At 34.4% G+C, this 72,089-nt stretch overlaps 2 protein-coding genes, 1 long non-coding RNA gene and 2 pseudogenes across 3 annotated transcripts; 3 read left to right on the top strand and 2 right to left on the bottom strand.

The window, feature by feature from the left end:
- Positions 1–18,184: 18,184 nt before the first annotated feature.
- On the top strand, positions 18,185–21,271 carry LOC132303991 (uncharacterized). The gene is made up of 3 exons (XR_009481464.1): positions 18,185–18,375; positions 19,329–19,376; positions 21,024–21,271. It is a non-coding gene; the product is annotated as an uncharacterized LOC132303991 (long non-coding RNA).
- Positions 21,272–21,316: 45 nt separating this feature from the next.
- LOC132303990 (amine oxidase [copper-containing] gamma 2-like) lies at positions 21,317–21,935 on the top strand (annotated as a pseudogene).
- Positions 21,936–23,677: 1,742 nt separating this feature from the next.
- On the top strand, positions 23,678–24,226 carry LOC132305379 (amine oxidase [copper-containing] gamma 1-like). The gene is made up of 3 exons (XM_059803028.1): positions 23,678–23,734; positions 23,832–23,929; positions 24,016–24,226. Exons 1-3 carry the CDS (start codon positions 23,678–23,680, stop codon positions 24,224–24,226), a joined length of 366 nt encoding a protein of 121 aa, XP_059659011.1.
- Positions 24,227–24,572: 346 nt separating this feature from the next.
- On the bottom strand, positions 24,573–27,871 carry LOC132303992 (geraniol 8-hydroxylase-like). The gene is made up of 2 exons (XM_059801465.1): positions 25,898–27,871; positions 24,573–25,412 (listed from the first exon to the last, which is right to left on the bottom strand). Exons 1-2 carry the CDS (start codon positions 26,876–26,878, stop codon positions 24,789–24,791), a joined length of 1,605 nt encoding a protein of 534 aa, XP_059657448.1. The 5' UTR covers positions 26,879–27,871; the 3' UTR covers positions 24,573–24,788.
- Positions 27,872–49,516: 21,645 nt separating this feature from the next.
- Positions 49,517–51,349, bottom strand: LOC132302334 (ferruginol synthase-like; annotated as a pseudogene).
- Positions 51,350–72,089: the final 20,740 nt, after the last annotated feature.

The raw sequence follows: 72,089 nt of genomic DNA on the forward strand, positions 1-72,089 counted from the left end.
AGGAGATGTCGAAGCAGCAATCGGATTCTCGCTAAATCGGGAACAAAACCACATATGTAGATGCCCAAATAACAAAAACCCAACATATAAGTAGAAGGAGGCAGGTAACGGAAGGACAAGCACGAGGCCCCAAAATAAGTGACACAAATGGTAATGATAAGCAGTAACAACCATGAAAACTTCTCCACTTCCCGAAAGCAGTTACAATTCCTTATATGAATCAAATTCATAAAAGGAATCGGGGGCAAAGTATGGAGGGAAAAAACCCCACCAGTCACAACACACCACGTGGCAGTGAAAAGCAGCCCACAACCAAACTAAGATAACTAGAAGCCCACAATCAGTTGGAGGCCCAACAAAAGAAGCTATATGCACGTACCAGTTTAGCCCAATTAAAGTGAAGGAAGTTTCACTTAACATAAAGCTGAATGGATGGCCCAGTCTTAACAAAGCCCAAATTCCATAACGTTTGTCATAATGATGTACGCACGATCAGTAGGCGTAATTACCCACATTTGGGAATAAAAGCCAAAAAATGACTCCATGTAAATCTTTGAGAAAAGCTTATAAATAGAGCCTGAATGAGAATGAAGAGGCATCGAATTCCCATCATTGTTCTTCTATTCTGAAATTGCTTCTACTTCACTAATATTCTGTGCACTCCATTTCAATTTATTTCTTTAAGTGCTCGGGTGTAAAAATTTGCACCTACAATTGGTGTTTGGTAGAACGATAGGGTGTGAGACAGAGTCAAAGTTCAGTGTACTTTGTTTCAAGCATAGTTGATCGGTTTACTTTGGACTGCACAGCCCATGAGGTTTTTCCCATGTAAATAGTTGACGCATTTTATCAACTAGGGTTTCCTCACTAAAAATCCTGGTGTCATCTCTAACTTTTACTTAGCTTTATTTATCTGCATGAAATTAATTTATTAATTGCAAAAATAAAGAAAGTTAGAAAAACACAAGATCTGTTTTTTAGAACTTCAAAACTTTCTAAATATTCCGCTGCGTATGTCTCACACATATTGCAGCTTAAATCTCTGGATCAAAGCAGGATTTTACAAAGATGTAAGATGAAAAATTTTCAAATTAAAGAAGTAGTGTTTAATCTTGGAGAAGTTCATAAGCCCGGCTAAAAATAAAATTAAGTCTTGTGAAAATACCATGTGGAGAAAACAATATTTTAGAAAACACTTACAACACGGCAAGTGCCTGCATCAGGCCAATTACTGATAAACTTTCAACTATATATACATATATATACTGTATACATACATACACGTACAAGCTTTGAACTCTTAGGAAGTTAGGGTTTTGTACAAATAACATCAATTCCCAATTAAATAATGAATTCAAACAAAAAAAGGAGCAATGCTTGTGAAATTTACCTACAAGTGAACAAAAATGAAGATAACGGTGATGATCGTTGGCCTGCTTTGGCGAATCAGATATCGATTTGGCTCCCAAATCAAATAGCACAACCGAATATATGCTCAAATAGAGTGAGAAAAACTGCTAAGCCTAGGGTTCACAGTCTGATTTTGGGAGATCAAACATAAATCAAGCTCTCCATTGAAGAGCAATAAGCGACGATAGAAGAGCCAGAGTCGAGCTAGAGAGAGAGAGAGTGAGGAGCCATTGGAAATGAAAAATGAATAATGAATAATGAATAATAAATCTTCTCTCCTTTCGTGCCTTGGATTTAGATCGCGGTTTGATGTTTGGGACAAACAAACCATATTGGTCTGAGTATTTCACTGATATAAGACATCCTGGATTGGGTTTGCGAAATGGGAATGGCCCATGTTGCTGCTACAACAATCAGGTGAATAATGAATAATGAGAGAAAGTGAGGAGCTATTTGGACAAATGAGAAATGAATAATAAAAAATAAAAATAAAAAATGGGGCCATGCTGCACTTACTAAAAATGCTGTTAGAAGCATATCAATAGCAGCAATTTTTTATAATTACTATTATAGAGTTTGGCGCATGCACAACTGTGACCCTCAAGTCCAATATTTCACGTTCATCATCAGTGATCATCCCAATAAATAACCTAATGGGGAAAAAGATGAAATATATAAAGCAAGTTCATCCATTATTATTTTTTGATAGATACAAGTTCATCCATTATTACCCTCAAGGTCATTATCAACATCATCTGCTACAATCATAATTATCAAAATCTTCTTCTCATTTTCAATCACTTCAATCTTCCTGTTCTGTAATTTATTCAGTTTTCTTGTCCTATATGCATTCAAGTTCCTCGAGCCTATAAAATTGAACTTAATAGAATTCTCAAATTATAGAAATATATTGAACGTGTGCCACTTGGCATACTTTCATACTTGAATTAAAACAATTGTAATCATTCAAAAGGCACCAAAACAAGGGGTTAATCCATGTACATAGAGAGTTTAGACCAAAAGATGAAGACTATATACTTTAATCTCTTCCAAAGCTTTACCAAAAAAATCAATGAATATATGGTCTAATTGTGTTGACTCCAGATCTGTGGCTGCGGATTGGAGTCTTCCTTCTTCAGTGATCAAATAGTTCTTGCTTAGGTAGCTGTTCGGTGTGGGTTTGCTTTGGTTTCCCTCCCCTGCTCTGTTTGCTGTTGCGCTCATTCAAATTTTGTTGTAGCAACGGTCTAATTGTGTGGGTTAGGTTTGGGTTCTTGGGCGCTCTTCTTCGGCTTGCGCCTTTCGGCTTGTATGTTTGGGCTTTGGCCCCTCCTTTTTGTACCTCTAGCTTCTGCTTATATTACTTTGAATTACTGGAAAAAAAAAAAAAAAAACCTCCCCTAACAAAAAATACGAGGGAGATCAATTGCAATACTTAACTGTCCAGATAGGAGACTCAAATTCTTCGACATACTGAGTATTTTTGGTCTCCCCTAATTCTCTACCAGAGGCAACCAATTTTAACACACATTGCTAATTCTCTTCCCAACTCTATATCCTCTTGAGTTAGATAGAATATCCCATGCTGTTATAGGCATCATTCGATAAACTCTTAAAAAGGCAAGGAGAAGGTCCGCATACATCATGCCATCTGATGAATGGACTTGGATCCTCTAAGTTAAATCTCCTCCAAGTTATCCTAAGTTGAATTCTCTGGAGATTGACACGTGACATTTAAAATATATCTACTGCTTGTGTTAAATCACGTCAACTAATTTAAAAAAAGTTTGAAAATTGCACCGTTTTAAGATAAGAAAAATTTACCAAAGTTAAAAAAAATTCACCATACTTTAACAATATTAAAGTCGTTCTCTCTCCTCATATTTTCAGGAAAATTTTGCTCCCTCTCTCTCCTCTTGCTTATTCTCACGATTGGGGAAATATTTAAGCCTCTGTAATGGATTTTTCAGTTTAAATTTCAAAAAAGAGGGAAATTTTGTAATTTAGATTTCAGAAAAAGAGAGTGAATTAGAGCAATTTTGCAGTTTAAATTTCAAAAAAAGAGAGAAATTTTGCAATTTAGAGTTTAGAAAAAGAGAGTGAACCAGTTCTAAGCGCCAAAAATAGTGGGAAAGAACATTCATTTTTTGCGTGAAATGTAATGTTTCCAATTTTCGTTATTTTTCTTTTTCGGGTTTTCCATTGTTGTAAGGGCATTTTCGTTTTTTTCTCATTCTGCGTGTCGGACATCGTGGGGTGTGTCTGAGAGTCGGGTGGGACATTTCCTTGAGCTCAGGACTCTTGGAAATGCATCGGTTGTCATTTCGGTATTTTTATTTTTTATTTTTCGGGCCGAACGATCTCGGATGGGACCCACTACCAGGGTTGCTGCGTACGGGGATTTTAGTTGAGCCCATTTGTAACTCACGCATTTTATTTAAGGTGTTTTATATGGTATTTGTATGGTTGTGTGCATATATGTATAAGTTGTGGTAGAAAATTAAATGAAAAAGGTTTTTCATTAGTGGTGAGACCCACCACTAACACTTTATGTATGGCTTAGAGACCATTTTGGTCTCTCACTTTCTCTTTCCCCGTAACCCCTCTCTTCCTCTCACTTTTCTTCTCCTTTTCTCTTTCTTTTGATTTTGAACTTCAAAGCTTGATTACTTCCTCAATTCTTGGAAATTTTGGGTGCCGTTTGTGGTAAATTGAAGAGCTCAGCGAGATCTTTAAGTTGATGTAAACAATTGCAACTTTGGTGCATCCTAGGAATTTAAAAAATTAGGGCTTTGATTTGGAGTTTTGGGGGTTTTCATCTCCATTGAGGTAGGGGTCTCTAATAAATAATCTTCTTATGCTTTTGTGAATTATTTACTTATAAGTTGTTGAATTGCATACTTCTTAGTTTAAATTTTTGTAAGTTGCTTAAATGTATTACATGAAATTTGCGGCTATGTGTCAATTGACATGTTATGATTTAAGCATGCTTATGTGAAATGAAAATTGGTATTTTGTATGCTTATTATGTTAGACTAATGGGAAATGAAAGTATGAGTCATGTATTTCTAGTAAGTTTTAATTGAAAAACATGTGTAGAATTCTATAGATGAATTGATGATTTGAAGCATGAAGCATTCATGCATTCATTGGGGAGGAAAAAGGGGATGATGTTTTGAAATCATATGAAAGTGTTTTGGGAAAAATATTTTTCTAAAAATGTTTGCAAAAATTGGACGCCTAGGAGGCGCCTAGTGGTCCGAAATGTTGGTGTAGTCTAGAAGGGAGTGTGGTTGAGCTAATTAGGCCGGATGCGACCCCTTGGAGGTACCTTGTGGTTATGGATAGTTAGTCAACCCTTCCTTCATGACGCCTTGGAGGTGCCTTGGGTCGGATTACGCTAACGGTTTGAAAGTTGAAATAGATATGTTAGGATATGGCGAGCGACATTTGCGTGATATTGTACTTCATTAGAACATATGGTGTGTATGTGTTTGGATGACAATTGTTATATACTTCTTGTTGTAGTTGTATCCATGTACCCTTATGTTATGATCCCGTTTTCTTTCACCTATTCCTTACGTGGATTCACGGGGTCATAAGAAGTGTGTCTTAGACATCTCCTACTGAGCGTTTAGCTCACCTCATTATTTTAACATTTTCAGGTTCGGGAAAAGAAGTGGCAGGCGACAATCCACCCCAGCCTTAGTTTGGATTAGAAGAATGTATCTTTTTGTTACCTTTTGTATTAAGCCTCATTTTGTAAAGTGTTGACCCAAATGTATCATTTTGCAGCATGTGAAATATTTAGATTCATTTTGTATATGGCCATTGGGGAAATGTAATTATGTTTATTTACACTAAATCATTTAGTGTATTTTATGTAACGTGTTGTAAATTATGTTAACATTGTTGTTGTTGTTAATATATTAGATGTTAAAATGTATTTAAACATGTACGTGAGTGTAGTGGCGTGGGTGGTTGGTTATCAAATGTTGGTGTATTTTTTGTTTTCTTTGGACAGTGAGTAATTGAGTGTGGATAACCCAAACTAGTCGACATGAAATGCCATACATCGACTGAATGACCTGAACCAATCGACATGTAGCTTCCCACATGTCGACCAGTATCTTGGCAGTAAGTACTTCCACTGTACAAGTCCTTAACCAGTTGACGGATAGCCTTCCAAACGTCGACTGGTATCCTGGCAGTGAGTTTTTTTTTACTGTACACGTCCCAAACCAGTTGATGGGTAACTCCCCATATATCGACCGGTTCCTGTGTAGTAAACATTTGTGACTTATTTTCCCATTTTGCCTTTGACCACTCACTAAAATGTATTGTTACACATTATAAGGTCCAGTAAAATATAATAATTATATTTTAACCATGGGAATGACTATATTGTCCCGGACTCTATCTTATTTATTACGTGATACAAGTAAATGACTATTTTGCCCCTTTGAGTCTCAGACCATTAGAATTATAACAAATGACCATCTTGTCCTTGTTGGACTTTAATATACAAATTTAACGTGAAAGGACCATATTAACCTTGGATGATTTTAGGTAGGGTAAGGACCCATTTAATGATCCGAATCCAGTGGATTTGGGTTGTTACAAATTTGGTATCAGTGCGATGGTTCGAATACCATTTGGACGACGGGTAGAGGCCTACCTAGGGTTGCACGGGGAGTTAAGTTATTTGTTTACTTGCTTAGGCGATTGTATGCTTATATGCTTATGTGTTAAGGTGTTTAATCATTTAAAAGACATGTTTAATTGTTTAACTACTTATATAATTATGTGCTAAGTGCTTAACGTTGTTGTATATTATTGGCATGATCATGCTTATCATTGGTGGGATTTCTTTTCAGGGAGTATGGAAAGTGTTTAAGTGTTGTCATTTTTTGTCGAGTCAATTGTGTGAGGACTCTGTTCTTGTACACGTGTAAGTGTCATTGTTTTGATCCATTTTCTCATTTTATAGCGTCATGCCACCAAGAAGGGATCCCGGGGAAAATTCTAGCTCCAATCCCGTAGAAAGGGATCATGAGTTGAAGACGATATTTTGTTGCGTGATTTGGTCCCACCAAGAAGGGGACAAGCGAGGGAGACCGTTGATCCACCTTTTTAGATAAATGACGAACAGTTGCAGTTGGTCGTTTAGGCAGCTCTTTTCAAAGCATTTCGGCCGGCAAGAGCATCATCATCATAGTTTGTGCCACCACCACCACCACCACCACCTCTAAAGACAAATGAGTTAGATAATACTCTTTATCACATTGCCAAGTTCGTGAAGTTGATGCCAACCTTGTTTGAGGGCGGTCCAGATCCGCTTGTTGTGGATAGTTTCATGGATAGGGTGGAGAAGCATATCAACGCCATGAATTTGGCGACGGATAAGTTAAAGATTATATTAGCAACTTATAACTTTGTTGGGGATGTTGAGATTTTGTGGAAGACTGTTTCTCACACCCATAATTTGGACACCATGACATATGACACGTTCAAGAAGTTGTACTATGAAAAGTATTTTCCGACACCCAAGCGGATAGAGTTAAAGAAAAAGTTTGATGGGTTGATGCAAGGGAACATGATAGTCACTGAATATGAGAACAAGTTCACATCGCTTTTGAGGTTTGCACCGGGGATTGCCAATGATGAGGAAGGGAAAATAGAGAAGTTTTTTGATGGCCTCGATCTTACCATCAGGCCAATTATGGCCGCTTCAGAACTGATAGATTATGCGAAAGCAGTGCGAAAGGCCTTAGTGGTTGAAGCTGAAAGTAAGGATAGCAAAGCTATTAGAGAGTCCTATAAGCACTACAGGAGTATGGGTGCTTTCTCTGAGGCTCAATCAAGTAAGAAGCATAAGTATGAGCAGTCAGGGTTCAGGGGATAGCAGTCAGCCAGATCCACACCCACAGTTTCCGTGTCTATGGGGTCTTCTAAACCTAGTGTCACTTGTTTTAGATGCGGACAGCCGGGACATTACAAGTCCCAATATACACAGGCTCAGGTAGCTCAAGTGATTTGTTTCAAGTATGGGCAGTCAGGGCACCACAAGTCTCAGTGTACTCAGATTCAAATGGCGTCTGGTGGATGTTTCAAGTGTGGCCAGCAGGGTCATAGGGTGAAAGATTGTCCACAGCGGGGCAGTGGTTTGGGCAGAGGTGGAGGTTCACAGCAGAGGCAGATGCAGTCTGCCACAGTTCAGTCAGGGTTTCGACCGCCACCACCACCTCAGCCAGCCATGTCATCTCAGAGTTCTCGACAGGGCAGAGGAGCTTCCTCGAGTGTACCTACCCAACAGTTCGGTTATCAGATAGGTGGTTCCCAAGGTCAGAGGACTCAGGGTCGTGTGTTTGCACTCACTCCAAATGAGCCATCATCCAGTCTTTCAGTTGTTAGGGGTATATTTCTTATGTCCCATTCTTGGGCTCGGGTGTTGTTTGATTCTGGTGCTTCTTGTTCATTTATAACTTCATCATTTGCACGGGCATTGGGTTTAGAGGTCAGTCAGTTAGATAGACCGCTTTGTGTTGATACACCTATCGGGGGTTCAGTTACTCTTAGTAGAGTTTGAAGGGGTTGTTCCAGCACGATTACCGGGCGTGTTCTTGAGTTTAATCTCATTCTTAGGATGGATTAGTTGTCATCTTTTTGAGCCGTTATTGATTGTTTTAGGGGCAGAATGTCAGTGTGTACCCCAGATGGGGATTGTTCCTGTTTTATGGGAGATCGGTGTGATCCCCTCACTCATTTATTATATGGTGTTAGGGGTCGGGATCGGTAGACGTTCTTCTTGGCTAGCCTTTTCGCCGATGATGATGTTGAGTTTTGTGAGGTTGATTATCTGGAGGTTGTGCGTGAATTTTTGGATGTGTTTTCGGAGGACTTGACAGAGTTGCCTCTACACCGAGAGGTGGAGTTTGCTATTGATTTGATGCTTGGTACCGCACCAATCTTTATGGCACCGTATTATATGGCACCAATTGAATTGGAAGAATTGAAGAAATAACTTAATAATTTGAGGGTGAAAGGTTTCATCCGACCGAGTGTGTCACCGTGGGGTGCACCGGTCTTGTTCGCTAAGAAGAAGGATGGTTCTTTGAGGTTGTGTATTGATTACCGGAAGTTGAATCATGCCACCATCAAGAACAAGTATCCTTTGCCAAGGATAGATGATTTATTTGATCAGTTAAGAGGAGCCAGTTGTTTTTCAAAGATTAACTTGAGATCTGGCTATTATCAATTGCGAGTAAGGGATGAGGATATCCTGAAAACAGCGTTCCGTATGCGGTATGGACATTACGAGTTCCTTGTTATACAATTTGGCTTGACTAATGCACCAGCGGCATTTATGGACTTAATGAACCATGTCTTCCACGATTACTTGGACCAGTTTGTGGTAGTTTTCGTGGATGACATCCTTATGTATTCACGAACTCGGGAGGAGCATGAGGTCCATTTGAGTACTGTATTGTAGATTTTGCGGGAGTATCGTTTATACGCCAAATATGAGAAGTGTGAATTTTGGCTGCAAGAGGTAAAGTTTTTGGGGCATGTTGTCTCAGAATGTGGACTAGCAGTTGATCCATCAAAGATTGAAACGGTTCTAAATTGGGAGCAACCCAAAAATATCTTTGAGATCTGGAATTTCCTTAGTTTAGCGGGATATTATTAAAGATTTGATACCTGAACGTGGCTTAGGTTATGTGATCTATTGTGACGCCTCACGTGATCTTTTGGGTTGTGTACTGGTGTAGCATGGTAGAGTAGTAGCTTATGGGTCTCGATAGTTGAAAGCTCACGAGCTTAACTACCTTACTCATGACCTGGAGTTAGCGGCAATCGTCTTTTCTTTGAAGTGTTGGAGACATTATTTGTGTGGTGAGAGATTTGAGGTGTTCTCAGACCACAAGAGTCTCAAGTACCTTTTCTCCCAAAAGGACTTGAACAACAGACAAAGGCGATGGGTTGAGTTCTTAGAAGACTACAATTTTGACTTGCAGTATCATCCGGGTAAGGCAAATGTGGTAGCTAATGTCTTAAGTCGGAAATCTCATGAGACTTTGGCCGGTTTGGCCATTTAGAAATGGAAGATGCTTGAAGATCTGGCAGAGATAGGATTGTAGTGTTTTGATGATAATGTTTGCAGTGAGTCAGCATTCTTGTTTAGTCTTGTGGCTCAACCCACTCTTATCAAACGAGTGATTGAGTCACAGAGACAGGATTCCGATTTAGATGTTATTCGTACTTTGATCTTGAGTGGTGAGACAGTGAAAGATTGGACCTTACATGCAGATGGAGGCCTACGGTTCAGAGGTTTGCTGGTCGTTCCCACAGTTTGCCGTGAGGACGTCTTACAGGAGTTCCATACTTCTTGTTTTGCAGTTCATCCAAGTGGTATCAAGATGTATCACAATTTGAGAAGACAGTATTAATGGAGTGGGATGAAGAAATATGTTGCACAGTTTGTGGCCAAATACCTTACCTGTCAGTAGGTGAAGGCCGAACACCAAAGACCAGCTGGTTTATTACAGCCATTGCCGGTAGTGCAGTGGAAATTGGAGGAGATTGCAATGTTTTTGTGACAGGTCTTCCTAAGTCACGGAGGGGAAATGAAGCCGTATAGGTAATTATTGACAGATTGACCAAGACGGCTCACTTTTTGCCTATTAAAGCAACAGATGATGCGGAGGCACTTGGTGCACTTTATGTGAAAGAGATTGTGAGATTGCATAGAGTTCCAATGGCTATTGCGTTGGATAGGGAGGCCTAGTTCACCTCAAAGTTCTAGAAAGAACTTCAAGCAGTGTTTAGTTTATCATTGTACTTCAGTACGGCATTCCATCAGCAGACGAACGGCCTGTTGGAGCGTACTATCCAGATCTTGGAGGATACGCTTCGGGCCTGTGTTTTTGATTTGGGAGGTAGTTAAAAGGATCACCTTCCATTCATTGAGTTTGCCTACAACAACAGTTATCAGGCGAGCATTCAGATGGCTCTATTTGAAGTGTTGTATTACAGGCCTTGGAGGTCTCCTATTTTTTGGACTGAGGTGGGCGAGTGTGATGCCCCTCGGATTTGAGACATGGGTTGTTCAGGCCAGGCCCAAACCCGAAGGAAATATCAAACAATCAATATTTAATTCAAACACAGAATACAAAATTTAAAGAATAAGAAATAAATAATAATAGCTGAAAAGAACTCTAATTGAAAATCCTCAAAATAATGTTATAAATATCCAACCTCCAAAACCTCCAATTAATTAACAACTCGGGAATCCATCTAGTGGACCCCTAATAAAAATCTCAACTGTAAAATGAAATAACTGAACTAAAATCCAAAGCTAATAAGTAAGTAGTCCTACGTAGTCGGTGGAATAGAAATCTGTATCTGCTCTGCACGACCAAGCTCTAACCCTGGAACTGACGAGCACCTAAAAATAATAAAAGAGTGGGTCAGGTCCACATGCAAGTCTTGATCTACTACGATCCAAACAAGAATCCGATACGCAGATACATCTTAGATAGGCTCAACAATATCTAGAGTAGTCCATATATGTATATATTACACACTATAGGACGCTACAAATCGCACATTATGTGGTCATGTGTACCTAGACCTACCAGGGAATAGCAACTACTGTCCAGCTATCCATCCTAGGCGATATACGCACCCTAATCATGGTCATGAGACTCAAGCTCATACCATAGCATCATAACATAAATATATAAAGTCTGTGTTCTCCTAATATAGAATATCATCCATCTGATATAGTGGCGTGATATCGGTATAACAATTCATCCCAGAAATCCAATTATGCCATTAAGTTATTTACTGACTTGACACTAATAGAAGTCGGACTTAACTTTTATTGTTAATCTGAACCTCAATCCAGATTAGGTAGGCTGAGTGTCTGAACCAATCCATACCTAGTATGCCACCGTCCCATATCGGTGCATACCATCCTCCAATTAACATAGTTGACAAGAATAGTATAATTATCTATCAACCACATTCCAAAATAATCGAAATTATAGTTTAACATGTGTGTCACTAAACCATGTCTCCACTAAAAAATTCAGAATTCAAGTTTTCAGTCCATTAAATTAGTAAAACAGGTTTATGCAATTCACTTCTCCAAACAGTACCATAACTGGTGCATTTATGTACAGATTTAAGCCTCAGTTTATTCCAACTAAGCATACACATTATTGAATAAAAATATGCTTAAAACACAGCTGTAAAACATGCTTCAAAACTTAAGATCATGCAAAGGCATCAAATCTCCTCCAAACAGTGTCGTAACAGATGAGATATATAACATATTTAATTATCAGTTAATCCCAACCAAGCATACATATAATTAAATAACAGAATGCTTATAACTCAGCTACAAAACATGATTCAAAACTTAAGATCATGCAGAGGCATCAAATTTCTAAAACAGTTTGCATTTCAAGTCAGTTGCTAAATCTTCCACATACAGAGCTTTGTTTAACCTTATGTTAATTCTGTTCTCAATCCCTAAATGTAAGCTTGCTTCCCAATCTTTTTATAAGTCTTAAAAAATGTATTAAATCACCCAGAAGCCTTTAAACAATTTTAGAAACCTCAGTCTCAGCCAAACAGAACATTAAAAACTCAGTTCTACGCAATACCAAGAGAAGGAGAAGGCTCTGAAACTCAGAGAGCCTTCTCTATTCAAGGAGAGCCGGCTCCCCTTCTTTGGGAGCCAGCTCTAGATGGTTGAGAGCCAGCTCTTGTGTTTTGGGAGCAGGCTCCCTCCCTTTTTGGAGCCTGCTCTCACCCCTAAGAGCCGTGGCTGTGTCTGCGTGTGTTTTCTCCGACTCCGGTGATTTCCAGTCTTTAAATTCAGTTCTATTACATGTTTTAAGGTCCTATCCTCATCCCAAATTGATCACAAGATAGAGTTATGCTTCCAGAGCTGCAGAGGAGGTCTTGGAGCTTGAGGCTTTGATAATTTAATGAGGAAAATTCATTTTCAATGTAGGGGTCTCTAATTCCCATTTTTCTTGCACCTTTGTGAATTATCTACTATAATCCATGTTAAATATGTTTAATTTGAGTTGATTGTTTTTTTTAAATTGATTTACTTGGGTATGTGAAGCATGTTATTGGGTGTATTGTTGAATTGGCTAGAAATGATATATGGAAGCTTAGGGAAATTTCCTTAGAATTACTTGTCATGCTTCATTATTAATTTCTTTATGTTATTGTGTTGACAAAGTTGCTAAAAATGATACATGGAAGCTTATGGAAATATTCTAAGAATTATTGTGGAGTATACTTAATATGTTAATTTTTCCATGCCTATGATGCTTAATAATTTATTAAAAATTTTATGTGACAGTATGTTAATTGTGTGATAATAATTCTCTCCATTTCCATAGTATTAAAAAGACAAGTGATATGCATTCATAGCATGGGCATAAAAAAGGGTACAAAGATTTGATAAGAATGAAAAAAAAAAATGGATTTTTTTTGGAGAGAATTTGATGAAACGGTTTTGAGAAAACCCGGCCGCCTAACAGTTGCTTAGGGACCGTGGCGTTAGTGAGGCCTAGAGGGGACTAGGGAGTTTGCCCTAGTGTGGTTAAGTTACCTGGGTCCCAAATGACGCCATGGAGTTACCATGGGTCAGGGACAATGGCCAATCCTCCTCTCGTGCCGCCATGGAGTTGCCATGGGACTGGTTCACTAACGGTTTGAAAATGATGATGGGAATGGTTTTGGAAAATGGGGACTGACATGCATGACATTGCATTCATGGCACGACATTCTTTTGTTTTGGACTTGAAAATGTATATTGTATTTTTTTTCGGCTTTGTATGACCCTGTTCCCTATTGTCCTTTTCATTGTTTGGATTCACGGGGCTGCAAGAGGTGGGTCTTAGGTGCTACCTACTAAGCAATTTGCTCACCCCATTACATTTAACATTTTTCAAGACACGGATGGCAAGTGGCGGACGACGCTCCTCCACAAGGTTTGATGTGTTAGTAAACTGTTTTGACATACTTTGTAGCTATAATCACATTTTATTATTTATTTATTAATTATTACTTATTTTTTTATAAATCCAGAATGACACGTATAATATGTGTTGATGTAGGAAAGAATGGTGTTGTCTCTAGTTGACCATGGGTTCGGTTAAAGACTAGGCTAACGGTTCGGACCTACGGGTTCGGGTCGTTACAAATTTGGTATCAGAGCTTTAGGTTCGAATACCTTTTGGACTACGGGTAGTTGCTTACCTAGAAGGGGTAGAGAGTTGACTTGCATCGTTTATGTGCCTATGTGTTAAAGTGCTTAACTGTTTAAGAAGCATGCTTACTTGTTACCTGTTTAAATGTTTATTGTTTTGAAAGGTATGCCTATTTGCTAAGTGCATACGTGTTTAAATTGTGGTACATGTAAATAAAGTGTTTATGTTAATTGCAAACATGCCATATATAATGGGGCGGAAAGTATGAGACATATGATGGTGGCAAGAAGTAAGCACGGTCAGTGCAATTTTCTTTTATGTTAATGTGACAAGTAATGAGCATCGTATGGTGGTTTTATCCATTTTGTATACATGCATATCTATATTTTTATGTGTTTATGCGGTCGAGCATAGGATGGTTGTGTAAGTTTTGACTTGAGTAGGCAAGGAGCTCGGTTGCTCCAGGGTTTGGGTACCGGTTCTTGTCGAACTAATGGCATGGGCTTCTAGCTCGTGGATTGAGCTATTTGGCATATAGTCATCCTGATCTTCTTAGTTGTATTTTGTGCGGTGCTTGGAGCATGACTTTTGAGTGGATTCATATTTCTTGGCAAGGTGCCCTTGTTGTGTGTGAGTTTCATGTATTGGTGTATGTTTTGGTGATCGTGGAGGTCAAGTGTGTGGGTGAGCGTTTCAGTATAACCATAGGAGGTTGGTGTTAGTGACTTGGGTCACGGTTTGGTGCGGAGGTTCTTAACGAATCGGACGTAGTAGGTGTGATAGAGATTGTTTAAGTCACAAATGTAGTCTATGAGTTGTAGATATGAATCCTTTGGTAAGGTTTAGGGGGCATGTTGGTTCTAGTTGTCATAGAGACTGGTTTGTCGAGGGGTGATCCTCGTATCGGAGAACTACATGAGTGTGTACTATGGGTAATTGACTCTCGGTGAGTCGATTGCGTGGCTCGGTCGATGAGCGAAGTTCTGGGTTGGTACGGCTATCTAGAGAGTCTCGATGTGGTGTATAGTGGTTAGTTTTAGTTGTGTATAGCAGTATTGCACTATAAGGCAAGTAGTATGGGGTCATTGGAGTGCTTGATTGTTTATGGATGAAGTGATAGCCGGTGAGTATGGTGTTATCAAATGAATTATGTTTTAGAATTCAAAAGCTATGGATTCGGGTTGTATTTCAATTGTGTCTGACGTATCAGGAGATAGTGCTCGGTGTTTGAAGATCCGGAAAGGTAGACTGATAATAAGAATAAGTGGAATGAGGTTGATCTTGTAGGCTTAGTTGATACGCCATTTGATTTTGTCGGGTTCAATAGTGTTCTAAGGAACAGTGATGAAGGGAGGTAATGGCGTTGAACTTAGAGTATGAGGTTTTTTTATTTAGACACGTAGACTGCCTTAGAACAAATAGAATAAGTTGTTAGTTAAACGTTAATGATTGATGGTATCATTGATGGTGTTCAGGTGATAGTTGGGTGTTGAGCATTCTGGGCTTTATGCTCATTTTTATTTTGAGGATTTATCGGTATGGTATTGTTGTATTGAGGTTCTTTTCTAGTGGTATGCAGTGATTGTTGTGGGGAGTATCAAGAGTAATGTTTGTTCTTTTGTTACGATGATGTTATCACAAAGATATTCAAGGAAAAATCCTTTAGTAGTGGCTTGATGGTCCGGTGGGATGATAGGATAGAACTGTGGTTAGAATGAGTTGTAGTATTAGTGTTATGGTGTTGTAGTGTGATACTTAGTGCTGATGAGCAGAATGGTTTAAGGTATGATCCAAATATGGTTTGGAAATTACGAGTTGTTTGTTGTGTGTTGTCAGGTAGGTGATGGATTGTGCTTCAATTGAGGCGATTATGGATGGTGTGGTCATTAGAGTCAGTGAGGACGATGTTGCCAGATAGGCACCCTTTTCTTTTGACGAGTCAGTGGGTCATTGTGATGGAGGTCATGGGTCTTGTGTGCACGATGATCGAGGCAATTTTACCTTCAAAGGGTAGGGGTGGAACAGGTGATCAGGTGTCATTGTATTTCATAGAGTTTCTCATTGGGAGATTATTGGGTAGGATGGGACGCGGTGTCTAATGTACAGTGATGGTTCCTAGTGTTAGTATGTTGAGGGCGTTGGTGCTTTTATCTGATTGGTTTCGGTTAGCATAGTGTTGCGGAGAAGTGTGTGCGAGGTTTCTGTGTTAATTGTGTAGGACGGTCCGTTAATAGCGAGGTCACTTAGATTGGTGTTCATAGTCTCGTATGTGTTTCCAAGTTGGTTCTTGTCCTGTGTATAAGGAGTTCATTTCATCTCTGGAGAGATTGGGTGTCTATGGTTGGACGAACGATGAGTAGCGTGTGACAGATTGTCGGGTGCATTCAGATGTGAGTCATTAGTCTCTTGTGAAAGCGGGGTTCGTTACTCTTTTCGTTTGTTTTAGTCCTGGTAAGGATGTCGTTTGTCGTAAGTCTTGCTCTTCGTTTAGGAGTTATGCGCGTCCGTGGGTGAACAGACCTGTGTGTGGTTTGTTATGTTGTTAGGGTTTAACGGTAGATGCTCTAGTTAAAAGGGGTCGACTCACTCCCTCGGAGGGAGGTGGAGTCTTGGGTTTCTGTTTCGCCCGTTTAGAGTATGGTTTTGATCGGTGGTGTGTGAGACGCGAGCTGTCGAATAGGGATTATATGGGTGGTGGCGGCAAAGAATTTGTCATGAATGAAAGTTTAAGGATGGTTAGGTAATGTGATGTGAATCATGTCTCGGGTGTTTCTATAGATTTGACCAGTATCTTGAGGACAAGTGTTAGTATTGTTTGGGTGTTATGTAGCTAGAAAGTGAATATGATTCTATTGAGGAATAATATGAATGATTGACTTGGTTTTGAGGTTTCAGACATGAGACAGTCGTATTGTGTGTTCTGAGGAAGTAGGAATTGAACCGAATGATGTTATGGAGTCGTCGACCTGGGATCGGTGTTCAGAAAAGATCAGAGATCCTTATACTGGTTGATTATGACGTTTGGTGTCGCTTTTAGTTTGTTATGATTGTGTGATTAAGGCATGATTGAGATTCTTAGAGCTGTTATATGATTGTATATTTATTGAGGTTGTGTATAGTAATGGATGGATAGTGAGTGGATCTTATAGTTGTTTTATGAATTGTGTAGGTTTGTGTTTGAGGTTTAGACCTGAGGACAGGAACGACGTTTGTGTTGAGATTGGAATGATGATGAGAATGGCCTGGCCAACCATTTCTCCTGAGTCAGTCCATCTTTAGCACGATGTCGGGTCAAAGGTCAATGATTATTTTGAAGTGTCACGAATAGTGAGAGCACGGTATTGCGGGTTATGTTGGCATGACAATGTGGATTCAGGTGGTTTGTCTCGGGTGACGAGGTGTATTAGGTAGGACCAAGTATCCAATAAAAAGTTGTGGTTCGACCATTTGATTATCGAATATCTCATTTTGAGGATTTAGGTCCTGGGTACAGGACAATACGTTTTATTATTTTAGTGACTCATGATTATGTAGTCGTTGTGGAATTTGTTGTTTAGCCATATTGAAGCTGTTTAGCATGATGATTGTCGTATAGTGCGACTGGTAGTCGCTGGTGCGGTTATGCGACGGTGTAGCTGTGCAGTAGATAACGAGTGCTTGGTTTGACAGGGATGTGTAGTTTTGAATTTGAGCTTGATTGTGCAACGGACAGGATTTCTTGTCTGGGGTTTTGTGTATCATTTAAGGGATAAGTTAGAATTAGGTGTTTTCGGATATGCGAAGACTGTTGGATTTGAATTCAGGGACGAAATTCTTTTTAAGTGGTGGAGATTGTGACAATCCGAATTTTTAAGATTTAATCTATTTCAGTATATATATATTTTTTAGTATCATATTTAATTTGATTAATTATAATTGAAGACTTATCCATTGGAGTTTTTTAATTGGTGACAGTTTATATTTTGTTGTTGCATATATAGTATTATCTGTTGAAGGATGAGGCACCTGGCAGCCGAGATTTGAGAAGGAATGAAAGCAAAGATGGAAATGTGATGGTATTTTCGTGGGGCCCATTAGAGGAGAAATGGTTGATTTGTTTTTTGTTACCTTGGTATGTATATGATATATATATATGTATGTTGTCTGCCGAAATGAGAAGCCAGCGTGGAAAAAGAAGAAAGAAATGAGATATTGATAAGGTAAGGTTTTGTTTGATTTGTTGCATATATATATATATCAAATATGCAATCTGATGGAAGATAGAGATGTAAATGAGCAGGTACGAAATTGAAGATAGAAAAATGAAATTGTGATTGATTAGTAATGCTAGTGGCGGGACCCACTTGGAGGATTGCTTGGGCATGATTTTCTTGACTTTGGCTTTGTGTAGGTGAGTTTATAAGGTTCACATGAATGAAGAGAAAAGTTGATATTTTGAAATTGTAATGATACTGTTCACGTGGGCTTGTTTGGTGAGCAGCAGTATTTTGATATTTGTGTCGGTGCTTTTTCCTCTATATATGTATCTTCTTGTGACTTCGTTGTAAAGGCAGAAGATAGAAAAAAATTAGAGAGTTTGCAAATAAAGTGATACAGAGAGAGAGAAAGAGACAGAAAGAGTATGAGGAAAGCAGAGAGACGAGAATTACAGAGAGGTTCTAGAGCTGTAGAGGAGGTCTTGGAGCTTGAGGCTTTGATGATTTAATGAGGAAAATTCCTTTTCAGTGTAGGGGTCTCTAATTCCCATTTTTCTTGCACCTTTGTGAATTTTTTACTATAATCCATGTTAAGTATGTTTAATTTGAGTTGATTGTTTTTTTTAAAATTGATTTACTTGGGTATGTGGAGCATGTTATTGGGTGTATTATTGAATTGGCTAGAAATGATATATGGAAGCTTAGGGAAATTTCCTTAGAATTACTTGTCATGCTTCATTATTAATTTCTTTATGTTATTGTGTTGACAAAGTTGCTAAAAATGATACATGGAAGCTTATGGAAATATTCTAAGAATTATTGTGGAGTATGCTTAATATGTTAATTTTTCCATGCCTATGATGCTTAATAATTTATTGGAAATTTTATGTGGCAGTATGTTAATTGTGTGATAATAATTCTCTCTATTTCCATAGTATTAAAAAGATAGGTGATATGCATTCATAGCATGGGCATGAAAAAGGGTACAAAGATTTGATAAGAATGAAAACAAAGGATTTTTTTTTTAGAGAATTTGATGAAAAGATTTTGAAAAAACCCGGCCGCTTAGGAGTTGCCTAGGGACCGCGGCGTTAGTGAGGCCTAGAGGGGACTAGGGAGTTTGCCCTAGTGTGGTTGAGTTACCTAGGTCATGACGCCATGGATTTGCCATGGGTCAGGGACAGTGACCAATCCTCCGCTCGTGCAGTCATGGAGTTGCCATGGGACGGGTTCACTAACGGTTTGGAAATGATGATGGGAATGGTTTTGGAAAATAGGGAGTGACATACATGACATTGCATTCATGGCACGACATTCTTTTATTTTGGACTTAAAAATGTATATTGTATTTTTTTCCGGCTTTGTATGACCCCGTTCCCTATTGTCCTATTCATTGTTTAGATTCACGGAGCTGCAAGAGTTAGGTCTTAGGCGCTACCTACTGAGCAGTTTGCTTACCCCATTACATTTAACATTTTTTCAGGATACGGATGGCAAGTGACGGACGACGCTCCTCCACAGGGTTTGATGGGTTAGTAAACCGTTGTGGCATACTTTGTAGCTATAATCACATTTTATTATTTATTTATTATTACTTATTTTTTTATAAATCCAGAATGACACGTATAATATGTGTTGACGTAGGAAAGAATGGTGTTGTCTCTAATTGACCACGGGTTCGGTTAAGGACTCGACTAACGGTTCGGACCTACGGGTTCGGGTCGTTACAGATTAGCACTGTCAGCTACCACAACGTCCTACATATTACTGTATCTCACATCGCCTGGGTTAAGGATTTATGAATTTGGTTTTGTGTTTATTGGTGCTTTCGGGTATACGGACTGTTAGATCTGAATTTCGAGGACAAAATTCTTTTTAAGTGGTGGAGATTGTGATAACCCGGATTTTTATGATTTTAAATTTATTTTTATTTCATAATTTTTAATTATTAGAGATTGATTATTTAATTTTGGAGACTTGCAATTTAGCTTATTTTATTTTTTTTATTTTATTTTTATGTTACATATTTTATATATGTATGTTTGTGTAACATTTGATGGTGGCAGCAAGCAAGGTACCAGCGAAATAAAAGATAAAAAGGAAATAGAAATGGGTATTTGCGGGACCCATAAATGAGATATTTATTGGTTTAATTTTATTGCATTATATATATATATATATATATATATATATATATATATATATTTTTGTTGTCTAAATGAAGGAAGTGAGATCAGCCTAAATGAGGAGAAAAGGGAAATGTAATGGTGATAGTATTTGTGGGGTCCGCCTAATGATGTAAATGAATTTTTATTTTTGTTTTGTTTTATATATATATACATACATACATATATATATATATATATATTTAATTTGATGATGGAGAAGGAAAGAGAGCAGTGGCGGCAAAATTGGTAAAAGAAGAAGAAAAAGAAGGAAAGAAGAGAAGTAATGGGGCGGGGCCCACTGAAGACCTTTTGGTCCAATTTTCTTTTGATTTGGTTTTGTTCACATGGACCGATTTGTTGTGATAATAATGAAGATAGAGATGAGAAAGTGATCTGAGAAAGGACAATTGTGATGACTTTTGGTAGGGTCCATTAGGAGAGTTGTGGTTAAAATTCATTTGGGTTGGATGGCTGTTCACGTGGGTTAGAGTGTGATATTGTATTGACAAAAATGATATAGTTTTGGCAGACCATTTTTTTTTTTACTTAGGCTACTTTATGCACGTGGGTTTTGAGCTGAAGGTGGGATTGTATCGGTACAATTTGTCTATAAATTTGGTGCTTGTGACTTGGTGGGTATATAGAACAGAAGAGAAAATTAGAGAGTTTGTAGATAGAGTGAGCTGTGAGCTGAGAGAAAAATAGAGAGTTTGAGGAGTACATGGAGAGACGAAAGTTGCAGAGAGAAGCCCAGGTTGCAGAGGTGGCTGGAGCTTGAGGAGTTAATGATCCAGTGAGGAAATTCTTTTTCAGTGTAGGGTTCTCTATACCTTGAATAGCTTGGAGTGGTTTTGCTTCAATAGTTTTGATTAAATGTTTTAATTAAATGCATTTGTATTTTGCTTATATACTCATATGACTGTATATTTTGTGAAGTTGTTTTATTAAACCTCCATGAAATTCTTGTTATGGTTTTTCTTACTGGGACTTTTTGTCTTACCACCCTTTAGTTTCAGGTACTGGTGATGAACGGGGATTGCTAGATACGGGCTTAGGGTAAAGAGTCCGCGTTGCAAGATTTATTTATTTATTTAGAGAATTTTGTATATTTTTGAGGAAATTGATTTTGTATAAAAGAGGACATTTTTTTATGATCCTGGATGTATTTTGATGTATTTAGACTTGTATAAATTGAGGATTTTATTGGGGATTTTTGGGTCGTGACGTAATACTAGAGTCGTACATATATTTCTCATCATATATGATGTTTAACTTATACATGCATTGTTCAAAATAGGTTGGGCTATCTAGAATGCTAATGGTGAAAGGGACGTACTTCTTATGAGAATGTGAATCAAGTGCCAAATGAATATGAGATGACTGGTCCATTAGTGTCTAAGAATGTCATTGGTGTGGTTCATGACCACTACATCACCTTCCACCTTGACATGGACATTGATGGCTCTGATAATTCATTTGCTAAGGTCAATCTTGTGAAGGAAGAGACTGTACCAGGCCAATCACCCAAAAAGAGTTACTTGAAAGCTAAGAGAAGTGTGGCTAAGACAGAGGATGATGCCCGGATGAAGGTTAAGCTCTATGATCTATCTGAATTTCATGTTAATCCCTCGAGGAGGTCAAGGTTGGGAAATCCGACAGGGTACAAGGTTGTCCCTGGCGCAACTACTGCTAGCTTGCTTGATCTCCAAGATCCACCTCAGTTAAGAAGTGCTTTCACTAACAATCAGTTACCATTTGTAACGATGTCACTACCTATTTATTTACCGTTATGAATTAGGATCCTATATTGTTACAACACGGTGTCATTGTTGGGATATGTGTGCCCTAACATATCAAATTCTTATTTTGGATTGTAAAAGTCATGATTCCTTATCTGAATATTATTATTAAAACATTATACAATTGGTGAATGAAATGTATTATTTTTCGATTCATTATGGAATTGATTGTGTCCACTTGATTACAAGATATATTTATATATGTATGTAATGGCAATTAATACTAAGTTATAAATTAGTAATCATAAATGGTTCAAAGTCGGTAATTATGGATGGACATTTAATTTGTTAAGACTTGAACCGAGTCCACGATAGATTGAGATATATTGTGAGAGCTGTCGTATGCAATTGCTCTCTATCACAGTCATGGCTTTTGACTTTCAAGTATGAGAGAAGTATAGACTCTTTTATTAATTAATAATTACTTTGTTTTGTTCGGCAGATACCTTGGGATCCTTAGATTGGCACTTTGGGTAGTTATGTAATTAATAGTTAGAGGTCTATATTCTCAATATTTGCATCAGTGCTTTTTGTATTTATTTTGTTTTGATTATGGTTGATCACAAATTAAATTCGAAGGCCTTCGTATGTTTTAGATAAATGTTTTCTATATATATTTATTTAGTAAATTATTATTTTTGTCAAATAAATATTTTTTTGTGATCGAGCCAAAAATAATCAAAGGTAACAAAATAATTATATTAATTATGTTATCGGATTGATGGTTTTAATTATCAGATAAATAATTATGCATAGAGGGATCAAAGTGCAACATTGACTTAGAGGTTATTTACCATTTAATTGGAGTGCAATTAATTTCTTTTAGTAAGGTAAAAATTAATTTATGAATTAATTGAATTGGGTCCATGGTTTAATGGACCGGACCAATTATTAATTTATAAGAGCCAAGAAAATAGTAAGCCCAAAAAGATTCTCACCAATAGCCTAAGTTGATATTGGAGTCCTGTTAGAATTGAGAAAGTTGAATTAGAGATGGAGAATGACTTAATGTTTCCTTTTCTTATATTTATTTATTTAATTTTTTGCCTATATATACATGGGTCCATGTATATTTTAGGTGTGACTTTGAGAATAAGAAAAAGGAATACACTTTCTCTCTCTAGATTTTAAGGTTTGTTTTCTCTTCTAAAGGAGGCTACCACAAGCCTTGATTCCAAGGTCATTCATCAAGGCATATTCGTGATTCCTAAAGGGAAGATCATAATCAAGAAGAAGAAGAAATGATCTTGCTAAAGGGATCTACAATAAGTGAGAACACTTACTTTAGAGGAAAGATTAAAAAGTTTACTTAGACCTTTGATGTAAGTATTCAATCTGTTTATTGAATGATACATCATCTTTTATTTATTTTTGCATAAAACTTATCTCTATGTGATGAATCAAGATCCATGATTACAAATCCCTCAAAAATTTTTAAAAATTGCACGTTTCCCAACAATTGTAATGTGTGAGCCGTCAACTATAGTAAGTACAACATTCGTGCTGTACTACAGAGGATCCGAACTCCATAATGTAATCTTCACATGACGTTATTATATAGTTGTATCAAGCCTAGTTCTAAAATGGCTCACAACTTCACTAAACACAGTTAATTGGTACAAAATTTAAACTTTTAGGCCTGTCCACTGCAGTACAACACGCATGCTATACTACAGAGGATCCAGACTCTATTATGTAATCTCCAAATGATGCATTATTACAGTTGGCTCAAGCCTAGGTCTAATATGGCACACAACTTCACAAAACACAATTAATTCATACAAAATTCAAATTTTTAGAATAATAGGTTGTTAACACGATATTTGAGTCGAAGGGCACAATCCCAAGTCATACAATTCTTCTAAATGAGTGTCACTCTCACATTCTATGCACGCTCCAACTCTCATGCTCCGTGTGGCTTAGTATAGTCTACACCTCCCTCCTACTATTCATAATGCTTATTGATTTGATTTCAAACTGTCTTCAATATTTGCTTAATTTTCTTCTTGATGATGACAGATATGGGTGACTCCGTATAACCGGAGTGAATATTGGGCTGGTGGGCTTTTGACATACCAGAGCAAGGGAAAAGATACACTTGCAGTATGGTCTGAGAGGTACAAAATTCAGAAACCTAATGTAACTTTTAATCAAATGCAGCATTACTGAATATGTTCATTTTTGTAAACATAATGACAAACAGGAATCGTCCAATTGAGAACAAGGACATTGTGTTATGGTACACAATGGGATTCCATCACATACCATGCCAGGAGGACTACCCTATAATGCCAACAGTTTCATCAAGCTTCGATCTGAAGCCGGTTAATTTCTTCGAAAGCAATCCAATCCTTCGCACCATGCCCAACTTCGAGAAGGACCTGCCTGTTTGCAGGCCTGATAGTTCATATTGATCAACTCTCCCTTCATGTATTTTATCAACTTATACTAAATCTATGCTTATACAAGCATGAATATATCTAGTGCAAGCTCTCCTCCCCTTTGGGGATGTCGATTGTTCTATCCCCGGTGGGCTAAAAAATCATAGTCGGCGAGTGTATTTGCTTGAACTTCTGAATATATATATATGTATATATATATATGCCTAAATCCCTATATGCTATATGAGAATCAGTTGATATAGTTTGTTCTATGAAGAATTCGAGCAATTGGTACACTAAACATTCATACAAGTTGTATTGCATCCAAACTGATTCACCAATTATTTTACTTGGGCAATATTTCTATATTGGAATTAGCTAGGAAAAGAAATTATTGGAGTTCTCAATTACCAGATGTGAGAAGCACCTTATTTTACAGCGAGTAAGCTCATAAAGAGAGACACTATTGTTATTGTACAGCAATTATAGAGTTCACAACTACCAGCTGTAAGAAGCACCTTATTTGACACCAAGTGAGGAATCTGTCCGCACTATTGTCATTGTAGCCTCTTTTTATTTTCTGAAGTAGTTTGTATCATGCATAGAGCTCCTTGCTAGGTAACCTTGGGGTGGGAATAGCAAGCAGTGAAGTATTTTTCTTCATAACAATCCCAAATTTCTCTGAAAGCTCAAGCACTTCGCCCTTTGGCATTTGCCAGTCGAATGAATGCAAGAGCGAACCCAATATGTCCAGAAGCATTTTCTCTGCTAGGGGTATGCCCGCACATACCCTTCTTCCGGATCCAAATGGAAGAAACTGAACACTGTTGCCACTGTAATCCCATTTGCCCGGTTCACTCAAGAACCTCTCAGGCTTGAACTCAGATGGATCATCCCAAACCTGAGGGTCCCTATGCAATGCCCAAACATTAACCAAGACCTTAGTGTTCTTTGGTATAGTGTAGCCACCTACTGTGCAAGATTTACTCGGAGTCTTTGGGACTAAGAGAGGGAGTGGAGGGTGTAACCGGAATGTTTCCTTCACGACTGCATCCAAATAGTGTAGTTTGGGGAGATGGGGCTCTTCAACAATGTTCATTCCAACTACTTCTGCTAACTCTTCTTGGACCTTTTTCATTACTCCTGGACGGCACATGAGCTCTGCCATCACCCACTCAGCTATGGTTGCTGTTGTGTCAGTCGCGCCAGACACAATGTCCTGTTACAAACATTTTGCTAGCATAAGTTCAATTCTCAATATCATCAGTTTGCATAAACTGATTCTAGTATATATAGGATATGATGCATTTTATTGATCTATTTGTTTAGTATGGCATCAGAGCACAATCAAGCGCAATGGATAGGCCTAGTTCTCTATGAAGGTAATTCGATTATAGGATAAAGTGATTGATAAAATGTTCTGGTATTAACTCAAGAATGTTACAATTAGGACCAATCATCTGATGGATACCATCTAAATCAAGTGCATAGCAAGTCTGTTTCATTGGTTAAAAGCTTAAATTTAATTATCCAATATAAAATCTAGAATGAATGACTAGAACTAAATGAAACTAAAAATAAATGAAGAAACCCATAAGATGAACTATAGCAGTATAAAATCTTGGTGAGACCTACTGCGTTGTAAGGATGTGCCTAAATATCAGCTAAACATGCAGTATTATAAATGTTGGCAAAAGAAATTACTATCATCATGGCCTTGATTTGTGTCAAGGTAAGTGGACTTGCAGTATCTTCCTTCTCCTTCTTCATCGCCAAAAGGATTTGAAGAAAATCCTTCTTTTCTTCGTCCTTGGACACCCCTGCTCCCTCGCAACTGTCCAATCTCATCCGTTCATTTATGACAACATCTAGTATTCGGTCTAACCTTGCTAGAAGCCTCTTTCCTTGTTGCTCCACGCCCTGTATATCAAACCTTGCAAGCATTGGAAAAAAGTCAGATATGTTTGGTTTTGAAAGGAGTTCAATCATTTTTCTGATTACCTCCTGAAACTCATCTCGAACACCACTATTCTTCTCCCCTTCTAGTGTGTCACTCCACAACATGCTCATCACAACATTTTGTTCTGTCAAAAAAATTATTTTTCCTATATCCAAAGGCTTGCCAATCTTGGCATACACATCTCTAATTGTCTTCCTAACCTCCTCTTTTCGAAGATTGTAACCAGCCTCCATATTGGCGCTACTCATCATCTCTCGAACAAAAACTTTGCGGATAGTGCGCCAGTAGGAGCCATAGGGGCTCCATACTATATCAAGCCCACCATATGTGACGGCCAATCCTGCCATGGACGCGTCACGGTTAGAAAAACTTATGTCCTGGTCGCGAACCACCTCTTTTGCAAGGGAGGTTGAGCTCAGAACTATACAGAGTTTTTTTCCGAGCCAGAGCTTGTAGATTGGACCATAACGATGAGCTAATTCTGCAAATATTGTGTGTAGGTTGGTGCCAAGAAATGGGAGGTACCCAACGACTGGCAAGCCACGAGGCCCTGGTGGCAATGGAGCCACTCCTTTGCTTGCCTTCACAGATGTCCATAGGTACCAGAAGATTGCTAAAATCACCGCTGAAACAGTGAGAAATGATAGAGCAAGCTCATCTTTTTTGCTGCTGCCCTTCCACCACCACGTCCATTGTGCAGTCTCGTTTAGAAGATCAGAATTCATGTTCGCAGACTATTGATTTCAGAACTTCGACTATAGAAACGACTTTAAAATTTCCTGCAGAGAAGTGCATGTAAGAAAATTCAAACATAAATAAACTCATGGACTTAAATGCATAAATTCAATTAGGAGACATACCCGATACAAAACTCTATTTAAGAGAATTACAATGCTCCTGACATATTCGGATTGGAAACCACCTTCAACCCTTTAATCTTCCTCTGTGATGTTCTCCAGACTTTTAACACATATTTATAGGCAAGGGTTGGCGGGTTGGTTCCTTTTCATATGTGACTATTCATGAGACACTTTTAGGAATTAATATGATGTAATGCACATCAATTAAATATTTGGTTTGTGCATACTATTAATTTTACTTACATTCTCCCACTTATTCTAACAATAATTAATTCCGACCACTTCAAGATCAAAATGATCATTGAGTGTACTATATTAGTTAATCCATATATTTATAAGAAACGCATTTACCATTCAATTTGGAATACCTTTGAGTCTATTAATATGGGATCAAGGGCGTCATTATATCAATGATATAAGACACCAATGGTCACTGATACTAACAGACTCAACTCCAACATCACATATATATTGCATGTGCATCTATTTAATACAATATTTATGTCATGCATCGGTCCTACCATTAGGGGGCGGAGCCAGGATTCTATAGTTGGGGGACGAACTTACAATTAATATAAGACTATTTTAAGCCATATATATATATATATATATATATCTATATATTCAATGGCAGATCAAGAATTGCATAATGAGGTGGGCTAATCTATTATGGGGTGAGCTAGTACTACTAAAACCTTTTTTTTTTTTTTTTTAAGTTGGGCTCAAATTACCTCTAGGAAATATATATATATATATATATATTGGTGGGCTCAAGCCCACCAAAGTCCATATTATTGATTATAGTCATACAAAAATTTATCAAACCAACTGTAAGTCTATTTGTGTAAAAAAATAAAAAATTGGCCTATATTCAGTAAAAAATGACATAAATATGTATAAAAATTTACCAAAAAGACCAAATAACTACCACAAAAGATCAAATAATTATCTTTGAGACAATGAAATTCATATATTATCCATTGGTAGCGTATAACCAATTAACCTGAAATTAATCAATCAATTAGTTATTTAAAGAAGCTTTTTTTATTTTGTCAAACTTCCATAACAAACACATAAAAAACCAGACAGTAAAACCGTTAAGCCAAAATTTAAAAAACTTTCAACAGTAAGGGAAAGTGAATATATTATCTATTATTGGAATTAGGCTTAGTTGAAAGGTTTAAGGAAAAAAAAAAGTATAAAAAGTAGTGTATTTTTAATAGAAAGTTAGAAACCATTTATAGTTACAAAATATTCTGAGGGGCTAAGTATGCATTTATCTATACTATTTTTTATTTTAGGTAGTACTAATAAAAGTTAATAATAATTTTGGGGGGGTGGGGGGGCCATAGCCCCTGCTGGCCTCCTTGCCTACCGTGTTTCAATAAGGACACACCGTGTCTCAAAACATGACACTTAAATCACGAATTTTCCATACACACGTGCACTAATATGAAAAATCTAGTAAATGAGGATAATAACTGTGATCACAAAATAAAATTGTCTTTACTTTAGTCAAATACAACCTCCCACTAAGTAAATGTTGTCAAAGAGAAATATGCATACTTACTCTACAACATTAACAGCAAACCCTTAGTCATGGGATCAACAATCTTTTGTTGTGTATCAATGTGCTCAATCAGACACTAGTTGGTTTTGTATCCTCTATTTCATAACAAGATATTAACAGTCATATTTTAGACCAACTTGAACTCTTGTTATTTTTTTTAATACAAGCCTGTAGCGGAATTATTGACCTAAAGTCTAAAACTGATATTTTATAATACATGAAACATGGCCTTATAACATGCAAATAACCCCGGCTTATCATAATAGTATACTTGAAATGAATTTTTATACTGTCATGATGGTTCTTAATCCTTTGTAGATACCTTATAAATTTCTTTGCCGCTCACTATTAATCCAACTTTACGATAGCAAATGATATATTATAGTTAACCATATGCAAAACCTGAGAATACCTTAGATTCCTAAAGGCATAAAAAATGCCTTTTACCTAATACTGCTATAGATATTTTCTTGGTAATTAGATTACCAAAATATTTTTAACTTTTACAATGGGTGCAATTCTACCTCTACACTGTCATATATCAAATGCTTTTAGAACTTTATCTAAGTAGGTTTTTTTGTAACAATTCAATAATTTCACAAGATTCATTTAGGTGAAACTTAACACTAAAATTATAAAGGATACACTAAAAATATAAAGAATCTAATGCTAGAAGGAAATAAAAAACCTAAAAATAAACTACCTAAAAATTATAAAATAATTAAAATCTAATAAAACTGTCCTACATCACTCAGCATCTCTTGCACAAACATTTTGCCCATATTGCGCCATTAGGAGCCAGACGGGCTCCATAATATATCAAGCCCATGGCCGGCTCGAGCCTTAGGCGAGTTAGGCGGTTGCCTAAAGCCCCAGCCAATAAGAAGGATTCATAATTTTTTATTTCTTATATATTATAACTTTCCTAAAATAATTATAGTATTTTCTTTAATTATTAAACTTCAACTTATAGAGAAATTTGACAGTTGACTTAAAGATTTCTATTATTTTTTTTTTTTTTAGGGCCCCCCATTTTTTTTTTCTTTATACATTGCAACTTACCTAAATATTTTATTTTCTTATATTGCGCAAAATATTTCTATCCTTGTATTATCTTTTTTTTTTTTTTTTCATCCTCGTTACATCACCATATATACACACACATTAAAATTAAATATTAAATATATATTTAAATGAAAATTGGTGAAACTTTCAATATTTTCTAAGGCATCATATTGTATTGAGCCGCCCCTGAACAAGCCCACCATATGTGACAACCAATCCTGCAGTGGGCACGTCACGGTTAGCAAAACTTATGTCCTGGTCGCAAACCACCTCTTTTGCAAGGGAGCAGAACTATACAGAGTTTTTTTTTCCGAGCCAGAGCTTGTAGATTGGACCATAACGATGAGCCAATTCTGAAAATGTTCTGTGTAGGTTGGTGCCTAGAAATGGGAGGTACCCAACGACTGGCAAGCCATGAGGCCCTGGTGGCAATGGAGCCACTCCTTTTCATGACTTCACAGATGTCCATAGGTACCTGAAGATTGCTAAAACCACCACTGAAACAGTGAGAATTGATATAGCAAGCTCATCTTTTTGAACGTATTTATTAAAAACACAGACAAACACAGATAGAAGTGTGTATGTCAGACACCATCCCAGCTAGAACCGACCTTGGTAAAGACGATCATCCACAGCCCTAGATTATTGTTTGAACTTTTAGTATTGTATGGGTGTGGGACATGTTTGTAAGTTAGTGCAGCTGCCAAGGATTGCAATGGAGCGTTCCTATTTGCTATCAAAAAGATGAAGCAGCAATCTAAAGGTGGTTTTAGTTTTGTCTTTTTTAGAGCTTTTGAGTATCGGAGACAATTAATTTGAAAGAAGTATTTGAAGGTGGTGTGATTGAAAAGATGGTAGTACGTGACTGAATACCACCAGCAAGGGGTATAAAAATGTAGTTGCTTTGTTTTTCCCCTTCTATTCTGTGATTAGAAGAGAAACCATATGAAGATAAGAGCTTAGAATTGGACAGAAGAATCAATTAACCGAAATCAAATAATTAAAATCTAACTATAATATTGAATCATATTGAATAAAAAGATAACTAAAATCTTCTTATTCAATATCTACATATAAGAATTTAGTTTAGAGCAAGCCCATCTTTTTTGTTGCTACCCTTCCACCACCATGTCCATTGTGCAGTCTCGTTTAGAAGATCATATTTCATGTTCGCATACTATTGATTTCAGAAACTAGACTATAGAAACGACTTTAAAATTTTCTGCATAGATGAGCATACTATAGGTATTGAACTAAATAGTAGTGTTAATTTGGAACCTTGGATAAGAAGGGATCTAATAATTGAAGATTGACACAGAAAGCTTCAGATTTTAGGCAGATGAAAGCTAAAGTTATGTTCAGGAATTGAATCGTATCATGATCTTGGCGGCTTAATATAATTTGAGGTCTTAGGCAAAAATTATAAAAATGACCTCTTAATATATTAATAATATTATTTAAATGAAACTGTTTGAGAGTAAGCAGAGCACCGCAAATCTAAGTGAATAATTTTTTTTTTTTTTTTTCACTATTGTATCATTTTAAAATTATTGAAAAATTAATTTCCACAATTATTAGTTATTTGTTTTGATAAATTAATTTCCACAATTATTAGTTAATTGATTTGAAAATAATAATTTTAAGGGTCTTCTTATTGGCTCGATTATCTAATAATGCAAGGAAATAAAAATGTTAGGGTGTAACTGATAAAGAAAATAATTTTTTAAAAAAGTATAACACAATAAGAAAATAATATTTTTAGAGACTTTTTATTGATTGGGACCTTAGACGACCGCTTAATTCACTTCTGGACAATCAGGCAAATGGTTCAATAAGATGACATGAGTTGTTGAATAACAGAGAAAAAAAAAAAAAAAAAATTTACTTTTTGTGCATAAGGTCAGGCACGTGATCAGGAATTGAATGATATCTTGACAATCAATGACATGAGTTGTTGCGTAGCAGAAGAAAAAAGAAGAGAAGAAAGTAAGTCAATTTTATTGATTGGGACCTTAGACTACCACTTAATTCACCTAAGTTTGGAGTCGGTCTTCTAGACAATCTGGCAAATGGTTGAATAAGATGACATGACTTGTTGAATAGTAGGAAAATAAATTAATAAATAATAATAATGGGTACTTTTTGTGCATAAGGTCAGTCACGTGATCAGGAATTGAATGATATCTTGACAATCAATGACGTGAGTTGTTGCATAGCAGAGGAAAAAGAGATGAGAAAAGAAAGTAAGTCAATTTTTACTGCAAAGGTATCAGTGTATATATAAAAAGTTTGTCGCATCACTTAATTAAAAAACGACAAAAAAAATATAAGTTAATTTTTAATGCATATATATAAAGTCTATACATCCCAACTTTCTTCTTAATAATATCCTAATATTTTCTTAATATACATTTCAATATTTTCTTAGAATACGATTTACTATTTATCTATTTCTCTTGTTAGAAAAATGTTGGGCAGTTGGTCATGTATCACAACATTTTCCTATTGTACATTTCAACTTTCTCCTTACTAGCATCTTAATATTTTTTTAACGTGTATCCCAAACAAGATAAAGCAATGAATAGTGTGATATTGATGAGGAGAAAGTTGAGATGTTGGTAAAGGAAAAGTTATGATGTAGGTTAGGAAAATATAGTGATATACTATTTATATTAAGATATGCTATTTATATTAAGATATGTTTATTTATGTATTTGTACAATAAGTGGGATGTTAGTAAGGAAAAAGTTGAAATGTAGGTTAAGGAAATATTGTGATATATAAAAAATTGTAAGTTACAAAAATATTTATGTAGAGAGGGAAAAAAAAAAAAAAAAAACAAAAAACAAAAAATTAGTCTGGTTTTGATTTGGCTTTGTATGTACGTATATACAAAAATTGGTTTTTTAATTTTTAATTTTTACGATTTTAACTGAACGATCCTACTGTCGTGCAGCAGAGGATTTTGATCCGGAGGGAGTATTTGAAGTTTTGCGTATAAGGTCAGGCACATGGTGAGGAATTGAATGATATCTTGACCATCTGACATGAGTTCTTGGATAGCAGGAAACATAAAGTCTGTGGATAAGGTTAGGCACAAGTTGAGGAACTGAATGATATCTTGACAAACTGACATGAGTTGTTGGATAGCTTTGTCTTTTTGTGCATTCGACGCCTTTTTTTTTTAATGATAAATATGTGGAACTTCTTAATCAGATGACAAAATAGTTTTGTCACGTGCTTTAATCTAGATCATAGACACAGTAACACAGTGATTTGGGTAGCAAAAAAAAAAAAAAAAAAAAAAAAAAAGAAAAAAAAAGAAAAAAGAAAAAAGATAATTAAATAATTAATTAATCATAGTGAAATTGACGTGATTCACCTATACTCCCAAAAATAAAAAGTGATAATAATAAGAGTAATTTTCTTATATAGGAGTAATTTTCTTATATATATATAAGAAAATTATTCCTATTATTATCACTTTTTATTTTTATTATTGGGATATATATATATATATTTTATAGAAAAATAATGTTGAATCCGCAATACACTCCTTTCATGGTTGACAAAACAGTGGGCTTATATATCTCAATGGCAATCAAGTATTACACAACGACAATAACAAAAATGATAATTATAAGAGTAATTTTCTTTTATATATATATATATATAGAAAAATAATATTTGGTCCGCAATACGCTCCTTTCATGGTTGACAAAATAGAGGGCTTACATATGCCAATTGGGCTGATTAAGATTATGCCCATGAGTCCTGATCTCTTGCTCTTCGTAAAGTAAAAAAATTAATTCATATTTTTTATATTGGATCGTTATATTAAATCTAAAAGTCATTTTTTAAACTCATCTATATCATTTTCTTTTAATCCAACCACTCACACCCTATTTTTATCACACCCTATTTTTAGTTTTTATATTTAATTTTATCACACCCTATTTTTATCACACCCTATTTTTAGTTAATTGGATAATTACCAAAATAAAAATAGAAACCTTTGAAAGAAAAATAATACCCTTAAATATAACTAAAATTTTGTTTTTCTTTAGTTGTTTCTTTGAAAGAAATATAGAAATATTTGAAATAAAAATAATACCAGTATATATTACTAAAATTTTGTTTTTCTTTTAATATTTCTTTGAAAGAAATATCTTTGCACTTCACTTCACCTCTATTTTTCACATTCTATCAAGTAAAGAAGAATTTCACCATTCTATCAAGTAAAGAAGAATTACACCAGGTCTTAGATGGTTCACTTGGGGAAAGATAAAGGGAGATCATTTGTTTTATATCTTTGAACGCAAGTGTTGAAAATTCAACAAGAGAATTTGTACCAAACTTCACTCCTCAAAATCTAGTTGAGCCAGTTTGGGAATTTTTATTTTTATTATCATTATTATTTTTTTCCATCCTCATTACATCAGTATATATACACACACATTAAAATTAAATATTAAATATATATTTAAATGAAAATTGGCGAAACTTTCTGTATTTTTCTAAGACTCATATTTATTTTTATTTTACTTTATTTTTTAATTCCTCACATTTTTTCTCCTCTCTCATTATAATTTTTTTTTTTTCATCTTCTCCACAGTTACGATTTACAATCTCACTCCAGAAGAAGATTTTTAATATACTTATATTCTATTAAAGAATTTATTGGAGCATTAGACCAAATTATTCGAAATCAATTTTTATTATTCTATAACTTAAATTAGTTTATAGTTTTATTAATTATTGTTATCATAAAATTATATATTTTGTTTACAATTTTTATTTATATTGTTAAATATGACTGTTAAAAAGCACATAACCAATTAATTAACGATGGAACTAGAGTTTGGAAAAATTTTAGTGATAGGTTTAAAAATCACTAAACAAATAATTAACTGTCATAAATATATGAATAGATTTAATTAAAATGCCACTTTATTTTTTTCGCCTAAGGCCTCATATTGTATTGAGCCGCCCCTGATCAAGCCCACTATATGTGACGGGCAATCTTGCAATGAGCACGTCACAGTTAGCAAAACTTATGTCCTGGTCGCGAACCACCTCTTTTGCAAGGGAGCAGAACAATACAAAGTTTTTTTTCGAGCCAGAGCTTATAGATTGGACCATAACGATGAGCCAATTTTGAAAATGTTATGTGTAGGTGCCTAGAAATGGGAGGTACCTAGTGATTAGTAAGCCATGAGGCCCTGGTGGCAATGGAGCCACTCCTTTTCTTGACTTCACAGTGGTCCATAGGTACCAGAAGATTGCTAAAATCACACTTCAGGCCTCCAAGGGGGGTGGATTGTGATGATCCTGTGGGCGGGTGTGCTGTGAGTGGGTGCAAGATACTGACAAGTTACTACATTGGCGAGTTACGTGTGTACAATTCCACATCGCCTGGGAAGGGAAAAAGTAAAGTGCTTATATGTAGGTGTGTAACTCCCATTGATATAAGGCTTTTTGGGGTAAAGTCTAAGAGCAAAACCGTGCGGGCTCAGGCCCAAAGCGGACAATATCATACCATGAGGTGGAGTGAGTTGTTACAAATGGTATCAGAACCTTATCCAGCCGGAAGTGTGCCGACGAGGACGATAGGCCTCCAAGGGGGTGGATTGTGATGACCTTGTGGGCGGGTGTGCCGTGGGCGGGTGCGAGATACTGTCAGGTTACCACACTGGCGAGTTACAGGTGCACAATCTCATATCGCCTGGGGAAGGGAAAGGCAAAGTGTTTATATGTAGGTGTGTCACTTCAATTGGTATGGGACTTTTTGGTGTAAAGCCCAAGAGCAAAATTGTGCGGACTCAGGCCAAAAATGTGGTGGAATGGATCGTTACAAATGGTATCAGAGCCTGACTCAACCAGAAGTGTGCCAACAGGGACGTCGGGCCTCCAAGGGGGGTTGATTGTGATGACCCTGTGGACGGGTGTGTCGTGGACGAGTGCGAGATACTGACAGGTTACCACACGGGGTGAGTTACGGATGCACAATCCCATATCGCCTGGGTGAGGGAAAGGTAAAGTATTTATACGTAGGTGTGTCACTCCAATTAATATGAGGCCTTTTAGGATAAAGTCTAAGAGTAAAATCATACGTGCTCAGGTTCAAAGCGTATAATATAATATTATGTGGTAGAGTGTTTCGTTACAAAAACATTGAGAATAGATAGAGGAAGCTCATCCTTTTAAACGTATTTGTTTAAAACACAAACAAACACGGTCTCATCTCAAATGCAAATAGAAGTGTGTGTGTCAGACACCATCCCAGCCAGAACCGACCTTGGTAAAGACGATCCTCCGCAGCCCTAGATTATTGTTTGAACTTTTAGTATTGTATGGGTGTGGGACATGTTTGTAAGTTAGTGCAGCTGCCAAGGATTGCAATGTAGCGTTCTTATTTGCTATCAAAAAGATAGAGCCGCTATCTAAAGGTGGTTTTTGTTTTGTCTTTTTTAGAGCTTTTGAGTATCGGAGACAATTAATTTGAAAGAAGTATTTGAAGGTGGTGTGATTGAAAAGATGGCAGCACGTGACTGAATACCACCAGCAAGGTGTATAAAAATATAGTTGCTTTGTTTTTCCCCTTCTATTCTGTGAATAGAAGAGAACCCATATGAAGATAAGAGCTTAGAATTGGACAGAAGAATCAATTAACCGAAATCAAATAATTAAAATCTAACTATAATATTGAATCATATTGAATAAGAAGATAACTAAAATCTTCTTATTCAATATCAACATATAAGAATTTAGTTTCGAGCAAGCCCATATTTTTTGTTGCTACCCTTCCACCACCATGTCTATTGTGCAGTCTCGTTTAGAAGATAGAATTCATGTTCTCATACTATTGATTTCAGAAATTAGACTATAGAAACTACTTTAAAATTTTCTGCATAGAAGAGCATACTATAGGTATTGAACTAAATAGTAGTGTTAATTTAGAACCTTGGATAAGAAAGGATCTAATAATTGAAGATTGACACAGAAAGCTTCAGATTTTAGGCACATGAAAGCTAAACTTATGTTCAGGAATTGAATTATATCTTGATCAGGGACGGTTCAATATAATTTGAGGGCCTTAGGCAAAAATTATAAAAATGACCTCTTAATATATTAATAATATTATTTAAATGAAACTGTTTGAGAGTAGGGCAACGCAAATTTAACTGAATATTATTTATTTTTTTTCACTACCGTATCATTCTAAACTTATTTTAAAATTAATTTCCACAATTATAAGTTAATTGTTTTAGCTAACTAGTAGTTAAATATATATTCAATACAAACATGGAAGAAGGGGAGGAGGAAAAAAAAAATAGATACGGATAGAATTGTGAATTTTGATAGGAAGTGAAGGAAAATTTTTAGAATTAATCAATTTTTTTAGGGACGAGGAGTATAATAATATAATAAAACAAAGAAGTCTATAATATATATTGTTAACCCGACAATATATATATATATATATATATATATATATATATTGTAAATAATAATAATAATAATAACAATAATAATAAACACTAACGAAGTAATAATTTTAAGGCCTTATAGTATGAAAATATTAATAGTTACCAACAGGCCTATAACCTAGCGGAAGTCAGGGGTTCGAACCTCAGTGAAGGCAATGTGTGAAAGTCCCAACTATGAGAAAAAAAAAAAAAAAAAAAAAAAATACTAGTAGTTACAATTAGTTGGAATTAAGAATATAAGAAAATAAAAATATTAAAAACTTAAAAAGATAAAATAATAATTTTAGGGGCTTAGTATAAGGAAATAATTTTTTAAGAAGTCGAATAAAATAAGAAAATAATAATTTTAAAGATCTTCTTACTGGCTCGATTATGTAATGATATAAAAAAATAAAAATATTTAGAAGTTGAAATAAAAATTTTAAAAAATTTCTTTGATTGTATGGCAGGGAAAAAAAAGGTCTTTTACTTTTTGCACATAAGGTTACGCAAAAAAAGTCTCTCACTTTTGACTTTTTGCACCTAAGGTTACGCACGTGTTCAGGAATGAAAAAAAGTCTTTGACTTTTGACTTTTTGCACTAAAGTTACGCACGTTTTGAGGAATGAAAAAAAGTCACTTTTTTAACATAAGGTTACGCACGTTGTCAGGAAATGAATGATACCTTGACAATCGATGACATGAGTGGTTGTAAAGCAGAGAAAAAAAAAAAACTTACGACTTTTTGTCCTTGTGTTAGTGTAATAAGGTCATTTATCCGCATCGAATTTAAATAAAAAAAGTAATTAAGTATAAATAAATAAATATATAATTTGAGTTCTTAAATAAATGAGAGAGTGATCACCGATTATAATTTGTATCAGAGCCAAACCTCCTTCATCCGATGCCACCACGCTAAGCACCCAGCTCAAAAGGCATTCAGGTGACTCACCCAAGTAAGCAAAGTGACCCGAACTGCAACGAGAGCGTTACGAGTTTGAGTGGAGAAGAATGTTATAAGGGTCATTTGCCTCACATTGAATCCGAATAGAAAATTAATTAGGTATAAATGAGTGGGTATGCAACCGGCAACTCTACCCAATAATTTGAACTTTTTGATAAATGGACATGCACCCACTCCTTCCAGTCAGGTAGGGATGCAACTCGGACGAGTTGGGCGGGTTTGAGGTATAACTTCAACCCAACCCACCATATGAAATACTAAACTCAACTCTAACCCAACCCTATCTTCAACCTAATTACTCAACCCAAATTCAACTCATTATTCTACTTTTAAATTGGGGCTTAGATTCCATATTAAAAATTGTGGTGAATTCGAGTTACTCATATAGTTAATCTTCACACCAAAAAATTAATATAATATTGAATTAGTTTTAGATTAAATTACTTTTAAATAAAAAAAAAATTTAAAGATATTTTATAAATTTTGAATAAATTACAAATAAATTCTTAAAAAATTAATTGTCTTAAATGTTAATATACAATAAGTTAAAAATTTAACAAATAAAGTTAAAAAGAAAAAAGGTAATCGTAGTTTAAATATTATATATAATGTATTTAAAATTTAAAATATATATATAAATAATATTAGAATTTGGGTTCGAGTTGTTAATACTTTAATCCAAGTTCAACCTTAATTAAATTTAGATTGAAATTTTTTAATTCAGATCTAATCTTATTTATAAAAAATAATTATTTAAACTTACGAAAAATCGAACGGGCTTTGAGTTCGGATTGCCGACTCCAAATTGCGGCAAATGGTTCAATCATTGACTTGTATAAGATGCAAGAGTTGTTGCACAGAGAAAAAAATGTCTGGCTTTTTGTGCATAAGGTTAGACACGTGAAAGCTGAACTTCTACATAAGAACAACTTAATCAAATTGAAAAGTCTGAATAGATGTTACAAAACAATTGAAAGATATTTTGTTAATTCGACGACTTTTTTGATAAATTGGTGGAACTTCTTTAATCAGATTGAAAAGTCTGAATAGATGTGACAAAACAATTGAAAAATATTTTGTGAATTCGACGCCTTTTTTTGATAAATTGTTGGAACTTCTTAATCAGATTGAAAAGTTTGAATTGATATGACAAAACAATTTTGTCACGTCCATAATCCATGACTTTTTCTCGAAGAAATTTGTCACGTCCAGAATCATGACTCGATCGCGAAGAAGTATAAAAATATATATAATTAAATGAGATAATTTCACTGATATTTTCAATAATTTAGTTAAATATCAATCTAAAATATTTTTCGAAAATAACTATCACTCACACGCCAAATGTTAGTTGACATGTGTGTTAGACCACTTTTTACATGTAAAAAAACATTCTTACCCTTTGACTTTGATTTGACTCACTAAATTATTTCTTTAATAATTAAAATTACATGTTTACCCTCATTTGACTTTAGTTTGACTATTCAAATGACATTATTACTCTTCCTTTTCCATATACAAGAATAAATAAAATAGGTGATCAACATCATACAGTGTGGTATTGAGGGCTATTATATGCCACACAAGTGTCCGGTTCTATATTTTGTTAAGGAAATTAATGAAATTTTAAGTAAGAAAATTTTATTTTATTTTATGAAAATTAATGAAATTTAAAAAGAGAAAAAGAAAAATAAGAAAAATTTTAAAAACTAAAATAGAATAATAAAATAAGAAAAATTTTAAAAACTAAAATAGAATAATAAAATAAGAAAAATCACCCATTCATATATTTTTTTAAGGAAATTAATGAAATTTTATTTTTTTAAGGAAGTTAATGAAATTTAAAAAGAGAAAGAGAAAAATAAGAAAAATTTTAAAAACTAAAATAGGAAAATAAAATAAGAAAAATCACCCATTTATATATATATTTTTATAATTTGAATTATATATGTTTAGGTTCGTGAGAATTGCTTATTGCATGTTTATGTTTTTTCAAATTGGTGAATTTGTATGATTTATGAATTAATTGGTTGACAAAAATTTCAAATTTATAACTCCATTTATTTTTAGAGGAGTGCTAATTGCTAATTAATTAGTTAACTTAGGAATTAATTGGTTGAATTTATATGTTTATTCAAAAATTCCAAATGGGTTGATTTAGGAATTAATTGGTTGAATTTATTTGTTTATTTATTTTTGTTAATTATTTATTTATTTTTTTCTGTTTATGGGTCCCCTCCCTCTCCGCTCTCTTTCTTTCTCTTCTTTTTCTCTCTCTAATCTCTCAAGCTAGACAAGTCTCCGGTGCCGACACCATCAACGAAGACACCAACTCTTATGCTGCCACCTCCTGCAACCCATCTGGTGCATTCAGTTACATCCGGTAAGCTCAACTAATGTCGAAAACTCTTAAATAAACAGGTGGAGAGAGAGACAGAGAGATTGAGAAAGCGTAGGCATCGATGGTGGAAGTGAACCCATATTTGCAGACCCAAATTATAGAGGCACCGACGATGGTGCCAAAATAGTGGAAGAGAACCACTATTTGCAGACCTAAATTGTAGAGGCATCGACGATGAACCCATATTTGCAGATCCACTTGATCGGCGGTACGTAGTTGGATGGAAGGTATATGGATTTGCTCAGTGATGTATGTAGATGGCTCTGGAACTTGGGCTTAATGGTACGAAATTTGGACTCTGGAAGGTTTTGTGTATCGGTAGAGAAGAGATCGAGGAGCAACTGGGTGGAGTTAGAAATTCGGGAGCAGAGAATTTGGATAGAGATAGAGGAGAGAGAAATAGTGTGTGAGGGTAAAGAAGTCATTTATATTATCTAATATTTTAGAATAAATGTGATTAAAAAATTAGGGACAAACATGTCTTTTCCCATGTTTTTAACATAGACAGTAACGGAAAAACGAAAATGGACCTAAGTGATAGTTATTTTCGAAAGATATTTTAGACTAATATTTGGCCAAACTACTGGGGGTGTCAGTGAAATTATCCCTAATTAAATAATTAATTATTGAGAAACTTATATCATTCACCTATGCTCTAAATCAAGTATTAATACTCACACAACAACATTAATAAAAATGATAATATTAAGAGTAATTTTCTTTTATATATATATATATATATATATATATATATATATAGTAGTGATCTCTTACTCCCCGATCAAAAAAATTCTTCAGCACTTTCTATAATAACAATTAGATTAAATCTAATGGTCACATTTCAAATCCATCCATATACTTTTCTTTTAATACAAAATCACTATCACTATTTCTAGTTTCTAAATTTAATATTTATTAATACCACTAATTACAATAATAAACGTAAGTACCAAACAAATAAAAGTAGGAATTGCTTCACCTCTATAACGTCTCACCACCACTAATCGGAATTTTTGTTTTCTTTGACGTCTTTGTTATAACTTTACACATTAGCTTCCTTTCATACCGATAGTGAAAACGAAAATAATGATAGTATAATAATAGTAGTATTAAAGAAAACACTAAGAAAAACAACTCATTTACAAAGGAAATATGAAATTTCATAAAATAATAGCATGTTTTGTCGTGAGTCTCCTCATTACGTAAATAAATTTTTGTTATTATAGTAGAACTAAAAAAAATATATTGTGCGACTTATTATGACAGATAAGTAATTAGAATGTGTTTACAACTAGTTAGAATTTTGAATAAAATAAAACAAAATTAATAAGAAAGATGAGACAATTTGTGACAAAGGTTCAGAGAAAAATAGATTGAATTTTTAAATTTTAAATAGCATGCATTTATGGCGGTATACAACAATTTAAATTGTAATATATTAATTTTTTTAATGAGTGAAGTGTTGTGCAAATAAGTTGATTAAGTAGATAAAGATGTTTAGTGTAATAAGGTAAAGCAGAGAAAAAAAATTTAAAAAGTTAAGATTATAAAAACCTAAACATCTTTATCTACTTGATCATCTTTATACCTAAAGTTGATTAAGTAGATAAAGATGTTGAGGTAGCGCACGTGGTCAGGAATTGCACATAAGGTAAAGCAGAGAAAAATAAATCTTAACTTTTTGTCCATATGGTTAGTAAAATAAGGTGATTTGTCCTGCACCGCATTTGGATGAAAAAGTAATTGGGTATAAATAAATGGGTATGTAGCATTACTTAATAGTTTGAGCTTTTGAATAAATGGACAATCGTCCATCCATTATAGTTGGTATCAGAGTCAGACCTCTTTCGTCAGATGCCACCATGCTAAGCGCCTAGCCTAAAAGGCGTCTGAGTGACTCACTCGGGTAGGCAAGGTGGTTCGAGTCGCAACGAGGGCATTACAAGTTTGGGTGGGGGAGAATCTAACAAGAGTCATTTGTATTGGGTATAAATGAGTGGGTATGCAACTCTACTCAATAACTTGAACTTTTAGATAAATGGACAAGCACCCATTTGTTACAGTTAAGTATGGCTGCAACAACTCAAGCAAGTTGGGAAGATTTGAGGTATAACTTGAACCCAACCCACCGTATGAAATGCTAAACCCAACCCTATCTTCAACCCTAATTACTCAACCCGAGTCCAACCAATCATTCTATTTTTAAATTTGGGCTTGCAACTCAGGGTTAGATTCCATGTTAAAAATTAGGGTGAATTCGAGTTACTCATATAGTTGATCTTCACACCAAAAAATTAATATGACGTTGAATTAGTTTTAGATTAAATTACTCTTAAATAAAAAAAGTTGAAAGATATTTTATAAATTTTGAATAAATTACAAAAAAATTCTTAAAAAATTAATTATCTTAACATATACAATAGGTTAAAAATTTAACAAATGAAGTTGAAATGAAAAAGATAATCATAGTTTAAATATTATATATAATGTATTTAAAATAAAAAAATATATATGAAAATAATATTAGAATTCAGATTCGGGTTACTAATACCTCAACCCAAGTTCAACCTTAATTAAATTCTGATTGAGATTTTTTAACCCATACCCAACCCTATTTATAAAAATAATTGTTCAAACTCCCGAAAATTTGAACGGGCTCGAATTGAGTTCGAGTTACCCAACCCAAGTTGCACCATGTGAAAGCTAAACTTATGGTCAAGAATTGAATGATATCTTTGACAATCCAGTAAATGCTTCAATCATAGACATGTATAAGATGATAAGAGTTGTTGTATAGAGAAAAAAATGTCTGGCTTTTTGTGCATAAGGTCAGGGGCGGCTAAATATAATTTGAGGTCTTACGCAAAAAAAATAAAAAAAGAAGGAAAAAAAAGTGGCATTTTAATTAAATTTACAAATATATTTATGCCAATAATATGATAATTATTTGTTTAGTGATTTTTAAACCTATCACTAAAATTTTTCCAAACTTTAGTTCCACCATTAATTAATTGGCTATGTGCTTTTTAATAGTCACATTTAACAATATAAATAAAAATTATAAACAAAATATATAATTTTATGATAACAAAAATTAATAAAATTATAAACTAATTTAAGTTATAGAGTAATAGAAACCGATTTCGAATAATTTGGTCTAATGCTCCAATAAATTCTTTAATAGAATATAAGTGTATTTAAAATCTTCTTACAGAGTAATATTGTAATTTGTAACAGTGGAGAAGATGAAAAAAAAAAAAAAAAAAATTTATAATGAGAGGAGAAAAAATATATAAGGAGTAAGAAAAAAAAGAAGAGAGAAATAAAAGTTAATGGGAGTCTTAGAAAAATTTAGGAAGTTTCACCAATTTTCACTTAAATATATATTTGATATTTAGTGTGTGTATATATGCTGATGTAATGAGGATGAGAGAGAGCAAAAAATAAAATAAAATAAAATAAAATATAAGAATAGAAATATTTTGGGCACACTATTAAATTTTGTATTTGTTGAAGTTTAATAATATAACAAAATAAAATATTTAGGTAAGTTATAATATATAAAGAAGAAAAATTTGGGGGTCCATAAAAAAAATAAAGAATAGAAATGTTTTAAATCAATTGTCAAATTTCTTTATGCGTTAAAGTTTAATAATTAAAAAATATATTATAATTATTTAAAAAAAATTATAGTATTTAAAAAAATAAAAAATTAGGAGATTTTTTTTATTAGTTGGGATCTTAAGCAATCACCAAACTTGCATAAGAGTCCAGCTGCCCCTGCATAAGTTAGACACGTGAAAGCTAAAGTTCTACGTGAAAGATATTTTGACAGTCTGACATGGGTTGTTTGTTGTATAGCCTAAAAAAAAACAAAAAAAGTCAATGATTTTTTGTGCATTCGATGCCTAAATTGATGGAACTTCTTAATCAGAGTGAAAAGTTTGAATAGATAAAGATGAACAAGTAGATAAAGATATTTGTATACTAATAGTGTAATTTTTAATTCATCTGCCATATTAATTTTAATATCAAGTCATGAATGTAATTTTTTAATATTTATAAAAAGAAATTTAAAGAAAAAAGAGGTGATGAGATTTTTATTTTTATTTTTATTTTTTAGTACTTACCTTTTATTATTATAATTAATTATATTGAGAATATTTATTTTAGAAATTAGAAATAGTGATAGTTGTCTTGTATTAGAAGAAAAGTATATAAGTGAGTTTAGAATGTGACCATTAGATTATTTAATGGTCACCATAAAAAGTGTGGAAAAAATTTAAGTGTGGAAAAAATTTCTTACTTCACAAAGAATAAGGAATTATTAGATTCACTACTATATATATATATATATATAATGTTTGGTCCGCGTTACACTTTCAAGGTTGACAAAACAGTGGACTTACATATTCCAATGGGGCTGATTAAGAACATGCCCATGAAGCCCTTGAAGTCACTCCCTCCCGCAAGCCACCCTTGAATCTATGTTTATATACACGTGTATGTTACTATGTATATATTGCATTTGGTAAAATGGTAGCCTGGTTGGTGATAAAATAAATGCTTCAATCCAGTAAATGCTTCAATCATTGACATGTATAAGATGATAAGAGTTGTTGTATAGAGAAAAAAATGTCTGGCTTTTTGTGCATAAGGTCAGGGGCGGCTAAATATAATTTGAGGTCTTGCGCAAAAAAAATAAAAAAAGAAGGAAAAAAAAAAGTGGCATTTTAATTAAATTTACAAATATATTTATGCCAATAATATGATAATTATTTGTTTAGTGATTTTTAAACCTATCACTAAAATTTTTCCAAACTTTAGTTCCACCGTTAATTAATTGGCTATGTGCTTTTTAATAGTCACATTTAACAATATAAATAAAAATTATAAACAAAATATATAATTTTATGATAACAAAAATTAATAAAATTATAAACTAATTTAAGTTATAGAGTAATAGAAACCGATTTCGAATAATTTGGTCTAATGCTCCAATAAATTCTTTAATAGAATATAAGTGTATTTAAAGTCTTCTTACAGAGTAATATTGTAATTTGTAACAGTGGAGAAGATGGAAAAAAAAAAAAAAAAAAAATTTATAATGAGAGGAGAAAAAATATATAAGGAGTAAGAAAAAAAAGAAGAGAGAAATAAAAGTTAATGGGAGTCTTAGAAAAATTTAGGAAGTTTCACCAATTTTCACTTAAATATATATTTGATATTTAGTGTGTGTATATATGCTGATGTAATGAGGATGAGAGAGAGCAAAAAATAAAATAAAATAAAATATAAGAATAGAAATATTTTGGGCACACTATTAAATTTTGTATTTGTTGAAGTTTAATAATATAACAAAATAAAATATTTAGATAAGTTATAATATATAAAGAAGAAAAATTTGGGGGTCCATAAAAAAAATAAAGAATAGAAATGTTTTAAATCAATTGTCAAATTTTTTTATGCGTTAAAGTTTAATAATTAAAAAATATATTATAATTATTTAAAAAAAATTATAGTATTTAAAAAAATAAAAAATTAGGAGATCTTTTTTATTAGTTGGGGTCTTAAGCAATCACCAAACTTGTATAAGAGTCCAGCTGCCCCTGCATAAGTTAGACACGTGAAAGCCAAAGTTCTACGTGAAAGATATTTTGACAGTCTGCCATGGGTTGTTTGTTGTATAGCGAACAAAAAGGTCAATGATTTTTTGTGCATTCGACGCCTAAATTGATGGAACTTCTTAATCAGAGTGAAAAGTTTGAATAGATAAAGATGAACAAGTAGATAAAGATGTTTGTATGTTAATAGTGTAATTTTTAATTCATCTGCCATATTAATTTTAATATTAAGTCATGAATGTAATTTTTTAATATTTATAAAAAGAAATTTAAAGAAAAAAGAGGTGATGAGATTTTTATTTTTTAGTACTTACCTTTTATTATTATAATTAATTATATTGAGAATATTTATTTTAGAAATTAAAAATAGTGATAGTTGTCTTGTATTAGAAGAAAAGTATATAAGTGAGTTTAGAATGTGACTATTAGATTATTTAATGGTCACCATAAAAAGTGTAGAAAAAATTTCTTACTTCACAGAGAATAAGGAATTACTAGATTCACTACTATATATATATATATAATGTTTGGTCCGCGTTACTCTTTCAAGGTTGACAAAACAGTGGGCTTACATATTCCAATGGGGCTGATTAAGAACATGCCCATGAAGCCCTTGAAGTCACTCCCTCCTGCAAGCCACCCTTGAATCTATGTTTATATACACGTGTATGTTACTATGTATATATTGCATTTGGTAAAATGGTAGCCTGGTTGGTGATAAAATAAATGCTTCAATCCAGTAAATGCTTCAATCATTGACATGTATAAGATGATAAGAGTTGTTGTATAGAGAAAAAAATGTCTGGCTTTTTGTGCATAAGGTTAGGGGCGGCTAAATATAATTTGAGGTCTTACGCAAAAAAATTAAAAAAAGAAGGAAAAAAAAAGTGGCATTTTAATTAAATTTACAAATATATTTATGCCAATAATATGATAATTATTTGTTTAGTGATTTTTAAACCTATCACTAAAATTTTTCCAAACTTTAGTTCCACCGTTAATTAATTGGCTATGTGCTTTTTAATAGTCACATTTAACAATATAAATAAAAATTATAAACAAAATATATAATTTTATGATAACAAAAATTAATAAAATTATAAACTAATTTAAGTTATAGAGTAATAGAAACCGATTTCGAATAATTTGGTCTAATGCTCCAATAAATTCTTTAATAGAATATAAGTGTATTTAAAATCTTCTTACAGAGTAATATTGTAATTTGTAACTGTGGAGAAGATGGAAAAAAAAAAAAATTTATAATGAGAGGAGAAAAAATATATAAGGAGTAAGAAAAAAAAGAAGAGAGAAATAAAAGTTAATGGGAGTCTTAGAAAAATTTAGGAAGTTTCACCAATTTTCACTTAAATATATATTTGATATTTAGTGTGTGTATATATGCTGATGTAATGAAGATGAGAGAGAGCAAAAAATAAAATAAAATAAAATATAAGAATAGAAATATTTTGGGCACACTATTAAATTTTGTATTTGTTGAAGTTTAATAATATAACAAAATAAAATATTTAGATAAGTTATAATATATAAAGAAGAAAAATTTGGGGGTCCATAAAAAAAATAAAGAATAGAAATGTTTTAAATCAATTGTCAAATTTCTTTATGCGTTAAAGTTTAATAATGAAAAAATATATTATAATTATTTAAAAAAATTATAATATTTAAAAAAATAAAAAATTAGGAGATCTTTTTTATTAGTTGGGGTCTTAAGCAATCACCAAACTTGCATAAGTTAGACACGTGGAAGCTAAAGTTCTACGTGAGATATTTTGACAGTCTGACATGGGTTGTTTGTTGTATAGCCTAAAAAAAAACAAAAAAGTCATTGATTTTTTGTGCATTCGACGCCTAAATTGATGGAACTTCTTAATCAGATTGAAAAGTTTGAATAGATAAAGATGAACAAGTAGATAAAGATGTTTGTATGTTAATAGTGTAATTTTTAATTCATCTGCCATATTAATTTTAATATTAAGTCATGAATGTAATTTTTTAATATTTATAAAAAGAAATTTAAAGAAAAAAGAGGTGATGAGATTTTTATTTTTTAGTACTTACCTTTTATTATTATAATTTATTATATTGAGAATATTTATTTTAGAAATTAGAAATAGTGATAGTTGTCTTGTATTAGAAGAAAAGTATATAAGTGAATTTAGAATGTAACCATTAGATTATTTAATGGTCACCATAAAAAGTGTGGAAAAAATTTCTTACTTCACAGAGAATTAGATTCACTACTATATATATATATATATATATAATGTTTGGTCCGCGTTACTCTTTCAAGGTTGACAAAAGAGTGGGCTTACATATTCCAATGGGGCTGATTAAGAACATGCCCATGAAGCCCTTGAAGTCACTCCCTCCCGCAAGCCACCCTTGAATCTATGTTTATATACACGCGTGTATGTTACTATGTATATATTGCATTTGGTAAAATGGTAGCCTGGTTGGTGATAAAATAGTGGCAACCATTTTCGTGCGACTGTACCGCTCACACCACAGGAACAAGGAATAGATAGAAGAGATCATCAATAAAAGGCCCAAACTAGCCCATGTTAGAAAATAGAAGCCTATAACCACTAAGGCCTTCCTTTATTTCTTAGTTTGTCCAAGAATCAACTTTTCACAATCCATTAAATATTTAGTCGATCAATCTAGTTACGGCAGTAAAGCCCAATTTAATCATAGTAATTGTGATGGAATTCAAGAGAGAAGATTAAATGATTTAGAGAGGGAGAATTGTGGAGACGGAGTGGGCTGAGGATATTCTACGGAATGTTATTTTCTTAGAATGTTATGAGAAAAGGAGCAAAAGAAGGCATTGGTTCTTGGTTTTAGTAGGGGTGAGAGTTGGGCCGGCTAAGATTAGCACTAACCAAATTAAAGGCTCTAACACCTTAGTTTGTGTCAAGTCCAAGAAATACGCAAACATTAAGAAATAAATACCTTGGTGTTCTTCGGCTACTGTGCAAGATTTACTCGGAGACTTTGGCTTTTTCATTACTCCCGGATGGTGCATGAGCTCTGCCATCACCCGCTCAGCCATGGTTGCTGTTGTGTCAGTCCCACCGGTCACAATGTCCTGTTACAAACATTTTGCTAGACTAAGTTCAAATCTCAATATCATCAGTTTGCAGCATAAACTGATTCTAGTATAGGATATGATGCATTTTTTTGATCCATGAAGGACCAAACTCTAACCCAAAGTTGAAACTTAAAACTTGTTTTTGAAGCTAATTGTTTAATATGGCATCAGAGCACAATCAAGTGCAATGGATATATAGGCCTAGTTCTCTATGAAGGTAATTCGATTATAGGATAAAGTGATGGATAAAATCTTCTGCTATTAACTCGAGAATGTTAAAATTAGGACCAATCATCTGATGGATACCATCTGAATCAAGTGCATAGCAAGTCTGTTTCATCGGTTAAAAACTTAAATTTAACCCTCCAATATAAAATTTAGAACTAAATGAAACTAAAAATAAATTAAGAAACCCATAAGATGAACTATAGCAGCATAAAATCGAGGCAAGACCTACTGCGTTGTAAGGATGCACCTAAATATCTGCTAAACATGCAGGATCATAAATGTTGGCAAAATAATTTACTATGAACATGGCCTTGACTTGTGTCAAGGTAATTGGACTTGCTGTATCTTCCTGCTCCTTAAGCGCCAAAAGGATTTGAAGAAAATCCTTCTTTTCTTTGTCCTTGAACCCCCCGGCTCGTTCGCAACTGTCCAATTTCATCCATTCATCCATGACAGCATCTAGTATTCGGTCCACCCATACTAGGAGCCTCTTTGCTTGTCGATCCACGCCCTGTATACCAAACCTTGCAAGCATTGGAATTAGTCGGATGTGTTTGGTTTTGCAATTACTTCAACCTTTTTTTCGATTACCTCATCTTGAACACTACTATTCTTCTCCGCTTCTAGTGTGCCAGTACCCCACAACATGCTCATCACAACATTTAGCTGTGTCAGAAAAGTTATTTTTCCAATATCCAAAGGCTTGCCAATCTTGGCATAGACATCTCTAATTGTCTTCCTAACCTGTTGTTTTCGAAGATTGTAACAAGCCTCAAGATTGGTGTTACTCGTCATCTCTCGAACAAAAACTTTGCGGATAAAGCGCCAGTAGGAGCCAGGTAGCTATTTATAGGCACCAACCTACACATAACATTTGCAGAACTGGCTCAATGTTAGAAAAAAAACTCTGTATGATTCTGACCTCGCCCTCCCTTGCTAAAGAGGTGGTTCGCGACAGCATACTGTGACGCGACCATTGCAGCATTGGCTGTCTCGTATGGTGGGCAATGGTCGTGTCACAGTTGGCAAAACTAATGTCCTGGTCGCGAACCACCTCTTTTGCAAGGGAGGGCTAGCTCAGAACTATACAGAGTTTTTTTTTTCCGAGCCAGAGCTTGTAGATTGGCCCATGACGTTGAGCCAGTTCTGCAAATGTTATATGTAGGTTGGTGCCTATGAATGGGAGGTACCCAACTATTGGCAAGCCATGAGGACCAGGTGGCGATGGAGCCATTCCTTTTCTTGACTTCTAACTTCACAGATGTCCATAGGTACCAGAAGATTGCTAAAATCACCACGGAAACAGAGAGAATTGCTCGAGCAAGCTGATCTTTTTTGTTGCTGCCCTTCCACCACCACGTCCATTGTTCATAAATTGTATGTGCAGTCTCGTTTAGAAGATCAGAATTCAAGTTCACAAACTATTGATTTCAGAAATTAGACTATAGAAACTACTTTAAACTTTTCTGCATAGAAGAGCATAATATAGGAATTGAACCACACAGAGGAAAAAAGACATCCTAGATATTTTAACAAAGCTTCACATAAGGTTAGGCACATGAAAGCTAAACTTAAGGTCAGGAATTGAATGATATCTTAACAATCAAATAAATGTTTTTGTACGGCAGAAAAAAGGTCTTTAGACTTTTTGTGCATACGGGGCCTTTTTTGATAAATTGGTGGAACTTCGTTGAATTGACGTGATAAAACAGATCTCTTTCTATTGAAATCTCTCTCTTGTTTGTAAAAAAAAAAATAAATAAATAAAGGAGAGTAAAAGGTAGGAGTGGGTGGTTTTATGGTTAAAATGAATCTGAAAGGGACATAGGTGGTGGAAGTAGAAAAAATGAGAAATCACCACGTGGTGGTGATCTGCGCGTATGACCTATGGAGCTATTTGTGTATGTAAAAGTCAGGTGTGGCAATGTCGAATGTGCATTAAATGTAAAGAAGAAAAAATGTGTAAAAGGGAAAGTCAAAAATGTGAGCACATTAATGTTCATAAGAAAGAATTTTTTTTGATGAAATAGAAGGAAAAGGGAAAGGATGAAACGTCCTTAAAAAAAAAAAGAGATTACTAATTTCCTTTTTTTTGTTCATTAGGAGAAAAAGGCAAAAAAAATTTAAAATATTTTTATATGCCCTCATTATTTTTACTACTCATTTTGACCTTTATTATGCATTAAATTTGTTATTTGCCTTGTGTGTGTATATATATATATATATATGTATACATATTATGAATTTCTTTGGTTTTGTTCATCAGGAGAAAAGGGCAAAAAAAATTTAAATTATTTTTACCATTATGCCTTCATTATTTTTACTACTCATTTGGACCTTTATTATGCATTAAATTTGTTGTTTGTCTTGTGTGTATATATATATACATGTATATATATATATATATAAATATAAAGTAGAATCATATTTCAACATTAAAAAAAAGAAAAAGAAAAAATAACCACTATCTACATGCCTTGAACCCGAGAGAGGGATTCCATCACAGCAATTCAAATATCTAATCCTACCTATGGAGGGTATTACTGTGCATTTAACCTCAAAAGCTCCTTTAGTTCTCTCTTTAAATACACACATATGTTTGATAAATGTGAATCTATTTGGGTGTCTAAAAAAGCCAGGCACATAAATTCAATTTCTTCTTCTATTGAATCAACGATTCAATTTTATCCGCGGTGCCTATATATAGTCCTATGTATAGCTGTATGAAATTATATACACTTATTTATTGTGAATAAATTTGCGAAGACGGCTTCAAAATCACCGAATCGTCCTCTTCTCTCATCTTCACCACTGTTTTATTCACGCTGTACGACATTATATACAATTACACAACACTTTCTCTCTAAACATTCTCCTTTAAAGTATACAACTAGTTCCCTATTGATGATCGAGAGAGTGAGAGTAATTAATGGGGGAGAAAACCATGTTGTGATAAGAGAGGGTTGAAGAAAGGGCCATGGACTCCGGAAAAAGATAAGATTCTCATTCAATATAAAATTTCAGCACAAAAATTAATCAAAATAGGGAACATTCAGATGCAGTAAGTTCAATGACCGATGCTCCAAAGGTGTTGTCCCTGATGCTGTTTTGCAGAATCGGAGTGTGCCTTTGCCGGTGCTGCAGGTGGTGTCTCTACATGAGTGTTTAAACTTGGAACGACTAGACTTGATTTGGGGACTTTTAACGATGCTTCTGTATTAGGAGAAATTTTTGCATGATTTTGCGTGATATGAGATTGTGGAATTTATTAATATTTGTAAAAGATAATTTTGTAATTTCTTTCTTCCAAATATTTGCACCTATACAAATAAACATATTTTATAAATAACATCAAGAATTAAACGTAATATGTTTCAAATCTAAATTATATGTAATATTTAACTTACTTATAACATGTATCATATATTATTTTTATGTGACTTGTATCAGTAAAAATATGAATTAAATTCAACATCAAACAAATATATTTTAAAATAACATATAATTCATTAATTTAACATATTTTACATTGTTATGTCATTATAAGACATATTTATTTGATATTGAATTTAATTTAATTTTTTATTGATACAAGTTACATAAAAATAATATATGATACATGTTACAAATAATTTAAGATGCTACATATATTTTAGGTTGAAACATATTACGTTAAATTAATGACGTTATTAGTAAAATATGCTTATTTGCGTAGGTGCAAAGATTTGGAAGAAAGAAATTAATCCATAAACTTAACATATTTTACGTTGTTATGTCATTCTAAAACATATTTGTTTGATGTTGAATTTAATTCATATTTTTACTAATATAAGTTACATAAAAATATATGATACATGTTATAAGTAAGTTAAGATGTTAAATATAATTTAGGTTTGAAACATATTACATTTAATTCCTGATATTATTCGTAAAAATATGTTTATTTGTGTAGGTGCAAAAATTTGGAAGAAAGAAATTAAACCATAAACTTAATATGTTTTACGTTGTTATGTTATTCTAAAACATATTTTTTTGATGTTGAATTTTTTTTGATTTTTTATTGATACCAGTCACATAAAAATAATATATAATACATGTTACAAGTAAGTTAAGATGTTACATATAATTTAGGTTTGAAATATATTATGTTAAATTAATGATGTTATTCATAAAATATGTTTATTTGTGTAGGTGTAAAAATTTGGAAGAAAAAAATTAATTCATAAATTTAACATGTTTTACGTTGTTATGTTATTCTAAAACATATTGGTTTGATCTTCAATTTAATTCATGTTTTTATTAATTCAAGTTACATAAAAATAATATATGATACATGTTACAAGTAAGTTAAAATGTTACATATAATTTAAGTTTGAAATATATTACTTTTAATTTATGATGTTATTAATAAAATATGTTTATTTGTGTAGGTGCAAAGATTGAGAAGAAAGAAATTAATTCATAAATTTAACATGTTTACATTCTATGTCATTCTAAAATATATTTGTTTGATATTGAATTTAATCATATTTTTGTTGATACAAGTGTTTTTATGTATCAGTATATTTATAGATACAAGAGAAGAATAAAACACAGAAATTAATTGGAAACCATTAAAAACATATAATATATATATATATATATATATAATATATATATTTATTACCATTAAAAACAAATAATATACCATTAAAAACGTAATTGGAAATCATTAAAAACGGATAATATATTTATTACCATTAAAAACATATAATATACCATTAAAAATGTAATATATATGATTAAAAAATATAGTTTTCTCTCACCAAATTTTATCCCTAATTATATATATTATCTATTTCATAATTTTTTTATTTGAAAAAGAAAAAAAAAAAAAAAAGATGAATAGAGTCGCAAAATTAGAAACAGATGATGGCAAGATCGGAGTTTCTAGCACCAACAATGTTTCCGGCAAGATCAAGTGAATTCATGGAGAAGAGGAAGGTTGAGATCTGGAAGGTTGAGATCGATATTGGTTTTGGCCTTGGTGCCGCGAAACTCACGCACCACCGCATCGTAAGAGAAGAGGTTGTGCTCTTTTGAATCTACGATGAACTCCATCTCTACATACGCCATGGTTGGACCTTTGTGCGTGAAAGATTTGAGATCTCCTTTTTGGTCTCTAATTTTGAAAGGAGAAGAAGTAAAAAGGTTTATTTGGTAAGTAAATATTGATTTGGGTCCCATGTATAATTTTTGTATACCGTATTCATATATAGTAGGTATGAATTCTGTCTATAATATTCGTACCTGGAAAAAGAAAGTCAGTTTGAAAAGTCACTGTTGAGTTGGCGCTTCATCATCAGGGACAAAGCAATGACTGAGCAAGTTAAGTTGACTTGACTTTATCTCAACCATTGAATTTGTCATGGACATCCTCCAGTAAAAGGTGCATAGAGACTATTCGCCCCCGGCACGTGAACGCTAAACTTATGGTCAGGAATTGAATGATATCTTGACAATCAGACAAATGTTGTATGGCAGAAAAAAGGGCTTTAGACTTTTTGTGCATACGGGGCCATTTTGATAAATTGGTAGAACTTCTTAATCAGATTGAAAAGGTTGAATTGATGTGATAAAACAGTTCTCTTTCTATTGAAATCTCTCTCTTGTTGGGTCCACCAACTATACATATTTACCTATGTAATAGCAATCTGTCAGTGTGCATGTGAACTATGGAGCTATTTGTGTATATAGCAATCTGTCAGTGTGCATGTGAACTATGGAGCTATTTGTGCATTGCAGTAAAAGTGAACAGGTGTGGCAAAGTCAAATGTGCATTAAATGCAAAGAAGAAAAATGTGTAAAACGAGAAAGACAAAATGTGAGCACAGCAAGCGCATTTATTTTTATTTATTTATTTATTTTTATTTTTTCGTTTCGTCCAAGACAAAAACAACCACAACGGTCCAAGACAAAAACAAAGAACCAAAAGAACCACAACCCACTAAGAGTCACCCTCTGCCACCACAAAAGAAATGACAAAAGGAGGAACAGAAAACAACCACATATCCGACACAATCCCAGACCACGAACGAGAGGTCAAAGCATGAGTCACCCGATTACCCTGACGACGCACATATATATATCTGCATGATGTTAAACCGAAAGGCAAGGAAGTGAGTCTGGCACCAAGTATTGAGAAAAAATACTGTTGAGGCTGAAATTCGCGCAGTCCGATACGATACCGCTTTCCTGCAAGAAAGAGAGAAAAAGATCGATGAACCTTGACGGCACCGGTGTGGTGCCTGCCAAGAGCTCTCCGACGATCAATTAGTCACGGAGGTCTAAAAAGAAGGCATGGATTAATAATAGTTTTTACGTCGTCCCTTCTTTAATGGCTTGATGCCCTATTTATGGCTGTCGATTGGAATCAAAATCGTTCCGCTGATATCGATGGTTGACCTTATCTTCCGCTTGTGCGAAATCATAGGAGATTTATTACCAAATTTGTCGGGACATGATTTAATCCTTTTGACCTCCTCTAGTTATAGTAGGATTATTCTTACTTGTTGAACCACGTCAGATTTGATTTCATTATCCTTGATAATGAAATCTAATCAATCTTATCGAGGGTAGGGTAGGTTTATATTTTTCCCTATCAGTTGCCCCCCATTCCCAAGCTTGCACGTCTAGCTTTGGGAATGTAATAAATAATAATAATACTTTTTCTTTTTCTCTTCTTTTTTTTTTTTTTCAACCCCGGTGAACAGTACCCGCGGGAACTATTCATGTGAATAGTAACTCAGGGTGTTTTTTTTTTGCACCCGAGGGAACAGTACCCTCGGGTACTGTGCATGAATAGTACCGTGGGTACTATTCATGAATAGTAATAATAATAATTTTTTTTTTCAACCCCGGTGAACAGTACCCGCGGGCACTATTCATGTGAATAGTAACTCAGGGTCTTTTTTTTTTTTTTTTTTTTTTTTTTTTTTTTTCCGAGGGAACGGTACTCTTCCTTTTATAAGGGAATAAATTATACGAGTTTCGTCCTTTTAGTAAGGGAATTGAACTTTACGAGTTTTACTCAGCTCACCTCTTTAATAAAGGATTTTTATTTACTATCCCTTATTGTAAGGGGATATTAATTATGGGATTCATCCAACCAAGGTCCTTGTAGTACAGGACATTCATTTATTATCCTTATATTACAGGGATATGGATTACGGGATTCATTCAACCCGGGTCCTGATAATATAAGATACTTATCCCCTATAGTCCAGGGATATGGATGACGGGATTCATTCAACCCGGGTCCTTGTAATACAGGACACTCATTTACTATTCCCTTATAGTACGGGGATACAGATTACGGGATTCATTCAGCCTGGGTCCTTGTAATACAGGACACTCATTTACTATCTCCTTTTAGTACAGGGATACGGATTACGGGATTCATTCAGCCCGGGTCCTTGTAATACAGGACACTCATTTACTATCCCTTATAGTACGGGGATACTGCACGTATAAACTAAAAGGAATTTTATTAAAGACCATCATTATTAAAAACAAAATAACACGTGATGGAGCTACCCTCCATTTAAAATGATTAATTAAGATGCCCCCAGTCTTTATTGTGAATGACTTGATAAGACTAATTCCAGCCGCGAGACAATTCCTAGTCGGTATACTCATCTGAGTCATTCTCATGATATGTGCTGTCACTCTGGCTGAAGAACGATTTCTTATATTTGGTATTATTTTCATCCCTGACGAGATGGGCTGGCCTCTTCTTGTCCTCTCCTTCTTTCCGTGCACTCATGGTGTCTTCAGCGTTGATGTGTTTTTGCGCTCTGACTAGTAACTCTATCATACTGGTGGGAGGTTCTTTTGATAAGGAGAACAAGAATCTGGAGGTTTGGAGTCCTTCTATGAAAGCGGTTAAAGCTACCTTGTCGTCCGCCTCTTCTACCTGCAACATCTCTGCGTTGAATTGGGTGATGTATTCCCGAATCGACTCTTCCTTTTGTTGCTCCACGGTAAACAGGTAGGTAGCCGGCCTCCTATGCCTCTGACCTGCAATGAAGTGGCTCACAAACTGCTTACTTAATTCTTCGAAGGTGTTGATGGTTCCTGGCTTTAACTTGTTGAACCAAACTCTCGCTGATCCCTTAAGTGTAGTGGGAAAAACTCAGCACATGATTTCATCTGGCACAACGTGTAAATGCATAAGAGCTTAAAAAGTTTCCAGGTGATCGAGGGGATCTTTGGTCCCATCGAAGCTTTCGAACAAAGGCATCCTGAACTTGTTAGGTAGTGGACATTTCATAACAGCGGGGCTGAAAGGCAAGTTGGTCCTTTGTACCAGATCATCTACGGCGGCAGGATTTTTCCCTTTCATAGCCTGCATTACATCTTCCATTTTCCCCTTGAGATCTTTGATCTGCAAGTCGAGATGGGTAACTTTCTTTGTCTTTTCCTTAAGACAGAAAGCTATGCTTTCAGGAGGTCGGGAACTCCGTAGGAGAGATAGGTGAACCACCTCTCTATGTCGGGTTCCCACCTGGCTTTGTTCCACTTCAGTCTCATTTTGGGGGGAATGATTATCCCTCTCTTCAAGATTTTCATTACCTCCGTTTGGACTTGAGAGATCTTGTCCTGGAAAGTTTTGTTGAGCCGGTGGAACAAGGTGTTGCAAGAGCGTTGCATTTTGCTGGATCAACTGGTTCATACCCTGACTCAGAGTTTGAACCTGTAGTTCCAACGTTGCAAGCCGTGCCTGGTCGTTTAGGACGTCCAGGTTTTCACCCGACTCTACCCTTTGACCAGATCCCTGCGACGGTGTTCCTTCGGTAACCATACTGGACTGCAAACGTATATACCCAACGAGTAATTAATTGATTCAAGGGAATCGTGATTCCCACAGACGGCGCCAACTGTTGAGGCTGAAATTTGCGCAGTCCGATACGATACCGCTTTCCTGCAAGGAAGAGAGGAGAAGATCGATGAACCTTGACGGCACCGGTGTGGTGCCTGCCAAGAGCTCTCCGACGATCAAATTAGTGACGGAGATCTAAAAAGAAGGTAGGGATTAATAATAGTTTTTACGTCGTCCCTTCTTTAATGGCTTGATGCCCTATTTATGGCAATCGATTGGAATCAAAATCGTTCCGCTGATATCGATGGTTGACCTTATCTTCCACTTGTGCGAAATTATAGGAGATTTATTACCAGATTTGTCGGGATATGATTTAATCCTTTTGACCTCCTTTAGTTATAATAGGATTATTCTTACTTGTTGAACCACGTCAGATTTGATTTCATTATCCTTGATAATGAAATCTAATCAATCTTATCGAGGATAGGGTAGGTTTATATTTTTCCATATCAAATACAAAGGGAGGTGTGACCGTGTGAGAATAATACAGAGAGTGAGAAGTGAGAATTCACAGGTAGTGAGGTTTTGGGTATTTTCATTCTTCTGTAATTACTCAATTCTTGGGAATAACTACTCAAGTCTTGGGAATAACTTGAGTAGGATCCCTTGTAATATTTTTCTTCATGGTGATATTTTGTCGGTTTGTCCAGTGGTTTTTTTCCCTCCATCCTTTCAGGGTTTTTTCACAAAAAAATCTTGGTACCAGAATGTTGGGCACAACAAAAGCTTTCCGATACCAATATGTTGGGCAGAAACAAAAATCCAAACTAATATACACGCAATGATGGCAAATCTTATTCTCCACAAGGATGAGAAGATGGCTTTTCATTACCAACCGGCGGTTTGTGGACGGTTGGCGAAGGTTGCTTAAGGAGATGTCAAATTTAGAGTTTCCGAGGGTACTTTTGATAAACATTTAGAGTTTGATAAAAATACTAGAGGCATACTTGTGGCTGCACAAAAGGTGTTTGGGTTGAAGAAGGAGATCCCGAGGGTTAGGTTTGAGGAGGACTCAAACTTAACTAAAATTCTTCATTAATTTGGTTTTTCGATGGCGATGATGATGGCGTTTTTTATTACTTGTGGTGGAGAAAGTCTCTTTATGGTGGTGCCTTATTATTTGTGTCAAGGTGGAGAAATTTTGCCAAGGTGTAGATTGTTGGGATTTTGTCAAGATTTCATTAGTTGAATTTTGGTAGAATTTCATTGGTTGAATGATGCAATTATGGTAGTCAACTGTTTGTTGTGTGGATGACTTAATGTGCAAGTTAAGGGTTTGATAAGGTAATAAGTAAACTTTAAGGAAAGCAAACTTTAAGAGAATAAATTGATAAGGAATGAATTTTTTTATGCCAATAATAAGTCAGCTAAGCAAAGGCGACAACTTTGTCCTATAAATTAGGTATGAGACGCTGAGAAATATTGTGACCCCATGTGATCCTTCATAGATCCCGGTGAGATCCTTCAGTGATCCCAGAGAGATATTCTGATCAAGAGCATTTTTCTTGAGAGGGTTTGAGCTTTTCTTATTGTGAGAAGAGTGATTATTGCCTAGAAGAACCAAAACGTTATTCAATTTGTAACTTCTATATAGTGATACGTATCATATCTAACCCTATTTGGTGAACAACGTATAAATCTTGTCTTGTGGTGTGTTTTTTTTCATCTTTATTCATATATTTTTGTTATAGGATTTGCCATCATTGTGTGTATATTTGTTTGGGTTTCAATTTCTGCCAAACATATTGGTATCAGAAAGCTTCCGCTGTACCCAACACAGAAGATTGCTAAAATCACCACTGTGCCCAACACAGAAGATTGCCAAAATCACCACGGAAACAGTGAGAATTGCTCGAGCAAGCTGATCTTTTTTGTTGCTGCCCTTTCACCACCATGTCTTTTGTTCATAAATTGTATGTGCAGTCTCGTTTAGAAGATCAGAATTCATGTTCACAAACCATTTCAGAAATTAGACTATAGAAACTACTTTAAAATTGTATGCATAGAAGAGCATACAATAGGAATAAAATAGTAGTGTTAATTTAGAACCTTGGATAAGAAAGGATCTAATAATTGAAGATCGACACACAGGAAAAAAAATCCTAGATATTTTGACAAAGCTTCAGATAAGGACCAACCATAAGGTCAGGTATTTTAATCATAAGGTTACGCACATTAAAGCTAAACTTAAAGGTCAGGAATTGAATGATATCTTAAGAATCAGATAATTGTTGTATGGCAGAAAAAGGTGTTTAGACTTTTTGTCCATTCGGGGCCTTTTTGATAAATTGGTGGAACTTCTTAATCAGATTGAAAAGGTTAACTTGATGCGATAAAAAAGTTATCTTTCTAATGAAATCTCTCTCACACAGACACACACACTCACTTACTATATAAAGTATAAACTCTCTATGCAATTTCCTTCTAGACATTTGAGAGAAATTTCCTTGTAATTTGGAGTTATAAGTAGTACATCATCACGCCAATGCTCCCGTCCATCCATTAAAAAATGTCTGACTTTTTGTGCGTAAGGTTAGGCACATGAAAGCTAACCTTATGGTCAGGAATTGAATGATATCTTGACAAATGGCAAAATGGTTCAATAATTGACGCGTATAAGATGACATGAGTTGTTGTATAACTAGGAAAAAAAAGTTTGACTTTTTGTGCATTCAGGGCCTTTTTGATAAATTGGTGGAACTTCTTAATCAGAATGAAAAAGTTTGAATTGATGTGAGAAAAAAGTTTGATATTTAAACGTTTCTGTCTCTCTCTCTCTCTCTCTCACTCTCTCACACACACACACCAACTTACAATCAGGGGATGCTAGAGACTTAAGCAAGTTAGGCGGTTGCCTAAAGCCTTAACCAATAAAAAAATTTTATAATTTTTTATTATTTTATATATTATAATTTTTTAAAATAATTATAATTTTTTTTTAATTATTAAACTTTAACATATAGAAAAATTTGATAGTTAACCTAAAAGATTTCTATTCTTTATATTTTTTTTGAGGGGATCCTAAATTTTTTTTTCTTTACATATTATAGCTTACCTAAATATTTTATTTTTTTATATTATTAAACCTCAACAAATACAAAGTGTGCCCAAAATATTTCTATCCTTATATTATTATAATTTTTTTTTTACTTTCTCTCACCCTCATTATATCAGCATATATACACACACTAAATATTAAATATATATTTGAGTGAAAAATGGTGAAACTTTCTATATTTTTCTAAGACTCCTATTAACTATTATTTTCTCTTTTTTTCTTACTCCTTATATATTTTTTCTCCTCTCTCATTATAATTTTTTATTTTTTATTTTTTTTCATCTTCTCCACTGTTACAATTCACAATCTCACAATCCCACTTTGTAATAAGATTTTGAATACACTTATATTCTATTAAAGAATTTATTGGAGTATTATAGTAAATTATTCGAAATCAGTTTCTATTATTCTATAACTTAAATTAGTTTATAGTTTTATTAATTTTTGTTATCATAAAATTATATATTTTGTTTATAATTTTTATTTATATTGTTAAATGTGACTATTTTTTTTTTTTTTTGATAAGTAAATGTGACGATTAGAAAGCATATGGCCAATTAATTAACAATGGAACTAGAGTTTGGAAAAAATTTAGTGATAAGTTTAAAAATCACAAAACGAATAATTAACATAATACTGACATAAATATATGGGTAGATTTAATTAAAAGATCACTTTATTTTTTTCGCCTAAGACCTCAAATAACATTGAGCCGCCCCTGCTTAAAATATAAGGTGTGAACTCTCTATGCACCTTGGCATGGACATTGATGGCTCGGATAATTCATTTGCTAAGGTCAATCTTGGAGAAAAACTAGAATACCCCAAGGGTACAACGTCCCATATACCCTGAGTCAATCACATCAAGACAACTAGGAAAGGGGGACCACAATCAGTCTAATAGATATTTGTAGATCTACCACAGACTTTAGTTATATTCACCCTTGAAGTTTTATTTATGCACGATTTGTCCAAAGAACAACTTTTAGAAATTCTAGAATGCTGTCAAGTAGCACTTCACTAGAATTTGGAAATACAACACGTGGCCCACAACGACGAATAGAAGAACTTAGATCTAAAATTATCCTTATTCTAAATATTTTAGAAGTTAAGTGACAAATGTTATAAATAGTTTTATGAATAGAATAGAATTTAATATTATTGACTTTTCACTTAAACGACTCGGAGAAACCTAGATTATAGTAAAACACAAGTTGATCATAATTCTAGTCCCAGAAATTTAGATAATAAAATAATAATTTCTGCTATTAAAGAAATAAATAGTGAACTCAAAGCTATTTCTGAAAATCAAAAAATAATTTTAGATTATTTAAAATCACTAGAAGAAGATATCCAAAGGTTATTACAATAATTTATGAGCACTAGTAATTTTTATTATTTACGAGCTATATCTGAGATCTATAAAATAGATATAGAACCTATAGGGTTTACAAATTTTACAAATACCAATATACAAATTAGACAAAATAACATTTTAATTCAGTTATTACTCCAAGTAACTGAAAAAGTGAATAAGCTTGAAGAAAAATTAGAAGTCATACAAGAAAGCATTCCTCAACATACTTCTAAAGAATTAATCAAATTTACTGATAAAATAAAAGATTTAAAAATATCAACTAATTCTTTCTCGACTAAAGACACCAAGCGAGTAAATCTCCTACAACCTTATAAAGAAGTACCCTTATCCTTAGAAAAGCCAAAGAAATAATGCAAGTAGAAGATTTATATGTTAATGAGCATGATGCTCAAAATTATATAGAAAATGGTATGAAGAAAGTATATAATAGAGTTGGTCTTTATTCTAATAATTTGTTAAAATTCCATAGTAAAATCTATAACCATATTAGCCAAAGAAGGATAAGTGTAGTTAACAAACAAGTGATACTTGATCTAATAATACCAGAAGCTTATCATGAATTAGATAAAAGTAAATTAGATCTTATGCATCTTATTGTAATAATGATCGGTATAGTTGGATTAAATAGGTCAGAAGTAGGTACCAAAGCACTTGTCTGTATAGATGGACTAACCATCTACAAGCACAAATTGCTAGCTGAGATATAGATTTAGCAGTTAACGTAGCTATTGTAGGATATATACCTAATTTTACAATGACTACTAGAGAATTTAACAAACATATTAAGATAACAATATCTACAAAGGGATATAATATGGTAGGACAATATTGTAATACCCTTAATTTTAAAAAGGATAAAATTAGAATTTCAATTATCTTTATTGCTTTTTTATGTGACTAGTTACTTAAATGTTTAATTGTTTTATTTGTTTTAAACTGTTAGTCTTGTATTGGAATTGCCTTATTTGGTTAAATATATTTTAATTAAATTAATTGTATTTTTTTTGGTTGCTGTAGTTACTTTAATTGTATTATTAATTATTTTCTTGCATGGACGTAACTGTTTAATTAGATTAAGTGTATGAATTATCTTTTAGGGTTTTAGTATTTTTATGGGCTTGCCGACATAATTAATTGGGTTTTAAGTTTAGGGTTTTTATGGACTTTGGAGTTGGAATTAGTTATAAATATATAACTTATACGTCCCTAGGGTTTGATAACCCTATTCACGGCGCAGTGAAAATACAGAGAGTTTTGAGAGAACTGAGCGAGAGAAAATAGAACAAAACTTAGGAGGAGAATAGAGAGGGCCAAGGGAGAGTTGTGGTGGCTTAAACCAAAACCATAGGAGGCTTGTAGATGGTCAGTGGTTGCCGAAAATTAGGAAGACGACAACACAGTTTTGAGACCAAAACTACAGGCAAGTTCTTCTCTTTCTCCTTCTCTTTGGCTCGTGTTCTGTGCACCTAGATAATCTCTAGGGTTTAATCAATCAGTAACTGGAATTTACATGTTTAATATATGTTATATTAATGATCTGGTTGTGTTGAAATCAAAACTGTTACAATTTCTACATGTCTCGTTTCAATATTCAGTTCTTTAAGTATGTTGCTCTGTTGTAACTTTAGACTTTGTAATTTATTTCATCTACTGCAAACGAACCATGGGGATGTCATAGGGATTTATATAAGATCCTTAGGTTCAGTGGTGAAGAGGAACAGAGGGTTTAGAAGAGAACTGAAATTTCTTAAATTAGTTTCAGTGTTGTTCTTCAAACATATTGGTTTAATGGCTTTGTTTAATCTCTGTAATTGATTTGAAATTGTTGTAAACAAATCATGGGGATGATTCTAGGCTTAAAAAAGACTCTTAAATTAGTTTTAAAACCAAACTGAAAGGCAGCAACTGGCCGGAGTTGGAACAGAGGTCAGAACGAAGCTGAAACGGAGAAAGCTCACAGGGGGAGAAAGAGAGCCGGCTCTGGAATGCCAAGAGCCGGCTCCCACCTGTTTAGAGTCGGCTCCAAGGTGGTTTAGAGCCAGCTCTCTCTCTCCCCCTGTGAGCTTTCTCCGTTTCAGCTTCGTTCTGATACCTGTTTAGAGCCGGCTCCAAGGTGGTTTAGAGCCGGCTCTATGCTCCATTGAGCCTGCTCCATTTTTCTAGAGCAGGCTCTTTCCTTGTTTTGTGCATACAAGACCTTTTTAGCTACTGTTTTAAGCACTTGGGGTTCCTGAATAGTTTTAAAATTCTAATGGGCTTTTCAATAATTAATTTAACATATAATAAAAGTCTTAGATTGCATAAAATACCCTCTTTGTATTAATGGAATTAACAGTGCGCTAATTAACAACTTGTGCGCGGTTAACTACCAGAAGGAAGTTAAATTGCCTAATTTCAATTTGACAATTTAAGGTGCTACAATATGATTCTAAATTAAAATTTAGATGTATGATGGAGACTTTTAATTAACAAAATTAGACTTGTAGCATATTGTGGCTTTGTGCTAAAAGATTAAACCGTATACTAGTATACAACTTAACACACTGTTACCGGATGGAGAGAATTAAATTTCTTGAATTAATTTAGCAATTTTATTGGACTATAATATGATTGAAAAGAACTTATTTTAATGCATGATAGAGGCATTGATACATTAGATGTAATCTACGCATGCTTTGGATGCTAGTTGTTGAGCCTTTAAAGCGTTTCCTGCAAATACATGGTTTAACTCTTGGATTTAAATTGCTGAAACTATAAAAAAAAAAGTCTTCTGCAATTCTTTGAGATGGTTTTGGATTGTAAATTGCTATACTGTTATTTATATGTTGTAATTTACATGGTTTGGATGTTAATAGTGGAATCTTATATATTATTCTACAAGAAATTGGATTATGGTTTTGAACTGTAATTGCTGCAGTATTGTATAAACTATTCTGCAATTACCTGGCTTTTGGTTTTGGATATTAATCTGCTATACTGTTATGTATATGTTGTAAATTACATGGTTTTGGATTTCAATTGTTGAATAAGTATATTCTGTCAAATACATGGATATGGAGGATTGTATGCACCGGTATGGGACGGTGACATACTAGGGACGGTTTAGCTCAAAACGCCTAAACCTAACCTAACGGATTAAAGGAATGGATTTAAAAATATTGAATCCTAATTGTGTTAAGTCAAATCAACTGCAACTAAGTTGAGTGGCTTCCTAGATTAATGGATGATAGTTAAGTCATATCAACTGAATAAGTTGATAGATTAACTAGCTGGTTTATTGTATGTCAGTTCAATAAATATTTGAACTACATACCCTGGTTCTGGACGGACTTTATATATATATTTATGGTACCACGAGATAAGCTTGAGTCTCAGACTCGTTGGTTAGGGTGCGTATATGCAGTGGATGCGTAGCTGGCTATAGTAGTTGAGGTGTACCCTGTCAGGTCTAGGTACTCATGCCCACCTTTGGGTGCGTTTTCGCATGTTGCCTTCTATTCAGGTTGAGACCCTTACTGTAGTCCAGTGAATGTCCGTTAGTGTGGATATATCTATATGTATGGACTAGATAGCTATTGTTGAGATATCTAGGGTGTATCTGCGTATCGAGTCACTGTTTGGATTGTAGTTAGAGAAGAATTTGCATGTAGGCCTGACCCACTCTTATTTTTACAGGTGTTTGTTAGTTCCAGACTTGGAGCTAGATCGTGCGGAGCAGATACAGTTATTCACTCCCCCGATGACCAGGGTTTTATTTCATATTTTAGACTTGGGTTTCATTTCCAATCTTTTGAGTTCAGTGAGATATTTTAGGGGTCCACTGGATGGATTCCCGAGTTGTAATAGAAATGGAGAAGTAGGATGTATCAGAATCATTCTTTGTTAATTAAATTTTATTCTGAGGTTTTTGGATTATTACTCTAGTTTTCTTTTCAGCAATTTATTTATTCTTGTTTTTCTTATTTGTATTCTGTGTTCGATTATTGCTCATTGGTTTGATATCCTCAGGTAATCGGGCGTCGGCCTGGCCAACCCGCATCCGGAAATCTGGGGGTATCACAGTTGGTATCAGAGCACTCCAAGTTCTGGTGTCCTTAGGAGTGTTTTCGTTATAGGACTTCCGCGTTGCGTCTCTTAAAAACTTTGAGCCATATTAGGATTTGTTGTACTCTTGTTACGGTTCGGTAGGAGGTACGGACCCAATAGAGTAAAGGAGGATGTTGTCAAATTCTTGGTCAGAAACAGAACTTGGGGATCGAAGATTTAGTCCTAAGGTTGGCATTACTTGGGAAGTATATGCCAAGACTGGATTAAGATATCGATGTTTGGTCAGTATATCGGGGCCAGCACAAATTTTGGATATTCTCAAAAAGAAGACAATCGAAGAGTAGGATTCTGAAAAGGGTCCTAAGGGAGGAAATTTTAATGTTTCCAAGAAAGGGGTTGTTAAAGCTTGAAGATGAAGGATCGCATGGAGGTGATCTCATTCATCAGCAGTATGGTGAATGATACTAGTAGAATTGGTGTAGATCAATCTACATGTGGATAAATTTTTTTGTCATCTCTCAGAGAGTCAATTGAAACAGTACTCTTCGGTTGGAAATCAGATAGAGTTCTCATTAGAACAAAGACATGATTTTATATCACATTCTGGAGCGAATGGGGATTAGGTTGTGACGTTCTATGGTACGTTGTAAAACCACGATAGACGATTTACATTCCGCATATAATGAGGATAAGGGGTAAGCCTTTGGTATTTGCTTAGGCAAAACAATGTTGCTTTTAAGCTATGGTTACAGACAGGTTTCAAGGTTGGATGATTACCAACGAAACTATGAAATGAACTTTTGTGACATAATTTGTGAGCTTGAGTTCAAAGGAGGTTTTCTTCTCTAGAATGGAGGATGTTTTAATTAGGAATTATATTTTGGTTGTTTTGTTGCATTGTGTGTATCTATGTGTTTGATTTTGTTATTCTGTGTTGCATTTTGTTATTATGTGTTTCGTTTTGTTGTTACGTGTTTAATTTTTGTTAATTTGTCCGGATTGGGAGTATAGAGTGGTTGGGGACACAAGTATGTGATTAACCAACTATTTTTTTGATGACATGGATAATAGCGCTATATACGCTAGGATTTATAAATAAATGGTTATATGATTGGGTAGAAACACAAACTCCTAGCCAATTTATTGGACTTGGATGTGCGTCAATAGGGTACATTAATTGGGATGGGATAGTTTAACTATCAACACAAGTCAAATAATCTACAATGAGTGGTTGGATATGCTCTACGCTAGGTAGGGATTTATTTTTACAACGCTATAAAAATGGTGGTTGTGAATGGTTCGGGGGATTCGGGAGGTTGTGGTAGGTAAAGATCACTGTAATGTCACTATGGTTCAAACGGAGGATTTCGGGCTGGTAAGCACTTGTTAGAATGACACCGAGAACGGATAATGGACTGATTAAAGCTTTATCCGTCTATTCGAAATCTGGACATAATTTTTCGAGGGTGCCATTTGGAGTAGTTGTTGTTATGTACTTGGAGGAGGAACCAAAGTTTCTACACTGTATAAAATGTGGAATTTTTTTTTTTTTTAGGGTCCTCATTTGCAACAATTAGTTGTTGCTTTGACATTGATGACTATATGGAGGATGGGAAAAGTTTCATAAGTTTTTGAAGTAGGACAAGGAGTCAAATTGACACTACTTATATTACAAAGGTAGGGTGTGTCAAAGATAGGATGGTGGGACCGGTCACCTATCATCAGGAAGCGATGCACGATGTGCGTGAAAAAGTCATACTGTAGGGTTAGTTTTTAACGATGCTCCAAATTAAGTATTGGGTGCAGACGGAAACTGGTGGTACCAGACTAATGGTACTTTTGGTAGACGGACTGGGAGGAGGATGACGGGACTAAGGTTCACAACACTTAGTTCTTTCTTCATTCTAACGGATAATATGATGCGTTCATGGTCTGGAGCAGTTTTTGAGGGTCAGGAGGAGGGACAATGTGGTTTTATTCCAGTCTAATAAAATTAGATGGTCGAGATGGATCATCAGAGATAACTAAATCTTTGCAGTCATTTTTTGTACTGAGGTGGAAATGATAGAGCATCATTACAGATTTAGTTGAGGGTTGATTTCTAAATTAAATCAGCTCAGGTCTTGTTTATTTCGAACTAGTGAAATATCAGCTCATATAAATAGAGGGGATTACAAGATGACTTGGATGCATCAGCGTGGTGATTCGCACTTTGCGTTAAGTTTTGGTTGGTGAAAGGGAACATGGAAGGGGACGCTCGCAACAACCGATAGGAGCTTTCGATTAGTTCTTGTATTAGGAGTTGGGGTCTTAGTTTATGTACTAATGACACTTGCTTTTCCCAAGGAAATTAAGGGGGTCGAATTCAAATATCGGAGCTGACCCTGGAGCCGGTATTACCTTATTCAGAAGAGCTTAAGGTGCTCGGGGAGGATTTGTTGATTCGGTGAATGTTGTCGGAGTGACTGAGATGTAAAATTTGTAGAAATTTTCTCGATACACTCGGACGGTTATAGGACCTCAAATGTCAGTTCTAGTGAACAGGTTTAGGAAGGGATATGTATATAAACATCTATACGAGTAACACCTGTTAGGAAAAGGGAGTAAGCCTAGTCAAAAGTGGATAGTTGGTCGAGATTATCGACATTTATTGGAATTATTAATTCCATGTGGATTAAGAGTGGTGGTTTGAGCAAGTTTGCTGCTAGACCTAAATCTCGTAATGTTCACTTTTGGACTTCGCATTAGTTCTACATTTACACTGATAGCGGAGGTGTAGCTGTGATTTATATCTCTCGACAGGGGATTGGATCGCGAATGACCATTTGATCATAGAAGAGATACTTGAGATAGATATCCTAGGTTTTATGGGAAGTTGGAAGTGTTTAGTTCATTTCTCATCTTGATGGCACCAGGAGGTTTGCATAGGAAGCAAGGTGTGTTGTCGGGGAAGGTCAGTTGTTGGGTATTCGATTGTTTTTCATGGATAGTGTTATTAAAACACTAGGATGGATGCATATATGTTTTGCAAGTCTATGCTATGGAATTTGGAGGAATGTGGAACTATATCCTGTCTAAACATTTGGGTAAGGATAAGTAGTCGCTAAATACAACTTACATGTTGGATAGTTTTTGTGTGTCATTTATTTCGGACCTATATATTTTCTTTAAGATTTGGAATCTGGTGGAGCCTATACACAGAGGCAGAGTCCACAACGGAATGACAAATAATCAATAATTCAAGGTTTCTGAATTCCGAGGACGGAATTCCATTTGTTAGGGGGGAAGAATGTAATACCACTAATTTTAAAAAGGATAAAATTGGAATTTCAATTATCTTTATTGCATTTTTATGTGACTAGTTGCTTAAATGTTTAATTGTTTTATTTGTTTTAAACTGTTAGTCTTGTATTTGAATTGCCTTATTTGGTTAAATATATTTTAATCAAATTAATTGTATTTTTTTTGGTTGCTGTAGTTACTTTAATTGTATTATTAATTATTTTCTTGCATGGACATAACTGTTTAATTAGATTAAGTGTATGAATTATCTTTTAGGGTTTTAGTATTTTTATGGGCTTGCCGACATAATTAATTGGGTTTTAAGTTTAGGGTTTTTATGGACTTTGGAGTTGGAATTAGTTATAAATATATAACTTATACGTCCCTAGGTTTTGATAACCCTATTCACGGCACAGTGAAAATACAGAGAGTTTTGAGAGAACTGAGCGAGAGAAAATAGAACAAAACTTAGGAGGAAAATAGAGAGGGCCAAGGAAGAGTTGTGGTGGCTTAAACAAAAACCATAGGGGGCTTGTAGATGGTCAGTGGTTGCCGGAAATTAGGAAGACGACAACACAGTTTTGAGACCAAAACTACAGGCAAGTTCTTCTCTTTCTCCTTCTCTTTGTCTCGTGTTCTATGCACCTAGATAATCTCTAGGGTTTAATCAATCAGTAACTGGAATTTACATGTTTAATATATGTTATATGAATGATCTGGTTGTGTTGAAATCAAAACTGTTACAATTTCTACATCTCTCGTTTCAATATTCAGTTCTTTAAGCATGTTGCTCTGTTGTAACTTTAGACTTTGTAATTTATTTCATCTACTGCAAACGAACCATGGGGATGTCATAGGGATTTATATAAGATCCTTAGTTTCAGTGGTGAAGAGGAACAGAGGGTTTGGAAGAGAACTGAAATTTCTTAAATTAGTTTCAGTGTTGTTCTTCAAACATATTGGTTTAATGGCTTTGTTTAATCTTTGTAATTGATTTGAAATTGTTGTAAACAAATCATAGGGATGATTCTAGGCTTAAATAAGACTCTTAAATTAGTTTTAAAACCAAACTGAAAGGCAGCAACTGGCCGGAGTTGGAACAGAGGTCAGAACGAAGCTGAAACGGAGAAAGCTCACAGGGGGAGAGAGAGAGCCGGCTCTGGAATGCCAAGAGCCGGCTCCCACCTGTTTAGAGCCGGCTCCAAGGTGGTTTAGAGCCAGCTCTCTCTCTCCCCCTGTGAGCTTTCTCCATTTCAGCTTCGTTCTGACACCTGTTTAGAGCCGGCTCCAAGGTGGTTTAGAGCCGACTCTATGCTGCATTGAGCCTGCTCCATTTTTCTAGAGCAGGCTCTTTCCTTGTTTTGTGCATACAGGACCTTTTTAGCTACTGTTTTAAGCACTTGGGGTTCCTGAACAGTTTTAAAATTCTAATGGGCTTTTCAATAATTAATTTAACATATAATCAAAGTCTTAGATTACATAAAATACCCTCTTTGTATTAATGGAATTAACAGTGCGCTAATTAACAACTTGCGCGCCGTTAACTACCAGAAGGAAATTAAATTGCCTAATTTTAATTTGACAATTTAAGGTGCTACAATATGATTCTAAATTAAAATTTAGATGTATGATGGAGACTTTTAATTAACAAAATTAGACTTGTAGCATATTGTGGCTTTGTGCTAAAAGATTAAACCGTATACTAGTATACAACTTAGCACACTGTTACCGGATGGAGAGAATTAAATTGCTTGAATTAATTTAGCAATTTTATTGGACTATAATATGTTTGAAAAGAACTTATTTTAATGCATGATAGAGGCATTGATACATTAGATGTAATCTACGCATGCTTTGGATGCTAGTTGTTGAGCCTTTAAACTGTTTCCTGCAAATACATGGTTTAACTCTTGGATTTAAATTGCTGAAACTATAAAAAAAAGTCTTCTGCAATTCTTTGAG

This window comes from Cornus florida, unplaced genomic scaffold, assembly GCF_030987335.1.
Source record: "Cornus florida cultivar Cherokee Brave unplaced genomic scaffold, ASM3098733v1 CherokeeBrave_3.0.0_Hap2_Chr04, whole genome shotgun sequence".
NCBI classification, from domain to species: domain Eukaryota; kingdom Viridiplantae; phylum Streptophyta; class Magnoliopsida; order Cornales; family Cornaceae; genus Cornus; species Cornus florida.

Excerpts from the sequence above, each read along its gene's own strand:
- LOC132305379 (XM_059803028.1), top strand. The coding sequence starts at position 23,678 with ATGAGTGTCACTCTCACATTCTATGCACGCTCCAACTCTCATGCTCCG. Across the intron at positions 23,735-23,831 it reads CTCATGCTCCGTGTGGCTTA|ATATGGGTGACTCCGTATAA; the intron begins GTATAGTCTACA and ends TGATGATGACAG. Across the intron at positions 23,930-24,015 it reads CTTGCAGTATGGTCTGAGAG|GAATCGTCCAATTGAGAACA; the intron begins GTACAAAATTCA and ends AATGACAAACAG.
- LOC132303992 (XM_059801465.1), bottom strand. The coding sequence starts at position 26,878 with ATGAATTCTGATCTTCTAAACGAGACTGCACAATGGACGTGGTGGTGG. Across the intron at positions 25,413-25,897 it reads AAATCAAGGCCATGATGATA|GACATTGTGTCTGGCGCGAC; the intron begins GTAATTTCTTTT and ends TGTTTGTAACAG.